Source organism: Cavia porcellus, unplaced genomic scaffold (genome assembly GCF_034190915.1).
Source record: "Cavia porcellus strain 051 isolate PalLab524CR breed Dunkin Hartley unplaced genomic scaffold, mCavPor4.1 scaffold_17, whole genome shotgun sequence".
Classification (NCBI taxonomy): Eukaryota; Metazoa; Chordata; class Mammalia; order Rodentia; family Caviidae; genus Cavia; species Cavia porcellus.
In genome coordinates this window covers 70933540-71004954 of record NW_026947500.1, presented here as the reverse complement: position 1 = coordinate 71004954, position 71415 = coordinate 70933540, and the positions used below count along the sequence as shown (strand labels likewise).

The following is a 71415-nucleotide window of genomic DNA, read 5'->3' as shown; positions in this document are numbered from 1 at the left end:
TCTTAAACTAGCAACACGGTCACTTTGAACCTTAACTTCTTCACATGATAATTATAATTATACTTAAATATCTGGATCATAAGTGTCTGTGAGCTTTTCATGACACAGGACTTACAAAGCACTTAAAAAGGTTCTGGGGGAAAAAGGCTATTTTTTCTTTAAAGGCAGGGGATTTAGCTCAGTGGTTGTAAGTGCCTACCTGGCAAGCCAAGGTCGTGAGTTTGATCCCTGGTACCAAAAAAAGTTATAAAAAATAAGGTTCTTGGCCCGTAATGAGGTTCTATAAATTATTTTTGATCATTTGCTTAATCATTTTTAATTAAATTTATTGGTACAATGTGGTTATATATAATGATCCTATTCATCACAGGGAATTTGTTCCTTTATATGACGTACATTGATTCCTTTTTTCCAGCCCCTTCCCTTCCTTCCCCTCTTATGTACAAAGCTTTGTTTCCATTTTATCTTTTATTTTTTTTTTATTTTCCTTTCCTTTCTCCCCCTCCCTGATCCCCCATTTTTGAAAAATGTCTTCTTACTTCACAATACCTATTATACACTTGGACCCTTGTTTTTTGGTTTGGGCGCCAAAAAACAATGCTATATTTACACATTTATTTCACTTAAAGTACAGTCTCAGGCTGAATCCATTTACCTAGAAATGCCTCGTGTGTCCTTTTTCTTGACTGAGTAGTACTCCGTTGTATTAAAGAAACATCTTGTCTCCCCCATTCCTCGGCTGATGGGCATTTGGGTTGTTTTCGACGTTTAGCTGTTACAAACTGTACTTGTGCATATATTGCTGCGTATGATGTCTTTAATTCTTCTGGGAAGATACTCAGAAGGAGCATAGCGGGGTCACATGGGAGCTCCTTGAGGAATCTCCATACTGATTTCCATGGTGGTCACCAGTCTGCACGCCCGCAAACAGCGGAGAAGGCTCCTTTCCCCAAGGCCGCTCCAGCATGCATTATCGGTTAGTTTCTTGATGAACAGCCATTGTTTCTGCTATGAGTTGGAAGCTCAGTGTTGTATTAATTTGCATTTCTTGAATGATCGGTGACATTGGACATTGTCATCTGTATTTCTTCCTCTGAAGTGCCCGTTCATCTCAGATGCCCCCTGTTAGCTGACTGGGTCTTTAAATCTGGGGGAGGGTCTGATTTTTTGTGTTCCAGCTATTGGTCCTTTGTCTGATGGATAGTTGACTGAAATATGTTGTCTTTTATCTCCATTGGTGATTTCCTAGGCTGTGAAAAAGGCTTTTCATAGGCTGGGGACTGAGGATACAGCTCAGCAGCACAGCCCTGCCCGGCAAGCACAAGGACCTGAGCTTGAGTTCCAGTACCAAAAAAAAGGGGGTGAATCCCAGTTGGGTTTTTAAATTTTATTTAAAGGAGAGAAAAGAATACAAACAATGATACAAGATTTCAAAACAAGCTAAAAGGAGAGTAACGATGGCATCTTCAAAGTGGTTGCTCACATGACAAGACCCAGGCATCTTTGCTGGGCGTGGTGGTGCACTCCGGCCATCCCAGCGCTCGGGAGGCTGAGGCGGGAGGATCGCTGTGAGTTCGAGACCAGCCTGGGCTACAGAGTGAGCTCAAGGCAGCCTGGACTGCACAGCGAGACCCGGCCTCAGAAAGACAAAAAGAAAACAAAGATCTAGGCATTCTGAGCAAACACTATGAACACAAACCTTCCTTTTCAGTGAACTAATAGAAATTAGTAGCATAGTTTCTCTTTCCTTTTGAACAATTTCACCCCATTTCATGATGTCTATTGTACATTTTGGATCTTATTTATTCTTTCCGTTTTTTACACTAGGAAAATAATATAATATTTACACACACGAGCCTGATTTATTTCACTTATAAGTATAGTCTCAATTTGCATCCATTTACCTGTAAAAGTCTCAAGGTTTTCCTTGTTTATAGCTGCACAGTACTCCACCGTGTAATGATGCCCTTTTTTCGTCATTTCTCAGTCGACAGGCATTTGAGTTGTTTCCAAGATCTAAATATAAAAACTACGCTGCTATCAACACGGGTTCAGGCGTATCACTGTGGTGTGACGTTTTTAATTCTTCTTGGGAGATACCCCGAAGGGGACCAGCTGGGTTGGATGGGATCTGTAATCCCAGTTCTTTGAGAGGTCTCCACCCTGGTTCCTGCAGTGGCTGTGCCAGTCTACACGCCCACCACAACAGAGGAGGCTCCTTTTTAATCACGGCTCTCCAAGCGTTTGCTGTTGGCTGATTTCTTCACAATAACTATTCTCTCCAGGGTGAGATGGAATCTCAGTGTTGTTTTAATTTGTATTCCTCAAATGACTAGTGACGCTGAACACTTTTTCACATATTCATTTGCCGTTTGTATTCTTCATCTGAGAAATGTGTATGTATCTCGGATGCCTATTTATGAATCGGGTCTTTCAACTTAGGGGGTCTGATACTTTTCGGTTCTTTATATGTTCTAGATGGAAGTCCCTTGTCTGAGGGGCAGCTGGCTAAATTGGTTTCCCACGATGTAGGTTGTCTTTTCATTTTGTTGGTGATTTCCTTTACTGTGCAAAAGCTTTTTAGTCAGATGAGACCCAGCTGTTGATCCTTTGAAGTTCCTCCACGCAGGGAAGTGGATTTTGCTGCTGAGGTCTCTGCCTCCTCCTGCGTCTTCAAGATTTCTTGCTATTTTCTCTCCCAGTAAATTTAGTGTTTCATCTTTATATTTAGATCTTTGATCCATTTTGGCTTCAGTTTAGTGCGGGGTGACAGACACGGGTCTGGATTTAGTCCTCCATGTGAGAATCCAGTTTTCCCAGCAGCCTTCATAAAGAGGCGATCTTTCCTCTAGTGAACGTGTTTGGCCACTTAGTGCCGGTGACGTGGCCGCGTGTGTTTGGAGCTGTGTCTGCGTGTCCCACGCTGTCCCGCGGAGCCTCTGGGTTTCTTCTTTGCCATGCTGGTTTCATCACGGTGGCTTTGGCCCAGGATACTTTCATATCAAGGATGGTGACCACCTGGCTTGCAATGGTTTTTTGCTATTCTGCACGTCTTTGGGTTCCAAACGAATTTTAGCAGTGTTTTCTTTAGTTCTGTGAGGTACACCACCGGGATTTTTATTGAGATTGCGTTAAATGTAACAGTTTTGCGAGTGTGGCCATTTTCACTACGTTGGTTCTTTCTACCCAAGGAAAAGGCATATCTGACCATTTTTTATATTCTCTTAGCTCTTTAGATTTCAATGTATAGATCTTTTACTTCCTTTGTTACATTGATTTGTAAGTATTTCTTTTTATTTTATTGCAAAACGTGTTGTTTCTTTAATTCCCCTCTCAGTGAGTTTCTGGTTTGTCACTAATTTTTCAGTGACGACTTTGTACCCAGATTCGGTGCTGAATCTGGTTATTAAATCCACAAGTTTCTTTATTTTATTTTCTCTCTTGTCTGTTATTTTCTCTCTTGTCTGATTGCTCGGGCTGACGTCTCCAGAGCTGTATCGAGCAGGAGCGGTGAGAGGGGGCATCCTTGTCTTGTTCCTGATTTTAGAGTGAAAGCTTTTAGTCCGTGACCCTTTAGGACGATGTTGGCTGTTAGTCTGTCATAAATGACTTTTATCAAATTGAGATAAAGAGCTCCCCATTTTCTATGGGGTTTTTATCACGAATGGGAGCTGGACTTCGTCAAATGCTTTTTCTGCATCTGTTGAAATGATCGTGTGATTTTCATCCATAGGCTTTGTCAATACGGTGCGCTGCGTTTCTTGATTTGAGCATGTTGGATCATCCCTGCGTCTCGGGATGAATCCTGCTTGGTCACGGAATATAATCTTCATAATTTGCTGCTTTCTGTCGGCCAATAAAACACTGAGGACTGTTGCCTCTGTGTTCACGAGGGAGACTGGCCTGTAGTTCTCTTTTCTGGGTGTTTCCTTATCTGGTTTTGGCATCAAGATAATACTTGCTTCCAGGAATCAGTTTGTGAGTTTCTTCCCTTCAGTTTCATTAGAGAGTTTCGTCATTCGTGGGGTTAAATGTTCTCTAAATATCTTGCAGAGCTCAGCTGTGACTCCACCAGGATCCAGGCTTCCTTTGTTGGTATGTTCTCAATTGCATTTTTTATTTCATCGACTGACACTGGCTTACTTAGAATTTTTGTATCTTCTTAATTCAGTTTTGGGAATTCGTACGTGTGTAGGAATCTGTCCGTCTCTTGTAGACCATCTTATTATAGCAGACGTTCCTGAGGTAAGTGCTGATCGTCTGGATTTCCGGGGGATCCCTTGTGATTTCACCCTCTTCGTTCACAATTGCATGAATCTGAGTTTGCTCTTCCCTCTGTGGTAAGGTTCAATGAGGATTTGTCACTTTTTTTAATCTTTTTTTTTTTTTTTTTCTGTACCACAGATCAAACTCAAAAGCTCGTGCTTGTCAGGCAGGCATTTATGCCACTGAGCTAAATCCCAGCCCAATTTTTTTAATCTTTCAAAAAACCAATTCTTCAGCTCATTGATTCTTGGTATTGTTTTCTTAGTCCCAATTGCATTAATTTCTGCTCTTATCTTTATAGTTCCCTCCCTCACGTGAGTCTTGGATGTGATTTGTTGTTCTTTTTATAAAAGTTGGAGTTTCCACATTAGGTGGTTTAATTGAGCTCATTCTATTTTCTTGATAAAAGAATTCACCACTATAAGTTTCCGTCTAATGGCTTCTTTCACTGTGTCTATGAATTCTGGTATGTTGTATCAGTGTTATCATAATTACATGCAGCTGATGTTTAATTTCTTCTTTAATTTTCTTGGTGAACCGTTGGTTGTTCAAGAGGATGCTATTTAATTTCCAGGTGTTTATGGCGTTTTGTGATTTCTTTTCCACTGGTTTACATTTTCACTGTGCCACGGTCAGGTAGCATGCACGGGGTGGTTTTAATTCCTTTGCATGTCTTTTGGGCTAATACAAGGTCTATTTTGGAGAGCATCCACGTGCAGCTTAGAAGAACGTGTATTCTGATGTTGTAGGAAGGAACACTCTGTGGACATCTAGTAAGTCCATTTGTTCACAGATTTTGTTCGGTTCTGATATTTCTTTGTTAATTTTTTTATCTAGTGGATCCATCTATTTGTGACGGTGGGGTAGTAAGGTCCCTCGTTATAACTGTATTAGTGTTTATTTAATTTTTCATGCCCATTAATATTTGTTTTACGGGGCCAAGAATTTAGCTCAGTGGCACAAGTACCTGCCTGGCAAGCACGAGGTTGAGTTTGATCCCTGGTACTGAGGAAACAGAAAATATTTGTTTTATGTAGTCGGGTGCACTGGCGTTTGGTGCATATATATTTATGATTGTTATCTTTTCTTCTTAGAGTTTTTCCTTAGTATGTAGTGACCTTTTTTGCCTCTTTTGACCAGTGTGTGCTTAAAGTTCACATTGTCTGCAAATAGAATAACTATCCTGCTTTATTCTGAGCCCCTGTCACGTGAAGTATTATTTTCCAGCCTTTAACTGTCAATTTATGAATTTTTTTGAGTTAAATGTGGTTCTTGTATGCAGCATATTGTTGAGCCTCACTCTTGATCCGTTCTGCCGTCTTTTTCTTTTGATTTGTGAATTGAGAGCGTGTACTTTGGAAGTTAATTGATATGCTCGGCTCACCCTTCTCTGATTATTGTCCTCCTGTTGGTGCTCTGTCTTTCCGATCTGTTTAACTGCTTGCTTTCCCAGTGGCTTCTTTTTATTGGAGTTCTTGGAATTGTTTTCTACCTTACCGCTTTATAAAAAATCATTCAGAGCGTGTTGGAGTGCTGATTGGGTGATAATGGATTTCTTCAGTGGTTATTTGTCATGGAAACATCTTCTCTCTCCATTGATTTTGAAAGACAGTTTGCAGGGTACCTCAATCTGGGTTGGAGTCTGTTTTCTTTTAGGGTTTGAAATATTTCCCTCTGACCTCTCCTTGACTTGAGGGTTTGATTTTGGAAGTTTTTTGGAAGTCTGATGGATTTTCCTTTACAGGTGATCTGTTTCTTCTCTCGAAATGCTTTTAATATTCTGCTCTTGTGCTGAATTTCTGGAACACTGATTACTATTTGCGTTGGTCTGGATCTGTGCTGATCACCATTCCCTGGGGCTCTCTAGACCTCACTTTTTGCACGATGAATTCTGCATCCCTGTTTGGGGCATTTTCTGCCTTTGGCTCTGTGAAGAGCTGCTCACGGTGTCTGTGTGCTGTCCGGCTTTCCCGTCGACTCTGAACGGTCTTATGTTGTCCTCCTCTGTATCACCTTGCAGCTGCTGGCTGGTTTTCATGCTGACTGTTATCTCAGGACATGTTCCTTTCTGTGGTTGCTAACTGCATGTCTGTCTCCTACACCTGATGTTCTGTTCTTGCCTTCATTGAGTTGGTTGCATCTATTTTCAGTGGGATTTTCACCCCCCGGGTATCTACTTGGATCTGTTTTGTAGCCTCCATTTCTCCCTGTCTTGGACATTCATGGTTTCCAACATTTTCCTAAGCACCTGGTTTTTTTAACCTATGTTTATTCTGGGTTGTTGAGCACGTCTTCCTTTCGACCAATTTTCTTACCTGAGAGAGTATTTTTCTATAGTCACCTCCATTTTTTTTAAATTTATGCTACTGTCATTTCAGAAAGTTCCAGAGTGTGATTTCCGATTTGCTCTCTCTCCTCATGCTCTGCAGCTGTCCAGGTGGGCTGGGGCTCTGGGCTTGCACTGTGCTTCTGCATCTTGTATTTTTTATTTTGATTTTCTGTGTTGGTGCTTGTAGACTTCTTCGGACTGTAGCTTTATCACGAACATCTCCATTCTTCAGACATGTCTTCTGATGTAGGTGGAGCCGCTTCGTGGCCTTTTGGCTAAGGTCACGTGTAGAAGTAGGTGGTTCTTGGTCTTTGCGTGTCTCCCAAGAACCTTTCCTCCCGCTGTACGAAGAGTGAGAAGTTGTTATTAGGCTCAGCACCCATCCTTTGGTACCGGACTGTGGTGACAGTTATGGCCCCAGACAGTCACAGTGTTGTCATATGTGAGAGAAAAGCTGATCGCAGCAGGCGTACTAAAGGAGTCAGATTAGCAATCACAATAGCCTCGAGCACAGCCTAGAACTTACAAACTGCCGTAGCTATTAATTTGCTTCCTGAAGCTCTAGAAGCAATCTCTGCAGTTATATAACAAAATCCAACATATATTGGGAACTTGCATACAAGTTTCGCCTTGGTAGATTAATTGTATCCTGCTTGCAAGATATTTAAGAGAGATCAGGAACAAAACAGAAGAAAGGCCGTAAAGCAAAGGATGGTCGCTCAAGTTTTAGGAAACTGCAGGAGGGCACAGGAGAAAGAAGGGGAGAAAAAGCAAAAGAATTGTGAAGCAAACCAGAAAGAGAGGAGACTGTGTCCACTCACATGAACGTGTCATAAAATCAGGAGAGAGAATTGAGGAAGAGAGAAACGAGACACATAGAACAGAACCAAAATCAAGCTAAGAACCTAAACAGACAAAAAAATCTAAAAAACAACAAAAAATTCCAACCAGACTTAAAAAAAAGGAAAACCACTCAAACAAAGAAAAAGAAAAACAGTAAAACCCGTTTTTCACAGTTCTCGTGGTGGTCACAGCTCTGTGGCAGCGTCCAAGCCGGGTTCCAGGAGTGTGCTGCCCCCTCCAAGCTTGCAGCAGGGTTTGTGCTGGGCACCGGCCGGCCTTGGCCTCTGGATGTGGGCTGGGCTGGCCTCCTGCGCCCACCTCTCACCCGTCCACGTCTCCTCCGTGCGGCTCTGCAGAGCTCCCCAGCTGCTGTGGCATCCCTGGTGGAAGGGCCCAGGGCTGCCCCCAGATCCCGCACAAGCTCCTGGGTCTCACACCTGAAGCTCTTTTTCCCCGCTGGTACGTGGCAGGGGTGTCCCTGTCCCACCACAGGCCAAGGCGCTGGCCTGCTCGCACCGCTGGGCCGCGTCAGTCACTAGAGCAGAGTCCGTGTGGTCCCAGCTCCCCCCTTCTCACCAATTCACGCTGGCTAATTTTGCACACTTCCTTAAGGGATAAGTGGAGGTTTCTGAATATTGTGGCACCCTTTGAGACTTCCCGTTAACTATGGGGATGGGCCATGCTCTCCCACCCACTACGGCTAAACTGAGAGTCCCAAGATAGAAAAGAACACGCCAAAATAAGATCGTCCTCAGCACAAGGCCATTTCCACCCTCGGAGTCCCCCCAGGATCGCTCACTGCCTGCAGTGTCACCCGCCTCGGAGCCTTTGGCCAACCTGGAACCCTCCGCCGGCCCCTCCTGTCGCCGACTGCGTCCATTGCATTGAACACACCCAATAAATGGTGGCTGGTTTGGAGGATCTGGGTCTCTACCCGTCTGAGGCACTGACCTCCAAGCCCCGCATCATGCATCATAAATTTGTCTCTGTTTCTTTTTTCTTTCTTTTTTTTTTTTTGGTAACGGGGATCAAACTCACGACCTCACACTTGCAAAGCAGGTGCTTATGCCACTGAGCTAAATCCTTAGCTCTTCTGTGTCTTATTTTATCCTTCGCCATACCCCACATAAGGCAGTTGGGGATCTTGGCCAGCTCCCCAATAGGGAATCACACTCAGGACGGACCTCACATTTGCCAGGCAGGCACTGTGCTGCTGAGCTATATCCCTGGCCTCTGGTTGTTTTTGTTTTTGGTTTTGAGACAGAATTTTGCTATGTAGTTCAGGATGGCCTTGAACTCACCATGTAGCCCAAACCAGCCTCAAACACATGACAACCCTTCTGCGTCAGGCTCCCAGAACTGGGATTCCAAGCAAGCGTGACCATGCCTGGACTAGTCTATAAGTTATTTTGAGAAGTGGTTAAGGAAGGAATCACAGAAATATCTTTAGAAAACTTTGATTTAGTGAGATTCTAACACATAAGAAAAGACACAGCTGTGTTATTGAAAGCCACAAAATAAGGGATCCCAAGGCTAGACTTCCTCAGACTGTGAGTTTATTCTTGTGACGATGTCAAGTCTCCTCTTTATGAGTGACTAAGGGGTCAGTCCTTAACAAAAGAGTCTTTGCTGCAACTAGAATCAAAGAGGGGGTGTAACCGGGCATGGTGGCTCAGGCCTGTCATCCCAGCACTCGGGAGGCTGAGGCAGGAGGATCGTCGTGAGTTCGAGACCAGCCTGGGCTACAAAGTGAGCTCCAGGCCAGCCTGACTGCATAGAGAGACCTTGTCTCAAAAAGTGGGGGTGAGAGCCTTACGCCCATTATGCTCACCGTAACCACCACCATATTTATCTGTCGTGTTTTATCTTTCACTCGTTTTTATCTTGGAGTTTTTCGAGCACGTACACTGTAGTGATGAGAGCATAACAGACCCCCAGCGGCAGCCGCCTGGCAGCTTGGCAGGGCTCCTGGGTGCTCCTGTTGGCTTTAACCCCGCTTGCTCCCCAAAACACTTCCCACGTGTACAGAAGCTCCTTTTACTGACTCACAACCAGGATGTGCAGTAGGTGCTTCCCTGAGGTCCAAGGGTGCAAATCAGAAAACAAAGCCAAAGACAAGATCATACCTCGGGACTCGCCGGCTGGCCGCTGAAAACCTGGCGATTCAGCTGAGCTTTGCCGGTACGCCGACCTGTGATGCCTGTTCATCGCCAAGAGCACAAACTGGGGGTGATGCCTTGAGGACCGCTGCGTACACACGGGGGCAGGTAAGGGACTGCTGGGCAGAAACAAGGAGCCCGGCCCTGTGCAAACGGGAAAGAGTCCCAGAGACTCAGAGGGAAGGAGGTTAAAGGTGTGTCCAGACACCCACACTGCTGTATCGAATTAGAGCCCACGTTTATGTTGTAAACACAAACTAAGAACAGTAATGCTAGTAATAATAATGAAAATGGAGAAGGGGATCTGAGGGGAGGGAGGAGGATGGGGAGGAGAGAGAGGAGGATAGAAAGGATCCAGATGTGTTGCACACGTGCACCCGTGAATCACCCCCAGTAAACCTCATACACTGCAAACGTGTCCTAACAAAATAACACTTTAAGGAGCCAGCTGTGCCCTACAAACAGAAGAGGCCCTCACAGATCCCAGATGTGCACGTTAGAGCAGAAGGTAATGTCTAAAAACGTCATTTTTAAAATTGTTTTTGTGTCTATCAAAACACTGCTGTTCCTATTATTTTGATCTTGTTAAATCTATGGACAAGGTTTATAATTACAATGAAATAAAAAGGAATTTAAAATAACCCTGCGCGTCAGCCTCTCTTTCCTGTAATCACCGACATTGTGTTCTGTTTCCCCCGCACCCCCGTGCTGCGTCCTGAAAGCTAGCCAGGGTCATTTTAATGGGTTCCTACTCGTGGCTTTTATTTGCAGATACCGAGTTGTTTGCCCATTGGAGTGCGGTCTTTCCATTTACTATGAAGCTATTTCCCTTGAATTATTCAGGTACTTCTCCAGCTGGTGCCCACAGCTGGCACTGCCACTCACGTGGTTTAGGCCATTTGCAAAGCACATTCATCTTGCTGATGAACACTAGAAATTTTATCTCAGTTGTTCATTAACATTCTGCCATAAGGGAAAGAAGTCATAAAAAGAAAGGTCCGTGTCTTACGGTTTTCTTTCAGGAGAACCCAAAATATAAATCAATTAAAGAGTAAGAGAGAGGGGTGCTTTTAAATTTTTCAAAGATATCCATCAGGAGAAAAGCTCACACCGTGTCTTCTGTCGTCTCTGAGAGGGTCGTTGACGGGGATGTCAAGCGCTTCTGTGAAACTCAAAAACAAACGGTAACTATGTGAAGCAAAAGAATCTCGGTAGTTTTTGCATTTTTCTTATAGTCTGGACTTTGCTAACTGCAGCAGAGCAGGGTTCAAATCCCAGCAGAATGTTCCCCTGAGCGCAGGTGTGTTCTTCACCATTTGGGGACAGTAAACCTGTTTCTTACACCCAACTCTGCTAGGATAGCACTGGTAGTATTTTTTGGGAGATAGTATCCTAAAAACAGAATCACTAGATCAAAAGAGAAGAAGAAATTAGAATCCTTTTTATGTTGATTGACGACCTGGCTTCTGAACTTTCCGAGTTTGTTCACACAGCACTAATTTATTCCTTTCAGGAACGTTTGTCAAGAGAGATCTCAGATCGCTCCTCCTGGTGTGTTAGCACAGTGAGAATGGGGTGTCTGTCCCCGCTCCTGGGTGAGTACAACACAAATGCTCTCTTTTCCCCACACGCTTCCATCCCAGCTTTGTTTCCTGCCCCCAAATTTGTCTCCTCCCCCAGCATTCTGCATGACTGGAAACTCACATTGAGTGTCTTAGAAAGGAGTTAGTTCTCCAGGTAGGCTGAAAGGTAACACCATTAAAAGATGATCCTGGAGCGACTGGAAATTTACAGTGACCAAAAGCAAAACAAAATCTCATATTTTAAACAAAGAAAAAAATAAGATGAATTACTGGCTTCCATGCAAAACTTTAGAAAAAAATAAGAGATATATAGGATCTCTATATAGAGAGAGCAATATGAAACTAAGATATAATTTACAAATGGAAATTTGAAAATTAGATTTTAAAACACAATAGATAAAAACTTTTTTACTACAAAAGACACAGTTAAGAGGGAGAAAGAAGGGTAAGCTCCAGCTGGAAGATATTTGCATACTAAAGATTAAGGTCAGAAGTATATAAAGACCTCCAGAAACTCAGTTAAAAACCAATTTGCAAAGGGCAAAACATATGAAAAATAGTTCACAGAGAAATATATAGAGAACGCAAAAGAGCTCATGAGAAAGTGTTTGAGATCTTAAATCATTTGAAGAAAAGCAAATTAAAACCGCAATGAGAGAAAAGTCTTCAGCAGCCGCCGTCACCCGGCCTCCAGGAGTGAGCACGGAACCTGACAGCTGCACCTTCGGGAACTGCAGCCAGGGACACAAAATGTTACAGTCACACAGGTATCCTGCTTCCAGTAGCTAGGACAGTAAGCCTCCAGATGGCCTTTCCTTGTGGGAAATTCCCAAGTCAACCAAAAGGAAACCTCTTTGCACCAAGGATATAAAAAGGCAATGTTTAACCCCTCTGCCAGAGATCAACCCCAAAGGCAACGGGCTGAATTTACAAACAGTTTAGTTAGTGTAACACTTAGCAGTTACAAACAGTTTAGTTAGTGTAACACTTAGCAGTTACAAACAATTTAGTGAGTGTAACACTTAGCAGTTACAAACAATTTAGTTAGTGTAACACTTAGCAGTTACAATTTAGTTAGTGTAACACTCAGCAGTTACAAACAATTTAGTTAGTGTAACACTTAGCAGTTACAAACAATTTAGTGTAACACTTAGCAGTTACAGTTTAGTCAGTGTAACACTTAGCAGTTACAAACAATTTAGTGTAACAGCAGTTACAATTTAATGTAACACTTAGCAGTTACAATTTAGTTAGTGTAACACTCAGCAGTTACAAACAATTTAGTTAGTGTAACACTTAGCAGTTACAAACAATTTAGTGTAACACTTAGCAGTTACAGTTTAGTCAGTGTAACACTTAGCAGTTACAATTTAGTGTAACACTTAGCAGTTACAATTTAGTTAGCGTAACAGCAGTTACAAACAATTTAGTTAGTGTAACACTTAGCAGTTACAAACAGTTTAGTTAGTGTAACACTTAGCAGTCCCAGGTACAGAGCAAGACACAAAACATTACATAATTGGTTACAAGCACTGAGTCATATATGCAGGCTAGTCTGGAACAGATTTGTTGACACTAAGAAATTATTTATCATAATATAGAGATATTCCAGGAACACTGGGAGGGGGCCTTTATAGGGTGAGCATACTTAAAAGTATCTTTGAGTCACCTCAGGTGGCTCAAGGTTACTTAGACAGATTACTTAGACTCAGTGCGAATCAGAGGCAACCTTGTCCTGGGCCATCACAGCTGAATTATGGAAGGCCTCTTCCCTCCAAATTATACAGAATGGTGGGGGACACTCAGGGTCGAGATGCTGTAACCCAGAATGTTGCAACCTGCTCCAGGCTTTCGCTCTTAGAAGGCATAAAAAGTCATGCAGAAAGAAACAGAGTTTAAGGCTGGGAGATGTCCGGGGTCTCACGAGGAGGTGATGCTCCCCACTGTGTCAGGGATGGGAAACTTTTCCGGAGCCAGAAAACTCGTTAATATTTTTAGCTGCGCAGGCCACATGACTTCTGCCTTTGCTCCCCAGCACCCCGGATCCCCCCCTAGACATTATACAAAAGTAAGGGTACGTGTGTGTGCCAGTAAAACTTTATTGTTAGACAGTCATAGGAAGTGTCTTACAGTCTTACCGCGTCATGAAATGCTGATCTCCTTAGCCCGCAGACCGTGCAAATCACAAGACCACAGTTCGCCTATCCCTGCCCTGAGAATAACATATCTTTTCATAAAAATGATTATGCGTGGTGTCTTTTGCCTTAGAAAAATGACAAAATCATATGATTTACCAGCATTCTGTTTGAATTCTGAAATATAGTGTTTTCAATGTGATTTTTTAATTCACTGTTTATTAGCACATGTTTGCCGTGCACAGTGGTCAGAGCCATCGTGCAGGATTTTTACACGTATGTAACACACACCCAAATTCTTTTGTTTGTCCCCTTCCTCTCTGATCTACTCAACTCTCCTCACCATTTATGAAGGCTCTGTTTCCATTTGTCTTTCATCTCTATTTTTTCTTTACATCTCTTTTCTTTTACACCCCCCCCCGTCTCGTTTCCTTTCCCACTTGAACAAATTATTCCTGCTTCCTAATCTCTACCCTCCACTTTGCTCCCGATTTATACTTTGGGTTTCCCACACAACAGAGATGATGTCACATTTCGACTTGTGCATCTAATTTATTTCACTTAAGATAATGATGTCAAGATGCATCCATTTAGCTATAAATGTCTCAAGTTTATCCTTCTTTAGGGCAGAGTAGTACTTCATTGTACGAACCTCATGGAGGGTTTAGGAGGAGAGAGGTTCATCTCCTGTGGTCCCAGTGACCTTTCTTTGCAGGGTTGGGGTTGAACCCAGGGCCTCCTGGCAGGCAAATGCTCTGTCCCTGAACTCTATTCCCTGCCCCTGTCATATTCTTTGAGAATCTAAATGGATTGTAGACATAACACAGTTCAAAATTATGGAGCTTTCATTTGCCATAAATTCTAGCATTTTAGAGCCAGTGCTGGTCCTGAAAGAAAAATACTTTAGCAATGGACCCTCATGTGGCCAGGTACCAGGAAAGAGCCAGAAGTCCCTTTAGCAGGTGGCTGGCCATTCCAAGCCCGTCAGCCTTGAGCTGGGAAAGTCTGCAGATCTCAGATCTCAGCTTTCTCCCCTGTCCAGGACCATGGCAGCAGGTCCTATGCGGCTAAAAGCACTAAAAATGGCAGAGGATTTAGCTCAGCAGCACCAGCACCTGCGTGGAAAGTGTGAGTCCTGAGTTTGATTCCTGGTGCCAAAGAACAAAGGCATTAAAAACGTGACAAGCTGGCTGAAAATGTGGCACATGTTCAAAATACAAAGACGCCATGCACAATAAAAAACGTGAATAACTTATAAACCATTTTAAATGAATATTTGTTAATAACATAAGCTTAAGAACTGCCACACACATCTTTACTGCATTAGACTACATAACATATATCACTGAAATTAAATTCACTGGATCCTCTTTTCCAAAACACGATTACTAAAACTGTTTGAAAGGCTCCAGGCTGTTCACTTTATGTTTCTGTTGGATTGAAGATCTGGACGGATGGAGTATGGACGAGAGACAGGAAAGTTGGTCACCGAGTGTTACCTTCTGGAGTAAACTGCTGAGTCAGCTGCTGAGTTCTGACAAATTGAAACACACAAAGACAGTCAGAGTCACCAGCTGAGCTTCAGAAGTTTGTGATGCCTCAGTTGGGCTTGTCTTTACGGCCCGCCTGGAGGGGTCTCCGTGAGAGCCAGCCTGCACCCCTAGCCGGGAGCCTCAGCCGTGCGCAGGCAGGGCCCGCGGCAGCCTCCAGCCTCACTGCCCCCTCCTTCTGTTCCAGCTCTCGGCGTCTTGCTGGCCGTGACAGGATCCGAAGCACAAAGTTCTGCAGGTGAGTGTACCCACGGCCAAGGCCAAGGGGAAGCAAGCTGGGGTTTGGGATATTCCTTCCGGGAGGCAGAGGAGCCCGTTCAAAGTGCGACAGACCCGAGACCCGCGTCCGTCTGCAGGCTGTTCCTCCACCCGCACCGCCACAGTCACCGAATTTACACTAGTCAGCTTTCCATTCTTGGACAAAAAAAGCAAAGCCCAGCAAAACAAAGCAGCAAAATTAGTACAAAACCTCAATGCAGGATCCTAGGAAAACAACATTGGCCACCATAGCGTGTCTTGTTATCTTCACAATAGTTGTCCATTCCGTAAAGTACAGCAAAATCAAACCCAAAACAAAACACAATAAAACTAATCAACACAGGATATTGACTAAAGCAAAACAATCAGAACAAAGCAAAATGGCGAAAGCAATATTGAGTTTCAGAGATAGAAGGAAATGCCCATGTTTGCTGTTGCATACAGTCATCCTCCCCAGAGATGCTCAGACCTCCGGCCCCAGGTCAGCGTAATCAACCCGACAGCACAAGCATTTGTGGCTTTAGTGCCTCGGTGGCTAGGACTCAGCTTATGGAGGGAGGCGAGGTTCTCAGCCCGCCTGCCGGCAGGCTCAAAACAACTCCAACTTTTCTCTTCCTGGAAGCCGCGGGCCTTGCACGGCTTACCAGAAAGGCTGGCTGCTTGGCTTCCTCTCGGGTCCTCTGGGACAGGCTTAGTGAGAAAGGATTTGTCTGGACTCACCGTTTCTGAGGTTTGAGTCCGCTGTCAGCTGACTGCAAGGAAAAAACATCAGGGCCGAGGGCCGAGGTGGCAGAAGGCTGCTCTGCTCCTGGCAGCTTGAGATCAGGAAGCAGCAGCCCCCAGAGACATGGGCTGGGGGCCAGAGACAGCTCGGAGGGTCACACTCCCGGGACTCCGTTCCTCTCCGTCGGCCCTGCTTCACACTTGGGTTTGGGATCCCGGAAGCAGAACCTGAACGTGGGCCATTTATCTCATAAGTGGTCTCAGAAAGTACCAGCCGGGAAAGTGACGCAGGAAATGCAGAAAGAAATACAGAGTCCCTCACCCAGAGGGAGCAGAGCCTCGGAGGGGCTCCCCACGGTGGGCAGAGAGGAGATTTACAGGTACGACTTGTATACGGTTTAGCTTTAACCATTGTCAAGTGTGCGGCTCAGTGACGCTCACATCCATCATTATCAGTAATATCCAAAATTTTCTCCCCAAAATGAATTTTTCTATCCACTCAGTATTCCTTTTTCCTATCCCAAACCATTTCTCCTTCCTGTCCTGTGCCTGCAAGTTCTCTAGGGACCTTCTCTGAGTGGAATCATACAGAATTTGTCCCTTTATAACTAGTTTCTTTCCCCAGTCATCATGTCTGCTTTTTGCATGAGCTGGGATTCCATTCCCATTAGAGGCTGAATCATTATGATGGTGCACGCACATCATCCAAGCACTGTGGGAGGCTGAGGCTGGAGGATTCCAAGTTTGAGCCTGGTACGGGCAACTTTAGTGACTTAACAAGACTCTGTCTCAAAATTTAAAAAAAATAAATAAATAAAGGAATTAGGATGCAGCTTAGTGTAAAGACCCTGGGCTCAATTCCAATACCAAAGAGACTGAATGATATTCCATTTCCGAATGGATTACTTTTGGCTATCCATTTGTCAGTCAATGAACACTTCTTCCTTTTGGCTATTCTGAATATTGGTGCCATGCACATGGATATAAAAGCCTCTTCCCTAGCTCGCCTCCGGTTATTTCTGGCTACATATCCAGAAGTTGAATTGCTCAGTCCTACAGGAATTCCGATCTTTAATCTTTTGGGAGAAAGGTGATACCATTCCACGGTGACCGCACCATTTTACATTCCTCCCTGGGCGCTATGTTCCCACTCCTCCACCTCCCCAAAGACCCTGGTTGTTTCTAAATCACAGTGAAGCTGGGTGTATTTACAGAGTGGCTCTTGGTGGCCACGGCTGGCCAGGCACGGTTACGCTGCCAGTGCAAACACCACTGTTCAGCAGTGGGGTGGGCACAGGGGAAGGAAAACAGATGCCCAGAGGACAGTCTTCTGGCCACAAGGCAGATGCTTCGTGACTGTTTCTCGAATGCATGAGTCAGTGAATGGGTGGATTCTTCGTTCCCCGCAGCTCCCTGTCCACCGTGCCCTTCAGATGCCCTCTGCCACAACAGCACCCACTGTGTTTGCATGGAGGGCTTCCAGTCCCATTCGGGGAGGAAATACTTCACTGAGACCAAGGACCAGTGTGAAGGTAAACGGGTTATGAGGTCTCACCTCCATCACTTACGGTGACAAATACGCTGGCCCCCACGTCCCCGCCAGCGTCCCCCACAGTCCAGATAAAGCTCATAACTTATCATAAGCCTGGACCACAAGGGGCAGGCGTTAGCCTCTCAGACGGAGAGTGCAGAGAGGTCACGAGGCCAGGACAAGGGGGATTTAATAGCACGGTGCTCTGGCCTCACCCACACTCTTGTCTGACAGCGTGTTCACTGACTGACTCTGTTCCCTTGAATTCGATTTAACCCGGTACATGATTCAGCAATTAAAACTCCCCCGTGTCTTCCTCCAGGGATCCTGCTAATGCCTCTTTCCCAGCCTCTAAATTACTGGCAGATTTTTAAATGGCATTGCATTGGATGTATAAGCAAGAATCGTATTTTTTTTTGTCTTTTTCCTTTTTATCAGTACCGGGGATCGAACTCACGACTGCCTGCTTGCAAGGCAGGCGCTTATGCCGCTGAGCTAAATCCCCAGCCCCGAATCGTTGTATTTATAATGATGACATCCTATCAAAGAACAGGAGACATTGTTTACTAGACGTATAAATGATGCTGGACAGGAGAGATTCCCCGGTCAAGGGGGAAACGGTGCATTTCTGTGAGAATAAAAAACAATATTTTGTCTTGATTCTCAGATATCGATGAGTGTAAGACCGGGCAGGCACAGTGCAAGGACATCTCCTACTGTAGGAATAAAATTGGTAGCTACGTCTGCAGCTGTCTGGGCCTTCATATCATCTCCTGGGTAGCTAAATACCTTGAATTCAATTATCCAGAATGTTACGGTAAGAATTTCTCAACACTCTTGGCACCATGATAAGGGAAAGGGAGCAGAGTTTGTCACGGCTCCAGGAATACGAGCCGGAGGAAAAGGAAGGGACCCCGCCTCCACCTCACCCCTCACCCGGCCGTGCTTGGCGGTCTTTTCCTGAGAGACACCGTCACAGCGTCAGTAACTGCCCCTGTGTGTGCGCCTCGCGGCCTGAGTCACTCCCCTGAGCTCCCAAAGTTCAGCTCTCGTGTTTTTAAAACTTGCGTATCTCTTTACCTCTTGCTGATCTTACATTCAATTTCTGTGATGCTCAATTTTTACGCCAAGACTCACGAGTTCACACCACACGTTTGATTCCAATCCAACACCGAGATTTGATTTAGCCTCTTTTCCTTGTCTATCATATTTCCCTCCAATAATGAGAAATACACATTACTCAGAATCCACAGTGATAGGATTATGTCCTAAAGATGAGAAGTATAAAACAAAAGCGGCCTTTATTCTGAGAACATGGAGAGAGATGACCGGCACCCCTGACCACTGGAGTCCAGCAATCTCTCCAGTGGACACGTGGTGGGGGGGTATGCAAGTAGCCTCAGTGTGGGGTGGAACCTAAGGGGGCATCAGGGATGCACGGGGAGCCCATTGGTCCTGGTTTGGCGCCACAGGTAAGTTCCCAGGGGCGGGAAGATGGCGCCACAGGTAACTTCCTAGGGGCAGGGGAGATGGGGCTTCCTGCTTCTGGGTGAGGCTTTCCTGGCTACAGTGTCCTGTCTGGGCCAAAACCCTTTCAAATCCCGTCTTATGATTATTATGAAAAGGGGTGAAGATTTCTCTCTTTAACCACTTCCTGCTGGCAGGGGGCGCTGTACTGGGGTCTAGGGGAGTCGATGGGATGAAGGTTGATGCCCAGGTAGACGCTGGTGCCAGGTGTTTTAGCCAGGACAACTTCACTGGTGAATGCACGTATGTTAGACTGGAAAAAAAAGAGACATGATGTTATGAGGAGACATGGCACTGTCATATTTAAGGACCCAGGTGAGGTAGAGGGAAAGGTGTCTTTGATTTAGACATGTCATTATATCAGGATGACGTTGAGGTAGGATCACTGTCAAGGTGACGTACAATTCTGAAAAATAAGTGTGAGGTTAGGAGGAGTGATGTTTTGAGAGGTGATTACTCCCCCATCTGCAAGCATAAAAGTTAACACGGTAGGTGTGTAAAACTTGTCTCCAGTCCAGGAGTTTAACTAGAAAAAATAGGGGGAATAGGGAAGGCGGTGGCTGTACCAGTATAGGGAAGGTCAGGGCTTAGGCTTGCAGGGATGTCACGTTTAACCAGACAGCTGAGGGTAGAAAGAACCACGACAGTCATCACATAGAACATTATGAAGATTATCTTACACATGATGTGGGAGTCTTTAGGAAAGACTGTCAAGAGTCCTGTTGTAAACATGACAATTAATAGAACATAAGAAATTAGGAACCAAAGTGGATAACAAAACATGACTTAGTCTATTAACTGTGGCTGTGAGGCCTTCATAAGATGGAGACGGGTGGGCGAGGAAGATGAGGTGACCACTCAGAATGATCAGATTTGGGGCTGGGAGGGCACCTCTTAGCCTGAGGGATGTGAAACCAGGATGCGAGTCCAGCAACTTTGACCGCTGTCCTGGAATGATTTGTTGTAATGGAGCTTTAGCAAATATATCAGCAGTCTCCCTGGTTGTGTGAAAGGCTTTTACGTATCCTGAAAAAGTATAAACAAAGGGAGAAGACAAAATGTATTTATCAGCCTTGACCAGGGTTGCCTGAGAAATTGGTAAATAGGAAGGGAAGGGGCTGGTCTTACATCACTGAGGAGAGGTTTACTAGTGAAGCTGTTGAGGCCTCAGTGTGTCTAAGTCAGCCTGCATAAAAGGCATTTTAAGATTTAGGACCTGCATGAATTAGGCCCTGTTTGTAAATGGCATAGGTTGACCATCAATACCTCATCAAGGACTTAATATAGCAGCCTGAAATCTCAGGAAGAACTCTGTGTATATGGCCTCTATGTCCACAAATACAGAAAATTGTCTTACCTGAGACTTGAGTGCGACTTGGACTCTGAGACGGACACCTTAAAGGGGGCTGCTGGCCCTGAACCCCCCTCAGTCTTCAGCAGCAATTTTTGTCAGCGATGAATCTGGCAGTGTCAACATTTCCTGTGAGGGCTAGAAGTTAGGATGGCTTACCCACTCTCTGGTGGCTAGGACAGTCCAGCAGCCCTGGAGTAAGGTCTCAAAGAATGCCAGGATGGGGCATTTTGTTGCCCAGTGTCTTCTGCTGCATTTGAGCGTGGTCCATGGGGGGGCAGGCAGCTGCACCTCATGTAGATTCACCTGTCTCAGAGCTCCAAGTGTCACAAGTGTTAAAAATATGAAAAAGCATATTAAGATCTCTCTAAGGTTTGAAGGTGAAGTTTTGCCTGTTTGTTTGGGATTTGGACTACGGTAGAATTAAGTAAGTATGCAGGAGTTTAATATTGGCATTTTAGATCAGAGAGCAGGCTTTATCTGGATGGCATATCGCTTTTAGGGTGTTGCGTGGAATTACATATTTAACAAAAAAGGCTTTAGTCTGCCCTCCCCCTTTTGGTGTATAATCTCATTTTGTTGGAAACATTTTGCAGTAAAGGTTTACCAGTCTTATGAATAAATCTATCAAAACTGATCTAATACTGTCAAATTTTGAACACATTTACTTTTTTTAAAACCTGTTATTTGCAGTAGTATGAACCAAGACAAATAAAATTTTTGTTTTAGACAATATTAAAACTTTTAACAAAACCCTTGTCTCAGAACAGAGCTAGTGGTTTCCAGCAAAAAGGAATTTATAACCTTAGTTGTTAAACAGGAGATTGCTGAAGGCTTTGAATGATAAACAAGGCTAGTAAAATTATCAGGTGGCCAATAACCTTGATTAAATGGTTTGAGAATTGTAATAAAAAAATAGCATCTTTTTTTTTTGGTCTTTTTCCTTTTTATCGGTACCAGGAATCAAATTCATGACTGCCTGCTTGCAAGGCAGGCGCTTATGCCGCTGAGCTAAATCCCCAGCCCCAAAAATAGCATCTTTTGAGCAGAACCGAACTGTAAAAAAAAAAAAGCATGCCCGGGCCGAGCCACTGAGCTGCTGTTTTGTGGCATGCCAGCAGAGCACGCCCAGCGTGGGGTGGGGTGAGCATCGGGATGTAGCGTGCAGGGGTGGGCTGGGATGGCGCATGTGGAGGGGCTGGGAGGTGGCCCGATGCAGCGTGCTAAGCTGGACGTGCTCGCAGGGTGCAAGGATTAGAAAGTCAATTTAGGAACACAGCTGGGTTTTTATTAGCCTCCTGGACCTGTTGTAAAAGTTTGTTATAGTTTGTTATAGTTTGTGAGCAATCTTATTAAGGCCCACAATCAGACACTCAATCATCTTATGTAATTTTGTTGAACCTTGTCCATTTTGATAGTTCCAGTTAGGATCCTGCTCTGGCCCAGGGTCGTTGTCAGCGGTGTTTGCCTTACGCCTGCGGTCAGCTTCTTCTCAAGCTGCCTGCCACAGCTGATTTCGCTCTTGTGAGCTGAGAGTGGTATCACATAAACATCCTTAAAATATAAATCATAACAATTAGTAATGAATTCAAATTGCCTGATATAATTCTGTGGGGCAACAGAGAAGCTACCTAATTTATGGGCAATCTGGGATAGATCAGAAAGGGAAAAAGGCACATGGATGTTGACACGTCCCTCAGGGCCAGCTTGCTCCCAAAGTGGTAGCAGAGCCTGAGGAGAAGATGCCGGAGCAGAGGGCCTTTGGGCAGCCAGCCGTCCAGTAGGCGCGTGTGAGCAATCATCTGTAGAGGGCCTACAGAGCTGCTGCCGGTCACCCTGGGAAACACAGGCAGATGGCGTCTCACTGTGTGCCGTGCAGCTAGAGGACTGCTGTCCCCAGCACAGTGAAGCATCATGTGCACTGCAACAGGGCGGCTGTTGCTGTTCACAAGAGGAGCCACAAGGGGGCGCCCGTTGACCGTGAGGTCCGTCCCAAGATGGCGGCGCCCTGTCACGTGGTGGAGGGTTGCAGCATGGCGACTGTTCCCAGTGCAAGCTGGGACAATCACGTGGCTTGCCAGAAGGGCACAACGACCGAGATCGGGTATGGTGGGTGGCGAGAATGCTGCAGAGGGCAGAGTAGAGCTGCTGGGAGAGGTATGGGTCCCGGAAGGCGGAGAGGGAGGCAATCGCACGGCGGGAGGTAACTGCAATGCTTTGGGACCAGAGCTGCCGAGACAATCAGGGAGAGGGGAGGGGAGGGCGGTCCAGCGGGAGGTAACAGCAGGAACGAGTTTGGGGGTAGGCAGGCGGCGGCCAGGAAAAGACCGGGGGAACATCGTCAAGCGAATCCTGAGGGCAGGACGGAAAAGTTTGCAGCACGGTAGAGTTAGCTAAAAGTATCTGGGCAGGAGCACAAGACTTAATGAGAGACAGCGTGTGCTCAGAACAAGGAAGGCCTGAATCTAAGGGAGTGCTAATAACTTGTCACCAGCCTGACAGAAATCATACAAACTCCTGAGAATGCAGGGGCCAAACGGTCCTTCCCTGGGCCAACGATCGCCGCTAAGTGGGTAGGTTGGCCAGACCTCCCGGCAGTAAAAAGTTAATTGTCTAGTCTTTATGGTACTTTTAATCTTAAGAGTACGTAAATTGGAAATTAGGCATTGTAAAGGCATCTTTTGGGAGTTAGAAAATACGTTCCCCATGACTGATTCATGTCGATGTCGCTCCCGGCCGGCAGGAAGGACACACGACAAAGTCTGGCAGTGGACAACCTTTTCTTTTATTTTCCTTCTCCGTACAGCCTGCCCTGGGATCGCTCCCAGCCGAAGCCTCCTTTGGTCCGCTCCCCGCGGCTCCTTTTGGGCTTCTACTTCCGGGCTTCTTCTTCCCCCCCAGGGGTGGCACCAGTATATATACGGATACAGTGTCCAATCATGTTAAAGTGAGCAAGGCAAGCTGATTGGCTAACATCATCAGTTGCCAGGCAGACTATATTGTTGAGCGGGTTGCTTACGCGGTAAGCAGGAAACTAACGTGCTCGATGGGAGGGGCAATCTACCTCAGGCTTTACTCTTTACTACAGGCCTCACGTCCGCCAAGTGAGGCGACCGGGCTCGGGGCTGCGGCTCCCAACATCTCCCCCTTTTTTATTTTTTATGAATGTGCGCATCGTAGCCCTTTCTGGACTGGGTGCAGAGGCTTATGCCCTATGCGTAGGCCCACCGTAGGTCCTTGGCTTAGACCCTGGTCGGCCGTCCCATGGTCTGCCAAGGCCCTGAGGCCCTCGTCCTTTTTCTAGGGCCAGGCACAAACTGGACGGAACCTGGATGCACACAAGCTTGCACTCATTTTCTCTCCGTAAAGAAATCCCCTCGGAGAGAAATTCAGACCTGGGCAGCATCTAACAGTCCAGCGGCTTACGTGCAGGATGGGGTAGGGCCTGGCTTAGGTTGAGTCGCACCGGGGGAGTACGCTCTTACCCGTCATTGACTCTCCTACCCAGCTATGTCATAATTTTTTAGAGGAGGAGTGTGGGAAGCTCACCACCCCTAGACTCGGTCGTAGGCTAGGCGAGCGAGCCATGCATATGCCTGAGGATCTTCTTGTCCATTTCGGGCTACCGCTATTTCTATTCATCTTGTTGGTTGGTCTGTGATGGATCTCCGGTAGGGCAGGTCTGATCTTTAGTCGAGGGCTTTGTCGCCCGTGTCAGTCTCTCCGGTACCCACAGTGGTTCTCGTCCCGATTCCTGTGGGAAAACACAAACCGCGCCTCGGTTCCAGCTGACCACTGGATCCGGGCCCATCCATTGTCCTGTTAGGACATCTTTCCACTTCACCCACCCTTTATGGTTGGGGGAAGGGTTGCAGTGCTCCACGGCTGGGGAGCAATTATCATTATTTAAATTTTAAAAATTGTGTGTGAATAGTGCCATGGATAATCGTGCCTTTGGGGCCAGGCCTTGGCCTACTCCCCCTTTTTGTTTTTGTAAAATTTCTTTGAGGCTTCTATGACCCTCTCAATGATTCCTTGACCTTGGGGATTGTATGGGATACCATGTTTTAATTGAACCTCTATCATTTTGCAGAACTCATTGAAGGCTTTGCCTATATAGGCTGGTCCATTATCAGTTTTTAATATTTTTGGTTTGCCCCATGCGGCCCAAGCCGCCAGGCAATGATTGATCACATTAGACACTTTTTCACCTGTTTCTGCTGTTGCGAATATGACGTGAGAACAGGTGTCTGTGGAAACATGAACATATTTAAGAGTCCCAAACTCCTGTATATGTGTGATGTCTATCTGCCAAACATCACCAGGGATCAAACCTCGAGGGTTTACTCCCATCGGTATGGCAGGTTTGTATGTGGCACAGGAGTCACATAGTCGCACGATATCTCGTGCATCTGCTCTGGAAACATGGAAATGGTTTGCTAGTGTCCTGGCATTGACATGAAACTTATCATGGAAGGCACGGGCTCGCTCGATTGGTGTTAGTAAGGTAAAAATCCATAACGGGTGAGTGGCAGTGTCAGCAGCCGCATTCCCCTGTGCCATGGGCCCCGGCAGGGATGTATGTGCTCTTATGTGGGTGGTGAAGACCTTATGGTGTCTGTTCTGAAGCAATGTCTGGATAGACAGGAACAGCCCAGCCACTGTGGAAGTGGATCTAATTAAACCGGCAGTCTCAAGCACTTGCATAGCATTGACCACATACCTAGAATCGGAGACAATATTAATGGCTTCTGAGAACCGTTCAAGAATCATTTTAACGATCTGCAGTTCTACCACCTGAGGCTGATCAGGTTCAAATTGTATGGTAACCGGGGGCTTGCCTAGGATCACATAGGCGCCTATCCCCGTCTTGGAGCCATCTGTGTATATTGTAGTTGCTGGGACTAATGGCTCAGAGGCAGTAACCTTTGGAAAAATTATAGGGTGCTGAGTGACAAATGACAAGATAGGGTCTTTAGGGTATTGATTGTTTATATCCCCATGGAAAACACATCTCAGAATGGCCCATGTATCTATGCAGGCAGCCAGGGTCTTGATCTGGCTGGCGGTATAGGGTACTCGGATGGCTTGTGGTCCTGAGCCAAAATGTTGGACAGCTCTATCATGCGCTTCAAGGGCCAATGAAGCGACTGCCTCCGGGTAATGCTCTATGACTTTTGCAGGTGAGACCTTAGGGTGTATCCACAGTAATGGTCCTTTCTGCCAAATCACCGCTGTGGGCTGTAGACTAGTCTGTAGCAAACAGACATCAAAGGGTCGCCCTGGTTCAATTCTGTGTAAGGTAGCCCCACCTAAGGCTTTTTCCACTCTCTGTAAGGCAGCTCTTGCCTCAGGAGTGAGCCTCCTGTGGGAGGCTATATCTGGGTCTCCCTTTAGAAGGTCGAACAGGGGTTTGAGATCTGAATTTGGTATATGTAAATATGGCCTAATCCAATTAATGTCTCCCAATAGCTTTTGCATGTCATTTAGGGTCCTAACGCCATCCGTCCTAATGGTGACCTTCTGTGGAGAGACTAGCATAGGGGAGATTTTCGCGCCTAAGTAGGTCACCATTTTTTCTCCCTGAATCTTGTCGGGGGCAACATGCAGATTAGCTTGTCTCAGGGCCTCGACCAACTGGCCGAGCATATTATTTAGCATGTCTGGGTCCCTGCCGCTGAGCAAAAGGTCGTCCATGTAATGCACACATCTTATCTTGGGAAAGGATTTCCGTAGGGGGGCCAGTAGGGAATCAAGGTAAATCTGACACATAGTGGGACTGTTGGCCATACCTTGGGGCAGCGTTATCTACTCGTATCTGAGATCAGGGCTTTCTTGGTTAATGGTGGGTAAAGTAAAGGCGAACCTATGAGTGTCCTCTGGATGCAGGGGGATTGAGAAGAAACAGTCTCTAAGATCTATAACATAAACTGGCCAGGACTGAGGGATGGCTGAGAGAGCTGGCAGCCCCCTCTGGACCGCCCCCAGGGACTGCATCTGCGCGTTGACCGCCCTTAGATCATGGAGCAGCCTCCACTTGCCAGACTTTTTCTTAATTATAAAAATGGGGGTGTTCCATGGGGAGGTTGACGGCTTAATGTGTCCTAATCTAAGTTGTGTACTGACTATTTCTGACAAGGCTAATAGCTTCTCCTTAGGCAGGGGCCACTGAGGTACCCAAACCGGATCATTTGACCTCCAGGTGATTTTGATCGAAGTGGGTAGGAGAGCTTCTTCAGCGGCCCCTAAGAAAAACCCAGCCCTTGCCTACCTTTTTTGTTCTCTACTGGTATTGGGGATGTCCGACCCTGCAGGGCATTGCCCAAGCCTTTGCCGGGGGTATATCCCTGGTTCCTGAGTATATCCTTAGCCTGGGGGGAGCAGTTTGACGTAAGCGTGACATCCATCTGAGTGAGGATGTCCCTTCCCCATAGAGACACTGGCAACTGCAACACAAATGGTTGGAAATGGCCCTGATGACCCTCCTCATCGCACCAGAGCAGGGTTGAAGCACTAACCTGAGGAGCTGACATCATCCCCAGGCCCTGCAGCGTGTTATCTGCAGTGTTGGTGGGCCAGTTGGAGGGCCAATCCTTTCTAGAGATAATGGAACGGTCAGCTCCTGTGTCTAGGAGCCCTGTTATATTCTTGCCATTGACCTTAAGTGAGAGCATGGGCCTTTTATCAAGTATTATATGGAGTCCCTCGAAGACTTCCCCTGAGGAACCGAAACCTTGACTTTCTCTAATTTTCTGCTTTGAGGGGAATCTCTTGTGGAGACTGGGGAGCAGCAAGAGCTGCGCTATCTTGTCTCCTTTATTGATTACCATAGTACCCACAAGAGATTGAACCATAATTTTAATGTGTCCTGTGTAGTCTGAGTCTATGACCCCCGGGACTACTATGAGACCCCGAAGGGCCGTGGAGGATCTCCCGATCACCAGACCCACGGAATTTTCGGGTAACGGTCCCTTAAAGGTGGTTTCAACCACTCGAACACCCATATCAGGCACTAATATAAGTCTGGAGGCGACACTGAGGTCCACACCTGCTGACCCAGGGGTGGCCCTTGTTGAAGGCTGCCACCCTGAGCTGTCCTGTCTCTGGGGCGGGGGCCCGCCTGTGAAGGGGGCCCCCTCTGGCCGTTTTTTGGCTCTCTAGCATCTCGTCCACAAATACGGTTGCCCTGAGCATCAAAGACCGACCTACACTCCTCAGCTTTGTGTGATCCCCTCTTGCATCGCCCACAAACATATGGTTCTTCATTCCTAGGGCGAGGCCTAGCATCTGCATTGTTTGGGCAATGACGTTTAATGTGTCCTGGCTCCCCGCAGGCAAAACACCCTTTAGCCTTACATTCCCCTTCTAACCCGCGAGGTCCCCTCTGCTGTACAGCCGCGGCCAGGAGAGCAGCCACTCCCGAGTTGGAGAGCGGCCCCCCTATCTCTCTGCATATCCTAATCCAGGCGTTGAGGTCCTTGTTCTTATGAGGAGCTATCGCTGCCTTGCACTCCTTTGTACATTGCTCAAAAATCAGCTGCCTTACCAGCGGTCGAGCCACTCCCGGATCAGAAAATATCTTATCGGCAGCATCTTGCAATCGGGCCACAAAGTCAACAAATGGCTCTGTGGTACCCTGAATTATTTTTGAAAGACACAAGGAGGCTGTTCCGGCACCACTTACCTGCTTCCAGGCGCGGAGCCCTATGGCGTTGATTTGTTCATAGACAGCGCCGGGGAACTGAGTCTGATCATCAGCGTGCCGACCTTCTCCCATAAGCATTTCCTTGTTCCACCCCCGGTTTCCCCGACTGGCGTTTCTCTCAGCCTGCTCTGCAGAGAACTCTGTGTACCAGGCTCGCCAATCCAGGTAACTACCCGAGGGCAGACACGCCTTTGCCAGCTGAATCCAGTCCGCGGGGGTGAGGGGCCCAGAAGACAGGTTCTCCAGCATGGCAATGGTGTAAGGCGCAGTCGGCCCAAAGGTTGTAACTGCATTTTTAAGTTCTCTAATCTGCTTTATCTCAAAAGGCTCCCATGCATTACGTCCCTGGCCCATAGCTACTTGTACAGGAAATATCCCGTAGGGGCCACTATCTATCCCAGGTGGTGGATGTACCTCATGAGACAAACGTCCCCCCTGCCAAAGCCGCCTGTAAAAATACCGACCCGCCGGCGGCGGAGCATAAGACGGCGGCCATGATTGGGCGGAAAATGGGGGCCCGTGCATCACTTCCTGTTCTGGCGAAGGGGAAGGGAGCTCCCGGGCGGCCGCCTCGCGGCGAGGGATCGCCTCCGGGAACAGCCCCCAAGGTGGGGCGGAAGGCTTCGCCTCCCTCTCGCGCCGGGGAGCGCTCAGGAGCTCCCTACTCCTCCGCAGACCAAGTTGAGCGGAGCGCAATTCACGGCGCAACGCTGGGAAAGAACCCTGCGACTCCTTATCGAGCGACTTAGGCTCCTGACAGCTGGTCTCTTTGGCCTCCTTGCCATTCAACTTTCCCTCGTCCTCGGAGTCAGACGACTCCGAGGCTAGAGCCCCGTCCTCCTCCTTAGCATCCTTGTTCCCCTTGACGGACCCCTCTCGGGAGCTCCCTGACTGGGCCTGCTCAGATACCCTGCGTACTTTTGTAAGCTCTTGAGAGCTTTCTCCACAACCACCCTCGCTCTTAGTGTTGCTACCTAGCATGTTTCCCATCTTTTAATATGTTACTCACCGCGTGAGGCCCAAGGAATCCGCCACTTACGCGTGAGCCTGAGGGGAGTCTAAAAGCCCTGTAGGTGCGCGCCACCCAGAGCCCAGGCTTATCCCCAACTCACCTGTCTCGCAGCTCTGTACTGGAGCGTTGTCCGCTGTCACGTCTCGGGGGTGATCAGTCCCCGTACGGGCCACCAAATGTCGATGTCGCTCCCGGCCGGCAGGAAGGACACACGACAAAGTCTGGCAGTGGACAACCTTTTCTTTTATTTTCCTTCTCCGTACAGCCTGCCCTGGGATCGCTCCCAGCCGAAGCCTCCTTTGGTCCGCTCTCCGCGGCTCCTTCTGGGCTTCTACCTGGCTTCTTCTTCCCCCCCAGGGGTGGCACCAGTATATATACACGGATACAGTGTCCAATCATGTTAAAGTGAGCAAGGCAAGCTGATTGGCTAACATCATCAGTTGCCAGGCAGACTATATTGTTGAGCGGGTTGCTTACGCGGTAAGCAGGAAACTAACGTGCTCGATGGGAGGGGTAATCTACCTCAGGCTTTGCTCTTTACTACAGGCCTCACGTCCGCCAAGTGAGGCGACCGGGCTCGGGGCTGCGGCTCCCAACAGATTCAGGCAAGAAGTAAGCCGGTGGTCCAGAGAACAAGCTGTCACTTGTTTGTGGCACCACACAGTGGCTAAAGTTCCAAAAACTCGTAAATTCCAGTCGTCACTGAGAGATTTACGAGTAGAGCCCGCGTGGGGTCAGTAACAGTTTTGCCCGTGACAGCTCGAGGCTTTAAGGGAAGTGAGGTGGTCCTCCCAGTGTGGGCAGTCCAGAAATCTCTGCTTTGGGCTATCCAAACCCAAAGAACGTGAGAGATTTTAGAGTTTGGACACAGGTTTGCCCAGAAAGAACCCTGCCCTGGGCGGTCCTAAGGACGTGAAAATGCACAGACCCACGCAGACGGGGAGAAAACTCCACCAGGGCTGCCCAGCGCCAAGAGTTCCCTGGAGAGTGCTCACCTGAAATCAATCTGGCTGATGCTGAGTGCAGGCGGCTGGCGACAAGTCAAACAGCTCTCGGGAGATGAAAAAGTGCAGAATTAATCCAGGATGTTATCCGGTTCGCAAATCGGCTGGGGACTCAACCTGGGTGTGTCCCTAGAGTCAATCACCTGCTGATCGAGTCACGGCACCAAATGATAGGATTATATCCAAAAGATGAGAAGTATAAAACAAAAGAGGCCTTTATTCTGAGAACACGGAGAGAGATGACCGGCACCCCAGACCGCTGGTGTCCGGCTTTCTCTCTGGTGGACACGTGGTGGGGGGGTATGCAAGTAGCCTCATTTTGGGGTGGACCCTAAGGGGGCATCAGGGATGCACGGGGAGCCCACTGGTCCTGGTTTGGTGCCACAGGTAAGTTCCCAGGGGCAGGAAGATGGTGTCACAGGTACATCCCTAGGGGCGGGGGAGATTGGGGCTTCCTGGTTCCGGTTGAGGCTTTCCTGGCTACAGTGTCCTATCTGGGCCAAAACCCTTTCACACAGCATGTTGTCCTGGTTACTTTCTTTGTTGCTGGAAGAAAATACCCAACACCCACACCGTGAGGAGGACAGGCTTACTTTGATTCACGGTTTGTAGAGGTCTCCGTCCACTGGTGGCTGGCTGCAAGGCAGGTCAGCACGGAAGAGGAGACACAGCTCATGGCCGGGCAGGCAGAGAGGAGACAGGAGACGGAACCTTCCAAGCCACGCTCCAGAGAGGCCCGACTCTCCCAACCGGGCTTCACCCTCCATGTCACATGTAGCTATAAATTCATCAGCAGACAGATCCACTAATGAAGGTTGCACACCCATCAGTACAATGCCCTCCAAAAGCCCGCCCTGTGAGCACAGGAGGCACCATAATGTTCACACGTATGTCTAATGCTCCACATGTGGGAATACGGATGGCATCTACTCAGCTCCACAGCGCTGCAGCTCAACACCTTCCTGCTTTTCAGAGGTCAGCAGCCGAGGCCTGGCTTACGTGATTCTCCTGCATCTCAGCCCCTCACACCCACAGTCAGGGACTATGCAGAGCCACCGCTTCAGGCCAAGCCTCGATGAGGGAGAAGAGCCACTTCCACATTCCCCCAGGTGACTGCTGAGATGCAAGGATGGCCTCACGGAGACCAGGACAGAGATGGAGTCGCGGTCACTGAACCGCAAAGTTGCTGCTGTGACCCCGGAAATGAGAAGGGACCAGGCAGGACTCTGCCCCGGGACCTCCAGGGAGCACAGCCTGCTGACGCTTTGAATTCTCAGTTCAAGCATCCAGAATGATTAAGAAAATGCATTTTCTTGTTTTCACTCAGTGTGTGTTATAAAGCAATCTCATTTACACTTTGTGATTATTAACGCATGTAAAATGCCTGAAAACTCACAGAAAGGTCAATATTACAGCTATTACACCCTACAGGTGCGTTCAGAAGCTACCTTAAACAAGATGGTGTACATAGAAATAAACTTTAGATACCCTGATGTGTAGATAGTTGCTTCCCTATTAATTTATTTAATGCTCATTTACTTGGAAAACCTGCTCTTTTATTTGTAACATTTTTATTTTTTCTTAAATTTCAGTTCATCAGTACACGTGTGTAGTACACAAGTTTACACACTTAAAGACGTCCCGTTTCCTTTCCCTCCCTCCTCCCCTCCATCCACACACACCTCTCCTGGTCACTTTGGCTTGTTGATTTAGTTTGATTTAGTTTAGTTTAGCTCAGTGTGGTGTAATTCAGTTCGGGGACACACTTTTGTGGTACGTACTGCTCCTTGTGTGGGTTGGGAAGGGACATAACACAGCTGTCCAGTTACCTTTCCCAACACCCAAAGGTAAAAGGCATTACTTAGCAATGTGTAGATGTTTCAGTCCATAATCGGCTGGACTCCAGGCCGGCGGCGTGGCAGAGGGCCACGGTGGAGGGAAAAGAGTCACAGGCCGCAGAAGACCACAAAAACAAGAGGCAAGAGAGAAACCGGACTCTGCCGGCTGCCCCCAGAGCAGCTGTAACGCTCTCACCCCTAATCCCACCCAGAACTGTGACAAACCAATCAGTGGCCTGATTTACTAATCACACCCTCAATCCCAGCATCCCACGCTCCAGGTTCAGCCATTTCTGAAAACGCCCCAGGACTGCATGACACCGTGGGGGCATCTAGACACCAACCGTAACCAAACCTCATTTATTTTTTCATCCCCAATCCCTCCCATCTTCCCCTGTCCCTCCAGCTCTTGTTCATCTTCCTCTTTGGGAAAGATCTATCTCCCTGCTTCCCTCTAGATTGTATTTTTACTTTAGGTTTCCCTTAACCTTGACGTGTTGGGGATCTGTCGGATACATCCAGGTCATCTCATCCTATTTAATAAGAGGATTAATTGCAATCAATTGACTACTTACTTGTATTTGTTTGCTTAATGAACATCCTGCCAGAGTTTGAATTCCATTAAGAAATATCACTGAGACAGACAGACAGACAGATTAAGTAGATTAATGGGGGCCAGGGATTTAGCTCAGCAGCATGAGTACCTGCTTTGCAAGCACGAGGTTGTGAGTTCAATCCCTGATACCAAAAAAAAAAAAAAAGCTTAAAAAAAAGTAGTTGGATGGATGGATGGATGGACAGAGGTTTATCTTGTGCCTGGTTTTGAATAGCTCCTTGTACTGGTTGGTTTTCCTATTAGTAGGACAAAATATTTGACTCCCACATCCCAAAGGAAGGCAGATTTATTCCGGCTCATAGTTCCAGAGACTGCAGTCCATGGTCAGCCAGCTCCAACGCAAAAACATCATGGTCAAGCAAAATCGCTCAACTCCCAGTACTGAGAATTAGAAATCAAGGGAAGAGCCCCAGGGATGGGCTGAGACTCACCCAGAAGTGCGATCCCTATCTCCTGGTGTCTCTCCAGCCGGTCATGTTGACAGTCAAGATCAACTGTCCCTGCTCAACAAATGCTTCTGATGGAATGATTCAGCTAGAAATCGCATGCTAATTCCCTTTTAAAAGTCTACTGTAAGGTCAGAGGTGTAGCTCAGTGGTAGGGCGCTTGCTGAGCTCATGTAAGACCTTTGGTTCAGCATCTAGCATTGCAAAAAACAAAAGGTTCTGTTGCAGAATACGTTTCGGAGGTTTTAAAGGGCAGCTAGGATGGGCTGCAAAGCATCGGGAACAGATCCAACTTGAGGGTGGTGGAAGCATGGGCGTGTTTTCTCCACAGCTCACCTAACGGCTAACTTTCTTTCTCAGAGAACCCGACGACACCATCACAACACCCACAACAGGATGTCTGGGTGAGTGGGGTGAAGCCTGGGGTTGGGATATAACTAGTAAGTCTCAGCATGTCACTGCCCTGCTGGAAATCTACCACAAAGCTCTGTGATAGTGTGCGTGTGTGCGTGCGTGCGTGTGTGTGTGCGTGTGTGTGTGTGTGTGTGTGTGTCTTTTTGAGGCAGGGTCTCACTCTGCAGTTCAGGCTGCCTTGAACTCACTTTGTAGCCCAGGCTGACCTTGAACTCACAGTGATCCTCCTGCCTCAGCTTCCTGCAAGCTGAGACTACGTGTGGGTGCCACCACATGCAGCCTCGCCCTGTGATTTTTAAGACAGAGTATGGCTCATTTGGAGCACAATTTTTTCCTCCATCCAATGGGGAAATTGGCAGTATTATTAAAACCCAAGGAGGATTGCTACTGGCATCTAGTTGGAAATCATGGATCAGCTCACCTTCCTAGAGTACCAGGACAGCCTACCTCAGGGAAGGGTTATCTAGTTCAGAGGTCGCACACATGGAGAAACTCTGAAATAGATTTAGGTTGCCCAGCTTTCCTCAATCATCAAGAACTTGATTCCTACCCCACCTCACAGCTCATTACCAGTGTGGCTTGCTAGGCTCATCCAGCTGATTTATCCATGTTCCTGGTCTCTTAAGTTTCAGTGGAAATCCTCCTAATTAGGGCTATTTCTTTGACAGAAACCCCCAACACAAAATGCTACCAAAAAGGAAACTGCAAGATGGATCACCCAACTACTCCATGACGTGGAAATGACTGTATGGAATCAGAGTTCTGCTTCTCCGGGAAAGGGCAGTAATTCCGCGTTTAACATAGGTAAGAGATTCTAGGCGGACTCCGACGGCCACCTCAGAGAGACACGGGGCCTGGTGTGGACAGAGCCTGTGGAAGACGGACTCTGTCAGCTCTCAGAATGAGCAAACCGTTCCTCTGACACTCTCCATGAGTGACTCCTTGGGAAATATAAATTGAAAGGGTAAATGACCAAACCAGCTCTGCTCATGTTTCTGAGCATGTTTGCATGGTGTCTTACAAACTGTCTAAAAGCCTTCAGCTGATTTCCAAGGCATAAGCAGCAACTACATAGCAGGACTCAGCTTGTTTCATATTTCAGTCTATGAAGCCAAGAAATGTCACGAGCAGACCTTTCTGGAAGCTGGCAACAACTCCATGAACATCAACTGTGCGGACGCTTTCAAAGGAGCCAGAAAAGGTAGGAGTCCACGCGGGGTCTCGCGTTGCAAGCGCTGTCTTTTTTCTAGGAGACGCGCATCAGTAGGTGGAGACGCACAGTTCTAGGTTAGAGACGCCACAGGTTACAGTGAAAAGCTCTGCCCCGTGGAGCCCAGATCCAAAGCTGGATCCTCATTTGGAGCGTGTACTTTGCAGTTCAGGCTGAGGTTGAAGCTAGGCTCCACCGATGGAGCTCCTGACACAGACACACTAATGTGCACTTTGTCTCTGTGTGACAGTCAGGAAACGTCACCCAAGCGAGGTGGGCAACCGTTGTCTAAATCACTCTGAGACGTGTATTATGAACACCTTTATTCAAGGTGGACTCAGAGTTTCCCTCTGTTCTGCAAGTTGGGCAGTATTTTAGATCCACAGTACGTACTATTTCTCTTATTAATTTATGCATTGTCGCTGTCTCCCTGTCTGATGGCAAGGACAGTGCTCTGCACACCATGCTATCGTAAGGCCTGGGAGGCCTGGCACACGGCAGGTGCCCAGGAAATGCTTGATGACAGAATACGTCAGAGACAGACACACAGTGCCTCAGTGCCTGGGAACACTGAGAAGCCTGCTCTGTGCACTCCAGAAAATTCCTGGGTCCTGTTAACACACACTCTTCACTGTGAGTTACAGGCTGGGGAGGGGAGAGAGAGAGACAAAAGATGTAACAGTGAGCTGATTTTCTAAGTGCAGTCAATTGTAATGTGCGCGGTGACTTTGGCCACACTGCCTACTCATAGGTGTGACGCTGGTTTTGACGGCTAAAGGAATCAGGTATTTTCATGCACCACTGACAGGCACGTTTTGCACCCAGACCCCTCATGATGTGTAGGGCATTATAATACATGTTCGAGATTCTGCAGCCCCCGCCACGTGTAGCATACTGTGTATGCAACTGAAGCACCTTCCCCGGGTGACTATAACCGACACTGTGTTTCCTTGTGCCCTCCCAGGGCACCAGGTGCCCGCAGACCCCTCTAACTCCTCCACTCCTGTTCCCTCAGAAGTCAGCACGGTGGCTCTCATCACCTACCAGTCTGTGGGGGATATTCTGGACGCCTCCTTTTTTAATGACCCCAGAGGCAGGAGGGCAGTGAGGCTGAACTCGCGCGTCGTGAGCGGCACGGTTGGTCTACGAGACAAGCTTTCCCTGGCTGCACCCGTGTCCCTGACTTTCCAGCACACCCAGGTGAGCGCGGCCCAGCGCTGCCCTCAGGGGGACGGCGGCCCATCAGCTTCCCCACCCGGGCTCAGTCTGACTGTCAGGGCTCAGAGATAAAAGAACGGATGAGAAACGCAGAGGCAGCTTCAAAGAGCGCGTTTACAAACAGTCATACGTGTGGATGGGGTGTGGACGGAGCACACGCCCACAGATGTTAGTGGGAGGTAGGTTAGCACCCCGTCACAGGGCGGAGATGCCACAAACATTAGAACCAGGATTATGATAGCGTATGGATTGTTTTTATCAGAGACAGAGACAGAGACTGATTGAGGGGCAACAACAAAAATACACCCTTAAAAAATATACCCTGGTGCCCCCATCCTCAGACCAGTCCTGCTGCCTAATAACACGTTAAGCCACGAACTCGTCACCAAGGGACCCCGTTTCAGAGGTCAGCACCCCAGGATCTAATCCTCTCCCAAAAACCCCGACTGAACACATGGGACCAAACGCTGATGGGATGAATGCAAAAAGCAAAAGAAAAACAGAACACTAAAGTAAGTGTATGACCACATGTATGTACGTGGGCCTCCGAGCTAAATCCCCGTTCAGAATTTAAGCCCTAATTTTTAAAAGAGGTACAATTTCAATTTGTTCATTTGTACATATGGAGGCCACCAGAGTTTTAACATTAAAACCTTATATCTTGCACGGTGAAGTTCACTGTGGCATGTTACATCTCTTCAGGGTCAGTAATTGTAATTTTGATTATCTTAAACACTAATTTCAAGTAAAGCAAGTGACATTTGGCATGAGCCACTGAAAAGTTATCACTCTTACCTTGTCTTCCAAAAATTGCCCACTTAAACAGAAAGGTTAACTCTGACAATATTTGCTGGTGATCACAGCTGTTTGGTCTTGTTTTCTGAAATGTACATTTGAGACCAAGTAAAATATAACTTGTTCATTCGGGGACAAAAGAGACTAGAAATTTGCCCACATACAATACATTTTTGCAAAAATAATCTCTAGGTAAAATATTTTTATGCACATATACAAAATTTACGCAGCACCGTGTCCATGATCGGTGAGGACGCTGGTGAATTCACAGTCTGAGGGTGAACGAACCTGGGAAGCAGGTTCCGTGAGGACAGTGCCACACAGCGCACGGCAAACACCGAAACCCCTGCAAAGGGAGACAGAGCAACACAGCAGCAGAGCTTTGGTGCTTTGACACGGCGATGTATGACGGTGGGCGACACACCTGGCAACGGGGACTCGCTCGATGCTCTGAGGTCAGGATTCCTTGTTCTGCGGAGACGGAGGGTCGCTTCAGCTCAGGAGGTGGAGCCCAGCTCAGGCTATTGGAGTAGCTTCCTGGGAAGGTCCGGGTTCGATCCCCAATACTACAAAATAAATAGATAGCTAGAAAAGAAGAGATTAAAAAAACAATCCGTGAGGGCTGGGGTGTAGCTCAGTGGTAGAGGGCTTGCCTAGCATGCCCTGGGTTCGGTCCCCGGCACCCACACAGGAACACTCGTGCACACACACACACTCCATCGGTGACCTCCAGAACTGTGAGCTGAATAAATCTCTTTTTATTTTTTATTTTGAGACAAAGTCTCACTGGGCTGCTAAATGATCCAGGCTGGGCTTGAACCAGTGATCCGCCTGCCTCGGTCTCCTGAGTGGCGGGACCACAGGCGTGTGCCACCATGCCCGGCTCACCTCTCCTTTGGGGCGATTCGGTGTGGTACCTTCAGGGACCCTCAGGAGCCTTTGCACTGCTCGGGATCTGCAGAAAACACACGGGCTGCACCCACCTTCCTCCGGGAGCACAGGTCTGACCTTAGGCCTGAGCCATCCTGCGTTGGGCTCATCGGCTTGCCAGTTAGCTCTGGCGCGTGGTTAGACTCTTGGACAGTAGCTGGTAAACAGGCCGCCCCCTTCCCGACCTGATGCAGAAATAGCTATGGACCCTCCTGGCACCCACAGCTTCTAGGCCCTGTGTGTGTTCTGACCCAAGTTCCTGTGTGTGTGTCTTCAGGGTGCAGGGCAAGGCCCCCCGGCCTTTGCACATGCTGGGCAGAGCCGTGCCATTGAGCTGCACCCACAGCCTCCTAAGATGTCACAGAAGCAACGCATTCCTGGTTCACACAGTTTTCTTATGGCCTTTTCTGCTGGGCCTCGCAAACTGACACATGTTGAGAGCATCACCGGCCTGCCCCACCAGACACTCCTGGTAGTTCCCACCCACTGCAGAGCGTCGGCAGCCTCCTGCCTCCTGGACACTCGGGATCCCGGGGTGGCCAGAAGTGTCTGTCGTCTTCTCATATCTTGTCCCCATGCCCCTTACCATTAGGGTGACAGCGCCCGGCCCCATCTGATTCTCTGCCCCTCAGCATGTGACTCCACCCAGCTGCCTGTGATGTTGTCTGAGTCACTTTCTTGTCACAGAAACATAATATCCAACTCCTTCAACTGAGAGGAACTTACTTGTGCTGGGCAAGCATTTTTTCACTGAGCCACACTCCCAAGCCCTGGGACTTAATTAAGAGCAGTTTGAGGTTTACAGGATGATTAATTAGAAGGAACAGAGCAGGCCTTGGCATGCAGCCAGGGGCAGAGTCCCTGGGCACAATCCCAGCACTGCAGAAACAACAGGAAAAAAATTAGAGCCAGGCACAGTGGTGGGGACATTTAATTCCAGCATTCGGGAGGCTGAGGCAGGAGGATCCCAAGTTGAAGCCCAAGGGCCTGACTCAAAATAGAAAGGGCTGGGACACAGCTCGCCACCAAGGTGATGGGTTTGATCTCTATTACTGCAAAATGGAAATAAATTTTAAAAAGAAACTCAGTGAACCAATGGTGATACACTGAGTCCAAGTTTACACGAAGGCTGACTCTGTTGCGTGTTCTGTGGATTTTGATTCACTGAGTGACACGGGTCCGTTATAGCTGCGAGATACAGAATAATTTGACTAATTCCTAAAATTCTCCATGTTCTACATATTTGTTTTCCTTCCCCCCTGAAGTCTCTCAGAGAGTGGCCTTTACGCTGTCTCATAGGCATGTATCTTTTTTGTTATTGTTTGAGACACAGGCTGCCTGCGGTTCAGGCTGGCCTTGGACTTGTGATCCTCCAGCCTCAGCCTCTTGAGTGCCGGGCTTCTAGGCTTTAAGGGCCATCTAAGACACAAGCCGTAACACCTCCCAAATCTTGGCTTTTTTGTAGTACTTGGCACTGAACCCAGGCCTTTCCCCTGAGCTACATCCCCTGCCCTGTTTTGAAATTTTGAGACAAGTGTCACTGAGACCTTAATGTGTCTGAGCTGGACCCAGAGGTTTCCCTGCCTCAGCCTCCCAGATGGCTGGGTTTTAGGCATGCGTCCCTGTAGCTGGCTCCACGCCTGCCTGTGACATCTGGGGGAAACCCTGCCCCATTAACCTTTGCCTTCCGCATGCCTGCAAAACCAGCACCACACAGAACGCCAAGTTCCACTGCGGCGTGAGCAGTAGCTTGGTCCCCTTGAATCGCAGCCTCAGCGGCCGCGTGCCTGGGTGGCTGAGCTGAGGAGACACTTCCCGGGGTGGCCCTGAGTGGACGGGACACCCTGGGACTGCCTTCCCAAAGCCACATCTTTCCAGGGAGTTGGCCCTTGTACACCTATAACCTGTGACAGCTGTGGCCTGGTTAATTTCCGAGACATCGTCACGGGCTTTTCCGGTTGCCGGTCTGCAAAGTACTTGTGTGCTCTTCAGTGGTGGTAACCTCTACAGCACCTCTTCCTACCATCTCTGGTCGCAACTTCACACACGCCTTTTTTCTGGACAGACTGCCAAGTTTTTCAAAGCTTTTAAGCCTGTTTTTCTCTCTCAGTTCACACTGTCCATCTGGATGAAATCAGTCAGTCAGCAATGTCCATGCCGTCACCCGAATTTGGTACTACTTGAAAATCCCCTGTGCCAAGTCCATCACCCGGCTGTCTTCCACACAGCCTCACCAAAGAAAGCTTCGAGGCACGGACGAGATACAGACAAATCCTTTGCCAAAACGAAGCATGCGTGCCCTGCGGTCCACCTCGTTTCTGTCTGAAACCTCATGAACGAGGTCTTTATGGTCTGCATTTTCATCCGCAAGCTGAGCTCCTGAGTCGCAGCCAGGATCACCTGCCAAGCTCTGCTTACAGCATTTTAGGGTTGCTCTGGATCGTTTATGCAGCCTTTCCCAAAAGCCCCCCAGCAAACAGCCCCAAATCTCCGGAAGCACAGGGTGGGGTCAGCCACAGCCACGGCTGCACTTAGCAGAATCGGGTCTGTGTGTTAGCTTCTCCGCCGGGACCAGACGCCTGACACACGGAGCTGGAAGGGAAAAGGGTTATTGGGCTCCTGGTTTGAGAAGTTTCAGTCCATCGCTGCCGGGTTCCAGCGTAGAAAGCACGGGGCAAAGTAAAGCTGCCCACCTCACAGGCCAGTGGTCAGCGGTGAACCCTGCAGAGCCAAGCACAGTAGGAGGCTCTCAAAGACGCAGCCGCTTCCGCCAGGGCGGCTCAGCCCCGACAGCTCATGGAGCCGTGAAATCAGCAGGACAGCAGGCTCCCTCCCAAGAGCCGTGTAACACATGAGCCTGGAGGGGGACATTTTTGATCCTAGAGATACAAGATGTGGTCCAGCAGTCCCAACACTGGGTTTGTATCCAAAAGGTGGAAAACAGTGTATCAGACAGAGATCTGCACCCCCATATTCATTGGGGTGCTGGCATAATGGCATACACGTGACAACAAGCTAAGTGTCCATCAACTGATACAGTGACAAAGGAAATGTGGCAAAAATCAATCACATGCGGCCATAGAAACAAAGGCACGTTGCCACTTACAAAAACACCCCAGAGGACGTTCTGCTGAGTAAAGTGAGCCAGACACAGAATGATAAACACTGTGTGATCTCAACATACAGAATCAAAGAAATTCGAATTCACAGCAACAGAGCACAGAATGATAGGAGGAAATGGGGTTGGAGGATGAGAACACGGTGGTCAAAGATCACAAACATTATAAAGTTAATAAACTTTAAAGGCCTAACGTACTGGGGCCAGGGCTTTGGCTCAGCGGTGCAATCGCCTTCCTGATGAGCTTGAAGTCGTGAGTTCGATCCCCGGCACCAAAGAAAGGAAAAAAAAAAAAAAGACCTAATGTACCGCGTGATGACCACAGCTATTAGTAACGTTTTGTGCATTTGAAATTTCCTTAGCGTGTGTTTCTGGTTTCCTCGCCACAAAAAGAAAATGCAACGTGAATGTAAGTTTGGTTATGGCGATCACTCATAACGCGTGCGTACCTCGAAGCATCGCCTCGTGCACCTTAAGTGCGTACAGTTATAAATGTTTATCGCACCTCAGTAAATCTAGCAGGAAACAGCACATGCCCAGACACCCAGAGACACAGCAGGGGGAACCTCCGTCACAGCCGCGGACACTGAGGGGTAGCCAGAGGCGGGAGGAGAGGAGCTGACGTGGAATCATAAAACCAGAAGGAAATCCACCCGCGTGCTCTTGTCTTTGCAGACAGGAGCTGAGAACAGACAGTACTTCTGCGTCTACTGGGAAGGATCAGAGGAAGGCGGCAGCTGGTCAACCGACGGCTGCCATCCCTTGGGCGGCAATGATTCCTACACCTTGTGCGAGTGCCACCACCTGTCCACCTTTGCTGTCCTCATGGCCCTGAGACCCAAGGTACCAGGATTCACGGTTCCACTGTGGGAATGCTCTGTACGCATCTGCTGTGTGTATTTTAGAAAAAGGCTTTGCAACCAGGATCGAGCTTACATGAGGGACGGGCACGGTGGTGCACGCCTGTCATCCCCGCACTCGGGAGGTTGAGGCAGGAGGATTATTGCAAGTTGGACATCAGTAAGGGTCTGGGGAAACCGTGTGGGGAACGATGGAAACCAAAGCAGACGACATTAGCAGGCCGGTTCTCACCGGGGGTCACTGAGCCTTTGTTCTCTGGCGACTCTGGGAACTAGCATGACACCAAAGTCATCCTTAACACCCACGAGGCCATTTACACCTCCACTTCCAGCCACGTGCTGGAGCCGTGTTCAGAGGTGTTATTCCCTAACGCTTTCACAGGCAGGGTCTGCTCAGGACCCACGCGCCCACGCCAACGTGAAGAGCCACCAGGCCTCGGGAGGTCGGTCTGGCAGCCTTTACAGGAGGAAGGTCCCGGGGACCTGGAGTTGACAGCATCCTTACTTTGTACGGTGGGGTCGCTGCCAAGCCTCCCAGGTCAGACCAGAAAGGAGGGCCTGGCTACCACCAATGGGAAAGCGTGGGTTCGTCTTAGTCGCTTTCGAGCTGCTGAGAGACGGTGCGGTCAGCCACCATCTGAAGGAGCAGAGGATGGCTCTGGCTTACGATGTCAGCAGGCCCAGTCCAAGGTTGGTGGCTCACATGCAGACACAGGACGGTGGAAGGAAGGGCCCACTGTGGAGGAAGACTTGGTTTTTGGCAGATGGGAAGTGGAAGGGTAAAGGAAGGGACGGGACCTTTGGTTATCCCCCCAGGCACCTCCAGTTAGCACCCGAAGCCCCTGAACTCACCCCTGGATCAATCCACTGGTGACGACAGTCCCTGTGAGCTGACTGCCTTCCAAAGGTCCCTCCTCTGAATGTGTGAGAATTCTAGATCTAAACCATTGTAGCTCTCTGGACTTCCTAGGTCCCAACTAATACTAGGTTGACTCAGATTGAAAGAATTTCCCTTAACTCTTCCTATTTTTTAACCTTTGATTTATTAAATATTTAACCAGACGACAACCAATTTGTTCTATACTTTGGAGACATGGTCTCATTTTAGTCAGTCAAAAATATTTACTCGGTGGCTATCATGTGCCAGGCACTGTTCTAGACGTTAAACATGCAATGGGGAGCAAGATATGTTTCAAGAGCTCGGTTTTCAAAAAAATAAAGAGCTCAGTTTTCATGGAGATTAAGTTTGGATGCTGTGCCGATGAATTGTTATTCACACTTAAAATTTAGCCAAGTGTGACTGAAGATTTGTATGTTTAATGTTATTTCATTTTCAGTCATTTTAAATTTACAAACCGAAGCAATGTGAAGTATTTTTCTGTCCAAGGCTACTTCATCCTTGGATATCTTTACAGTGTAGGAATTTAAATGTGTTGTAAAGGTAGCAGACACATAAATGTCAAAGACCTAATATAAAAAATTACCAAATTTTCAACTAATAATTGTTCCCATTTACACTGATAAGTCATGGAATCAGTAATATTTTGAGACTCTCAGGTTAAGAAGAATATATGATTAAATAAATTTTACCTGCTCTATTTTTTAATTTACCTATTGGAAAGTGTTAAATTGGGGCAAGCCATCTGGGACCCCTCCTGTCTCTCAGAATTGCCATTCTCTATTCTTACACCCCAAAAAAAATTCCTACTCTTAAAAAAAAAGTGTTAGAATGAACACAAGTTTCCTGAACCCACTATTTCCACTGGAAAGCTTCTCTCTAGTAGTTTTTTTTCAAAGTTGTCAGGGTTACTAAATCTCTGGCCACCCTGCAGAGGAAAACACAGACCTAGAGACCAGGGTTAGGGCAGGAGGACCAGGGTTAGGGTGGGAGGACCAGGGTTAGGGTGGGAGGACCAGGGTCAGGGTGGGAGGACCAGGGTTAGGGTGGGAGGACCAGTGTTAGGGTGGGAGGATCAGGGTTAGGGTGGGAGGACCAGGGTTAGGGTGGGAGGACCAGGGATAGGGTGGGAGGACCAGGGTTAGGGTGGGAGGACCAGGGTTAGGGTGGGAGGACCAGTGTTAGGGTGGGAGGATCAGGGTTAGGGTGGGAGGACCAGGGTTAGGGTGGGAGGACCAGTGTTAGGGTGGGAGGATCAGGGTTAGGGTGGGAGGACCAGGGTTAGGTAGGGAGGACCAGGGTTAGGTAGGGAGGACCAGGGTTAGGGTGGGAGGACCAGGGTCAGGGTGGGAGGACCAGGGTCAGGGTGGGAGGGCCAGTGTTAGGGTGGGAGGACCAGGGTTAGGGCAGAAGGACCAGGGTTAGGGTGGGAGGACCAGGGTTAGGGTGGGAGGACCAGGGTTAGGGCAGGAGGACCAGGGTTAGGGTGGGAGGACCAGGTTAGGGTGGGAGGACCAGGTTAGGGTGGGAGGACCAGGGTCAGGGTGGGAGGGCCAGTGTTAGGGTGAGAGGACCAGGGTTAGGGTGGGAGGACCAGGGTTAGGGTGGGAGGACCAGGGTTAGGGTGGGAGGATCAGGTTAGTGTGGGAGGACCAGGGTTAAGGTGGGAGGACCAGGGTTAGGGTGGGAGGACCAGGGTTAGGGTGGGAGGACCAGGGTTAGGGTGGGAGGACCAGGGTTAGGGTGGGAGGATCAGGTTAGTGTGGGAGGACCAGGGTTAAGGTGGGAGGACCAGGGTTAGGGTGAGAGGACCAGGGTTAGGGTGGGAGGACCAGGGTTAGGGTGGGAGGACCAGGTTAGGGTGGGAGGACCAGGTTAGTGTGGGAGGACCAGGTTAGTGTGGGAGGACCAGGGTTAAGGTGGGAGGACCAGGTTAGTGTGGGAGGACCAGGGTTAAGGTGGGAGGACCAGGGTTAAGGTGGGAGGACCAGGGTTAGGGTGGGAGGACCAGGTTAGGGTGGGAGGACCAGGTTAGTGTGGGAGGACCAGGGTTAAGGTGGGAGGACCAGGGTTAAGGTGGGAGGACCAGGGTTAGGGTGAGAGGACCAGGGTTAGGGTGGGAGGACCAGGGTTAGGGTGGGAGGACCAGGTTAGGGTGGGAGGACCAGGTTAGTGTGGGAGGACCAGGGTTAAGGTGGGAGGACCAGGGTTAAGGTGGGAGGACCAGGGTTAGGGTGAGAGGACCAGGGTCAGGGTGGGAGGACCAGGGTTAGGGTGGGAGGACTAGGCTTAGGGTGGGAGGATCAGGTTAGTGTGGGAGGACCAGAGTTAAGGTGGGAGGACCAGGGTTAAGGTGGGAGGACCAGGGTCAGGGTGGGAGGACCAGGGTTAGGGTGGGAGGACCAGGTCAGGGTGGGAGGACCAGGGTTAGGGTGGGAGGATCAGGTTAGTGTGGGAGGACCAGGGTTAAGGTGGGAGGACCAGGGTTAAGGTGGGAGGACCAGGGTCAGGGTGGGAGGGCCAGTGTTAGGGTGAGAGGACCAGGGCTAGGGTGGGAGGACCAGGGTTAGGGTGGGAGGACCAGTGTTAGGGTGGGAGGATCAGGGTTAGGGTGGGAGGACCAGGGTTAGGTAGGGAGGACCAGGGTTAGGGTGGGAGGACCAGGGATAGGGTGGGAGGACCCAGGTTTGGGTAGGAGTAAGCGTGCCTGGCCGTCCCTTAGGAACGGGACACAGAGCTGGCAGCTGTGTGACGGTCCTCCCCCTGGTGGTTGCAGGACGACCCGGTGCTGAGCGTGGTCACCCAGGTGGGGCTGAGCCTCTCCGTGCTCTGCCTCCTGCTGGCCGCCCTCACCTTCCTGCTGTGCCGGCCCATCCGGAACACGTCCACCACCCTGCACCTGCACCTGGCCGTCTGCCTCCTGCTGGCCCACCTCCTCTTCCTCAGCGGCATCCAGAGGACCGAGCCTAAGGTGGGTCCTTGTGCTAGTCAGATCGGGCCATCTCAGTCTAAGAAGAGACTAGGAGGAAGCCTTTACCCGGCGGGGATGGTGGGAGGGAAAGAAAGAGCTCTTAACCAGCAGACTCTGCAGGGTCTTCGCAGTGTTACTTTCCTCCTGACCCTTTGTTAGAGGGAGACAAACATCCGGGCGACCTGATACGTGTGTAGAACAGGACTGGATCGTTGTGTCACACTGTCCCTCTGCTCTTACTGCCCTCCTTCCCGATCTCTTTCTTCACCTCTCTAAAGTCTGCCGTCTTTTCTCCCTCCCTCCTTTATTTTAACCATTTTAGCCATGTATTTATTAGTTGTTTAGGAATCTCATGTAAGATAAACATGAAATGTTTAATTTTCTGTACCTGACATATTTCATGTAACATTGTGACCTGAAGTCCCATCCAGATTTCTGCAAAGGACATGATTTCATTTTTGTTGCTGCGTAATATTCCCTTATGTGTACATACCACACTTTTCCATCCATTTCTCTATTGGCGAGGATTTAGACTGTGTCAGGTACTCAGCTACTGTGAATTTTTGCTAGTATAAATATAGGTATGCCTGTTTCATTGTATTATAATGTTTTTAACTCTTTCAGGAATATAGCCAGAAGAGTCCTGGATGGATTAAATGAAATTTCTGCTTTAAGTTTTTGAGCTCTCTCCATATTGATTTCCATAATTTCTGTAATAGTTTACATTCCCAACAATAGTACAGAAGGGTTCCTTGTTCCTCACATCCTCGCCAGCATTTGTTGTTTGTGGTATTCTTCATGATAGCCATTCCAGTGTGGCATGTTTATTGATGTTCACATGTTGTACCATGCCTGCACCTCTGGAGTGAAGCTAACTTGGTTTGGTGTATTACCTTAATAATTTGTTAAGTCATTTTGCAAGTATCATATGAAGGATTTTTGCATTTATGTTCAACAAGGATATTGGGGTGTAGCTTTCCGCTGCATTGTCTTATCTGGTTCTGATATCAGGGAAATTCTGGCTTCATGGAATGAGCCTGTAAGAATTCCTTCTGTTTTGATAACATAGAAAAATTTGAGGAGTGTAAGTTTTAGTTCTTTTCTAGAACTTTAGTGAAATTCTGAGTATCTCTTCATTGACTAAGTTTTGATCATGGCGTTAATTTCATGGCTTGTTTTCGGTCTGTGTTGTGAGGTTTCCTATCTTCTTTGTTTGATTTTGGTAAATCATGTTTCTAGGAGTTTATACACTTTTTCTCAGACTCTCCAATTTATTGGAATATGTGTTTTCAAATTAGTTTGTTATAATTCTCTTGATTTAGCTGACATAATTTCAGTAAAGTCCAAGCTCAGATTCCATTTGCAGTAACAACAGAGATCAGACGTGTGCTCTGGAAGATAATCTGTCTTGAGATAATTTTGTCTTGAGCCTTTGCAGAGACTCAGAGTGACTGTGGCAGCGCACACTCTGGGTGGCTGTGCGGCCTCGCTTGGGGACCCTGTGTGGTCCCTGCCCTATTTCTGGCCGGCCCTGCTTCCCAGCAGCTAATCCTCTGTTTTCCATCCGTTTCTGCCATGACGTGTCTGCCCTGGAGTCAGCTGACTGCGGACTGAGTGTGCTAAAATCATGAGCTAAATGAACGCTCTCTTCCGTTAAGTTTTGGGTGTTAAATACTGCGCCCATTGATAAGGAAGCAGACCAACATCGGCACGTGCTGATTTCTGTTCCTTTCCACGTCCTGCTATGTAAGCACTCTGCCAGTTAGGCGTATTCTTTCCTTTGGGCGTTTAGGCCGCGTTGTCTTCTCCATCTCTGTCTGGGAGACAGTGCTGGCTCTGCATGCTGGCTCGGTGGTCATTGTTTCCATAGTTTATCCTTATCCTGGAAGGTCTTTACTCGTTCTGTGATTTGGTTGGTTGGTTGGGTGGTTGCGCCAGGGTTTCACTGTGCAGTTCACGCTGCCGTGAACTCACCACGTAGCCTGGGCTGGCCTTGAGCTCACAGAAGTCCTGCTTCCTCAGCCTCCCCTGTGCTGGGATGACAGGCGTGAACCACGATGCCTGACACACAGAATATTTTGTATGTCACTAATAAAGTAAGTAGCAAACCTGCAATGCTTAAAGACGCAAGAGACAACAAACTCTGAGAGGGAAAACCTGACAGGTCAGTGCAAGAAATTACGTCAAGAAAAGCAGCAGTGAGTACTCACACCGTTGTATGTACACCACACGCCCCACAAATATATCCTGGAGGACAAAGAAAAGGGTAGACAGTATTCATACAGCAGAAAATAAAGGGTCAGAGTTGAGATTGTGTGAGAGGGAGCAACACAGAAAAGAGGAGGGAGAAGAAATTTAAATGAAGTGTGAGAGAGGGTGTGGGGCACGGAATCAAAGCAGTGACCTAACAGAAACACTAATGTAGCAAACCACGTGGAACAAGCCTTTTGTGTAGTTGTTGTCTTTCTGAGGCGGGGTCTCCCTGTGCAGCTCAGGCTGCCTTGAGCTCACTTTGCAGCCCAGGCTGGTCTCAGACTCACAAGGATCCTCCTGCCTCAGCCTCCCGAGTGCTGGATGCCAGGCGTGAGCCACCGCGCCCAGAAAATTAACCATTTTATTAATTAAATCCTTTACTTGATTATTTACTTCTTTAAACTTGCAAAACATCTTATAGGTATTTGTTTATCTGTTTGCTTGATCCTTGGCCTGTTCAAACATTTTTAACCATCTAGATTTTTATTTTCTCTAGTTTATTATCCATGAGATAAGCTTTTGAGGAGTTCAGTTTGTTTGTTTGTTTGTTTATATCTGGAATCAAACTCAGGACCTCACACTTGCCAGGCAGACACTTAGCTGCTGAGCTGTCTCCCCAGCCCCAAGTTAAGTATTTTCTCATTGCTTGGCTTTCCGAAGGTTGAGCATCAGCTAGAGCAGATCTTCAGCTGACCCTGCTGGGAGATCTCTGCATTTGCTGTGCGTTCGGTGGGACGTGCTCTCGGCGTTAGCTGAGCTTTGTCGCTCAGGCACCTGCGCAGCCCCTGCTCCTTCTGTACCGCTGTGATGAGGTCACCAGGCAGCCTCCTCTAGCTCCGCTGGCCTTCCAGCTCCTGCCCACGCTGACCAGAAGTCGTGTCTGTCCAGAGTGGGTGGCAGGCTGGATTTCTCTCGGGCAAACTTAGGTGCTGCTCCCGCTGTGTCTTCCTCCTGGCCTGGATCAGTCCCCTCCGCCCCGAGACTCCCGGGCCAGCTCGTCTCTATCCAGTGTGCTGGTCTCTAACCGTGGCTGTGTGCGTCTTCTTTCCAGAGGGCCCGTCCTCCTGGACTCGGCCACTTCCTGGCTTCCAGTTGCCCTGACCTGTGCGTATGTCACTGGCCGGGCTGCCCGTCCCGGTGAGGAGGGGGACAGGACAGGCGGGCCCTGTACGCGTGCGGGGCGGTTGCCAGGTGGGTGCCAACCACAGCGGCTCAGCTGTTGCTCTGAAGCTCATTCCCCGACTGTCAGATCATCTCCCGAAACGTGGGTTCACTGGACGCGGAGCATAAACAGGGCCGAGATCTGGGTGGCCCAGCTTCCCTTTCCAAGCACCTGATCCTGGAATCATCAGGCGCCCTTCTCCTTCAGTTGGCCTTTCCATATTTGTGTTTTTGTTCATTCCCTGTTTCAGAGAAGCTGCATTTTCTGGCCCTCTGAGATTCCCATAAGCACTGCGGTCAGCAGTCACCTGTGGTGGAATTTCTCTATCTCAATAAATCTTTCAATCCTTCTCAAGGAAGTATCCTACGAAGCTATGCCTAAGCTGGTTTGAATTTGCATGCCACATAAAACTCATTTCTGGCAAGAAGGCAGAATGGGGGGGAGTAGATGAGGGTGGTCCTGGAGCCAGAATGCAAAATTAGATTTTAAATGCTAGTTAGGCAACTTCTATAAAAGCCCAAATAGAAAAGGTGACCATGACCAAGGCAGCGTGGCTAAGTGCCCGTCAAACTGTGTGTACTAAGACAAACCGTGGGTCCGAGCTGGCCCAAAGCCTCAGGATCATCATTCTTTAGGGAAGTGAGGGCCCAGTCACGGGCTTCGAGGTGGATATGACATAAAACACTTTTAGGACACTAAAACAGGCAGTCAACTGTGCGGAGAAAAAACTGAACAGTGGCTGGGTAAGAGTTAATGAAAATACGAATCAAAGGAGGAGGTGGTCACCTCGGAAAACATAAGGTGGAGCTGATGAGAAGGGCCCCAAATGGCTGGGATGTGTTTTGAGGTAAACCAGAAAGACAATTGTCTCTGAGGGCTTCTGGTTTGAAGGGTTGGGTCGAAGGTTGATGATTGCATTAATCAACCTAGAGGAAAAAGAAATGGTCTTAGGATGTGATGTTATGGTCAGACCACAGGACCTTTGCACAGCAGGGTGACTGCAGGTAACATCAATATTTATTCCAGAGCCAGGGATTTAGCTCAGTGGCGTAAGCGCCTGCCTTGCAAGTACATAGTCTTGAGTTCGATCCCCGCTACCACACACACACACACACACACACAAAAATATCTATTCCAAAACAGACAGAAGAGTGAATGTTCAGAGTTTTCCCACAAGGACGTGAGAACCTTGTAAGGTGATAGTTGTGCTGATTACTCAGCTCAGTCATGATAACAGGTATCATTTTATATACGGATCTCCGCATCAGATTTGGCCTAACACGTAACTCAGTGCTACAGGGTCTGCTGGACCTGTGAGGTCCTGGACTCCATTCCCAGCTCTGGAAAAGGAAAATTCTTTTGCACCCCATGAATATATATAATTAGGAGGCTTTTCAGAAATAAAAATTTAAAAGGAAAAGACAATGAAGTCAGGCTTATCCTTGTGAGTGAGATGTGCTGGTCAGACACTGGGGCTGAGGCATAAACTCTCAGCTGGAAATAACCCTTCCAGGCCCGGGAGCGCCTGGGGCGAGACAGGGAGAGAAGCACACTCTGCAGGAAGATGTTCAGGACGCGGGAATTGATGTGCTCAGACTAATAAAGCTGGACTGCAGCCGGGGCTCGTGGAAGACCAGCCCTGCAAGACTGGGAAGGGAGGCCTACAGTAGGCTCGGGGACGAGCAGTGTTAGGAGGATCCGTGGTCTGGCAGGTTCCGGGAAGCCCAGGAGAGACAGTGGTGGGCTGGTGGTCAAACTCTCCCGGCGGGCAGGTCAGACTGCTGGGCTTGGTGATCAACTTTGTGTTAGTTAAAGTTTTCCGGAGAAACCGGTCCAGCAGGAGCTGGATCTGGAGAAGAGGCTGCTGGTGGATCACAGAGCAGGTCAGGGCCTGGGGGGCCCTGGGGCAGCCATGCTTACGGCTGTGCCCTGCAGACTCAGTGGGGCAGATGGCCCTCCAGCTCACTGCTGCTCCACCTAGGCCTTCTGCTAACTGGCAGGCCCCCACTGCGCCTATTCAAGTGTGGGTCCCTTCCCAGAACGCACGCTGGACACCCTCACACTCACACTCAGGCTCACACACATTGAGATTAACGTCTGAACACAACTGCTAGACTGAGATCAGCACGTGGACGTGAAATCAGCCATCAGAAGGTGAAAGGAGAAAGTCGCCAAATGCAAAATACGTGAGTCCTCCTGAAGTAAGGGTTTGCAAAATAAATTATTTGGAATTATTATTCAGGTCCAGTATTGAGGCTTCCACCCACTAAAGGATATTTGTCAGATCTGAGATGTCAGAACTTACACCGCTTATCAGACTTGGAATTTGTCTCCTGAGCTCAGTGGTAGAGTCCTTGCCTGGAGTCTGACGTCCTGGGTTCAAATCCCCCAGCAAAATGAAAACAGAAATCAAACAGCAAATCAAAATTAAGTTTCCCTTTACCTGTTTGTTCATGGTAAAATGCCCCTTGCCATCAAAACATTTTATTAACCACATGGTGTATTATTCATTTTAGGTGTGATGTAGTTCACTATGCAAATGTGTATTTTTTCAGGTTTTTAAATTAACGCATGTTGGAAGTCTCACAGAGTTTTTCATCCGCTCCTCCCCATTCACTCCCCCGCTCCAACTCTGTCTCCTTGGCATTTGCAAAAGAGCTATTTCCTGTCTCCTGTTATGCACTGTTTGCTTGTTGGTGTGTTTGTGTGTTTTTGAGACAGGGTCTCACTTTGTAGCCCAGGCTGGCCTCAAACTTGCAGCGATCCTCCTGCCTCGGCCTCCTGAGTGCTGGGATTACAGGCACCCACCATCACGCCCAGCAATCTATGTCTTTTGCTGCTGTGTATTTATATTTTGGTTTTCTCATTTAAGAGAAGCCTTGTGGTATTTAAGCTTGTGTGTCTGGCTTATCTAACAATTAAATGTATAGTGTATCCATTTTAGAACGTGCACTTCAGGAGCGTTCAGTGTTTTCACACTGCCGTGCAATGGTCACTGCTACCTTGTCCCAGGTGCCACCCCCATGGCGGAGGTTCTCCTGTCTCCTCCCCAGCCTCGGGCTGCTGCAAACCTGCTGTTGGCGCCTGGGGCTGCCTGCCCTCCATGTTCCCTAGAAGCAGAATTGCAGCACAGGCGGCCTCTTGTGCCTGGCTTCTCTCCCTCACCATGATGTTTCTTTCCAAGGTGTTTTAAGACTTTATTCCATTTTTGTTGACAAGTAATATGCTAGTGTAGCGGTATAGCGTATTTTGTTTCTATCATTTGCCTTTTGCAAAGCTGCTAAGAATATTCGCTCAAATTTTGTTTTAACATTTGCTGTCAATCTTGGGATCTCTCCAGGCCTGGGTCGCAGGGTTGAATGCTAACTGTACTTTATTTCTGATTATTGGATGATTTTAAACCAACCTCTCGGTAAATAGAAGGTTGTTTCAGACACCTGTTTCCTCTTGGGTAAATGGGTATTTTGTATCCTTTAATGACTTTGTCAAAGTCTTCTAAGTGTCAAACACATTTGTGGAAAATTGTAACATTCCTCATTGTTTGTATCTATCTAGAAGCTGAAGTAGTGTCACCTCTAACTGTTTATATTCCTGTGTCTTCGCTGTCTGCCTCAGTATAGCTAGAGTTTTATCCATTTTATTAAAACTCAGCTGATGGTTTCGCTATTTTTTTCTATTGCTTTTCTCTTTTATATTTCGTTGATGTTTTACTCTTTTATGTTGATTGTATTCTCCTGATTCCTGTTGGTTTAATTTGACCTTGTGTTACTCAGTGTGTCTACTTACATGTGAGATACATAAATATAGATATAGGTATCTGAGTTTATTGCTACGAATTGTTCCTAACATCTGTCTGCTACTTTGCTCCTTAACTACTCGTCATGGGATTCTCCCACGAAAGACACACGTGGTTTTAGCCTCTTTGTTTTGCGCAGCATTACGGCCTCAAGGTGCACCCGGTTTCCGACAAGTGCCCCAGAGGTGCCCTCCTTCTTTTGCTGGGTGCGAAGGATAGTTTGATGCGTCTGAGTATCGCCGTGACAGTGTTTTAAACTCTACCACCAGTTGGTTTATGGGTGCAGACAGCCCTCTGGAAAGCGGGTGCAATTCAGCCGGGCATTTCAAGGTCTGAGGAGAAACGGAACTGAGTTTCCCTTTGGAAGAAGCAGTCTTGCCTCAAGCCTCAGGTCTGACCGCTGCTTCGTCTGCACCCTGCAAGTCTGACTTGTATTTCGTAAATGTGCCGTTTCCTACTGATTCAGACCCTGAAAAATCCCATAAAATAATCTTCCTAATCTGTCTGCATGCGTCTGTCCTGTTGATTTGACGTCTTTGAACAATAATTGGGGCTGAGACTTTAAAGAATTCAAATTGAGAAAAACTCCAGCCATAATCTCTCCAAATACATTTTTCCTGTTTTCCTAACGACAGGTATTGATCTGTTTCTGCTGTTCCAAAAGTCACTGACATTATTCAGTCTTTAAGCACCTTTCCTTGGCATGCCTCTTTTTACACAGTTCTACTCCTATATCTTTAAGTTCCATAATATTTTCTTTTTTTTGTTGTTTTTTGGTACAGGAAATGGACCTCAGGACCTCGCACTGTGCCGCTGAGATAGACCCAGGCCCGGCATTTCTTCCTCAGGGCCTAATCTACCTTTAATCCCACTCAATGTGTTTTTCATCCCAGTGACTGCATATATATTTTTAGCTCTAGAATTTAATTTGGTTCCATGTTTCACTTCTCGTGGTCATCATGGGTTCCGGGGCTTTTTCTGAACAAAAATGATAAGCGTTCAACAAAAAGGGATGATGGCCTCCTCGGGTGGACAGTGTGGGTACCTGCCCCTGAAAGATCTGCATGCAAGTCACCTAGTGTAAGTTCTTTCAAAATTTGGTGCTTGAGGTGCGTATGGATCAAAAGTAGATGCACATTTCCAAATTTAATTTGCTGGTGTTTGTGTTGGTAGTAGGCCACTCACTCCCGGCACGTGTTCCCGCCTGTGGAAAGTGACCTGTTAGTCCCTGAAGCACATTTATCAGTACTGAGGCAGCGCTGGTGGGTGGTGGCTGGTGCTCCCCGTGGATTCATTCATCCTATAGACACACTGGACAGCCACGCGTGTGACACGATTGCTCAGGACCGGTCAAGGGTACACTCATCTGGGACGGCCATCCAGGGCAGAGACGGAAAACAGTCAATAAATTGTTTTCAAATAAATGTGCACTCTGGGCACCAGGAATTTAATCCCATCAAAGCCCTGCAGGATACGCCTTGCGGCATGGACCATAAAATCCTCAGACTCAAAGAACAGTGACAAGGAGTCACTCAGTGTGCATCCGATGTCCGCTCCAAGGACATTTTGCCCTTAACATTTCTGTCCTGTTCTAGTGGGACAAACAGTTTCAGTAGCTGGCAGAAGCTTCCAGAAAATGCATCTCTCTTAGTCAAAATGTTACTGGTATCCACATCCGGGAATGTCCAGAGGCACATGCTGCATCTCCTCCTCTCTCTCTCTCTCTCTCTCTCTCTCTCTCTCTCTCTCTCTCTCTCTCTCTCTCTCTCTCCTGCTTGCAGACGCTGTGCTCCATCATTGCTGGGCTGCTCCATTTCCTCTACCTGGCCACCTTCTCCTGGTCGCTCCTGGAGGGGCTGCATCTCTTCCTCACCGTCAGGAACCTCCGGGTGGCCAACTACACCAGCGCACACAGACTCAAGAAGAGATTCATGTACCCCCTGGGCTACGGCCTCCCCGCGGCCGTCGTCACCGTGTGCGCAGCAGCCGGACACCAACATTACGGCACGAGCACTCAGTAAGCAGCTGCGTGTGGAGGGGGGAGTCGTGTCTGCAGCCAACGCCTGCTTCAAAATCAAAATGCACCTCTTAAAGTTTCTGTTCTGACTGCGAATCGGCTGTAAGCCAGTCCTTCTGGAAGCCAGAATACTGTCTCCTTTCGGAGATCTCTAGCATGATGACATGACAGTTAACTGCTTTCAGGGAGTCGATTTTGGTGAAAATCAGAGGTCTTTCCCTTAGACAAATATAGCACACATTTTAAATAAATCTTCAGGAAATTCAGGGGCGGGTGGAGTAAATCCACGGCCCCACTTTAAGAAGTTGTGGGATTCGGGTTCTGCAGGATTCTGAAGGAGGATGTGGACTATTTTGGGGCCCAGAGCATAACAGTAACGATCATAACTGTAAGAGCCTGCTGTGACCCAGAATAGTGCTTGGTGTGTCAAGCGGCTCCCGCCACCCTCACCCGGAGCCCATCGGGGCGGCGGTTTGTCACATCATGCACAAGACATGCTGGGCTGGTGCACGGCATCTACGGCACTTCTCCAAGGTCCGAGTTCAAAAGAGAGGAAGCAAAGTTCCCCAGGCAGCCCTCTGGTTAGTACGCACACGCACAGTGTGCAGCTGGGAGTGGCTGAGCCAGGACTCACCTCCAGGTTCCACTGCCTACCTAGAGAAGTTGGCAAAGCTCCGGCCTCAGGGGTCAGGATAAGAAGCTCGAGCTTGGTGGCAGCGCACGTGCTAAGGCCTCAGCCATAATCTTGCACCTCTTGAAGTTCAGCAGAAAGCCAAGCTCTGGCTGGACCCTGTGAGCTGCCAGAAAGATCCCTGAGATTGCATGACTAGGAAGATAACGAGCTGGCAGGTTTTATAAAGGGTCAGATTGTAACCGCTGGGGGCTGTGCAGGCCGCGTGGCCTCCATGTCACCGTCAGCGTGGGAAAGAAAACACTGACAGCCTGTGAACGCCTGTGTGCAGCTGAGTTTCAATAAAACTTTATTTTTGCAAACAAGGGATGGATTTACCTGGGGGACCTTTTCACCCCCCTGAATGTTGGCCATGGCTCACCTTTATTTTTTTCTCAGATTGATACTGCCAGGTTCATTGCCTTTGAGAATGAGTTATATTGCCTTTGACAGTAACAGATGGTAGAATTTAAAGGGTTTGAGTGGCGGGGTACTGTGTCCGTTATTAATATCCTTAATAAGCATTTTATGTTGTTAAATCATTGTTTTTATGCTATTTCTGATGATAGCAATCATGTTCATCACTATGATGACTACTTTACTGAGGTTTAATTCTTTGACCAGAAGTGTCCCAAAAAGCTTTATATATATGGTCTCATTCAATCACTGCTAAAGTTCTATATGAGGAAAACCACACACATCCAATGGGGAGATACTACATTTTCCTGGATGAGCAGATTCAATAATGTCAGGATGTTAGTTCCTATACATGTGACACCTCCCCAGTCCAAATCCCAGAGAGTCATTTTGTGGTTTATTGAAGAAATGATTCCATAGAGGAAACAAAAGAATCTGAAGAGACGGAACACACTGAGGACAACAAAGCTCAAAAGACTGGCACTGCAGTACATAACTCCAAGATCTAACATAATGCTCCAGCACCCACTTTAATCTTTGCACACTTAGCCTCACCTCACACTTTGGGAAACTGAGGCAAAGAACAGCCTGCTCGTGTCAGAGGCGGAGCCGCTCACAATCCACACGCTGAGCAAACACCTTCAGATCTTGGCCCACCGTCCTCCTCCCGGAGGGAAAGACGGTGAGTGTTGCCTTCCTCTCCGCAGCTGCTGGCTCACGGTGGACAGAGGGTTCATCTGGAGCTTCCTGGGGCCCGTCGCAGCCATCATCTTGGTAAGTGACGGTTGCTTCTGCAGGTGCTGCCCGTGGTGCCCGGCATGGGAGCTGCACTCTCAGCCGGCAAAGTCGAGCTGTCATGAACTAAGGAAACGCAGCCGATGCCACCAGTTGCTGTGCGAGTGTGCAAACCCCTGCTGGGAATCCTCTGACAGCCCTGCGTTCACTCACGCATTCGATAAAAACTTAACGAGGGCCTTAATGACTGATATGTTTTCCTGTTTTTCTGAGCCATTTTTTCATGTTGTTTCCACAGATAAACTTTGTGTTCTATTTCCAAATTCTGTGGGTTTTGAGAAGCAAACTTTCCTCCCTCAATAAAGAAGTCTCCACCATTCAGGACACCAGGTAAGAAGGTACCAGAAGCAGTGACACTGACGGATTTGTCCTATGGGACCATGCTTCGTGGTAAAGAAAACTCCTAGACAAAAATATGGTCCAGGATAGGATGTAGCTCCGTGGTAAGGTGCTTGCCTAGCGTGTGTGAGGTCCTGGTTTATTTCTCAGCACCACGGGGCGAAGAAGGTATAAACTCTCCTGATGCTAAAGAGCATCAAGGGAACAAATTACAGAAGAAAGACAACTATGAATTTCAGGTAACTTGGGGCCTCCTTATTTCTTCATTTAAGAAAAATGTATTGTCAGGTGTGATGGTGCACAGCTGTCATCCCAGCACGGGGAGGCTGAGGCAGGAGGATTGCGGTGAGTTCAAGGCCAGCCTGGGCTACAAAGTGAGCTCAAGTTCAGCCTGCACTGCACAGTGAAAATCTGTCTCAAAAAGACCAAAAAAACAAAAGAAAGAAAAAGAGAAAGAAGACTATTGAATATCTCCTCTGTATACCATTCTCTTTATGGGACATTAATATCGGAAATATCAACACTGACCTTTCATCTTGGAGACTTACAACTTCTGGACTCCACTTTTCTTGATAATAGAAACTAGATTCTCATGGGTGTCAATTTAAAATGTTTAGAACAATAATGACCTCTAACAGTAATTACAGAACTGAGGGTGCTAAGCCCTGACAAGTATTACTGTGTGAAATATAGATCCACCCTACGGCATGTAGGGCTCTATGTATATTGAAAATATGGATTAACTCAAGGCTGGTCTTAGCCAAGATGGACGAGTGTCTTGTACTGGTTACTTGTATAGGTAAACATTAAAGGCATATGTGCCCATCTTGACTCTGAGTCTGGGTCGGACTTTCACTTAGTTATCAGACGATCTAACATCACGTGTCCTCAATTCCCTTCCCCTGGGAGGTCAGAGTCCCCATCTCCCTACACATAAAGTGTGGAAGTGAGGGTTCACGAACACACACACACACACACACACTCACACACACACTCACTCACACGCATCATCTCTCCCAGATAACAACCATCCACAGCCACGCTGTGATTTTTCTGTTCAGAGAACCCCAATGCTGCTGTATTCTGAAGTCACAAAACCACCACCATTCCAATTTTACAGCACAAATTTCTTTTTTTTTAATTTATTTTTTATTCAAAAAATTAAAAGAAAGAAGGAGATTGGAGGACACAACAACATAATAACACATCAGAACAGAACAATTTAAGCAACATAGTGTTTCACCACAAGATAACCCGACATAACAGTAGCTACCACAGTCTCTTTCCTTGAAATATTTGAGTGTAACTTTCTATATTATAGCATCAAACACAACATGACAGTGTAAAACTATTCAAGAGAATCAAAGTATTACAGGGTATTTAGAACCAACTAACAGAAAATGAACAATGGTTTCTATATTATTTCCTTGTCTGTAAAAATTTTTGTTTATATTATCACATATAATAAAATCCGGTAAGATACAACATGCTAAACCGATGGAGACAGAAGAACAAAAGCTTGATGGGACTTCAAAACAAGATGGTATTAAATCAGCACTAGCTATTATGATGTGTTGTTTTCTTCAAAATAGCTGTTCATACCATCACAGACAATAAAATCAAACAACCCAGAATAAAACCATTGCAATCAATGAATGAAAATATTATAAGGCTTCAAAGCAATACACAAATTTCTGAAGGCATCGTCGACACATCTTCCAACAAATCAAGGCAGAAGACGTGGCAGAGACATCACTTCTAGGGGTGGTTCTTGGAACAATCACGCTCGGCCGCAGGGATGGACAGCCTGGGTCCGCCTCATCTTCGGCTGTGTGACCATCACGACGTTGGGGTGCTGCCTCAACCACGCAGCTGCTGTTCTCGGGATGAAGGACCCTGACGGATGCAGAAACACAGAAGAGGCGACAGCTGGGCCATCGGGGCCCTCGCTGTCCTGACGGGAGAGCAGGAGCTGCTCCACGCTGGCCGGCTTATTTATACTCCCAGAAACTGCCGGGGAGAAGGGTAATTCCCCGCCTGCTGGCGGCCGGCGTGCCTGCTGGCCTCGGCCCCGTGCCCGTTTGGAGCTGGCTTGTTTGGGGCTCCCTGTGTGCTCGGGCCGGCCTTGCCTCAGCCCACACACCTGATCCGTGTCCGCTCCCCCGGCTCCCTCGGTGTGCTGGTCAAGGAGGGGGACACAGGAAAATCACCCCTTAGCGCTGGTCCTAACTCGTGGCGGCTCTCTTTTCCCAGAGTCATGACATTCAAAGCCATCGCTCAGTTCTTCGTGCTGGGCTGTTCTTGGGGCCTCGGATTCTTCCTGGCGGGAGGAGCAGGGGAGACGGTTGAATCCGTCGTGGCCTACCTCTTCACCATCGTCAACGTCCTGCAGGGCGTTCTGCTCTTTGTGGTGCACTGTCTGCTTAATCGCCAGGTAAGACCCGCTGTCCCTTCTCTCACCGCCCTTCCCAGAGCCTCCCTGGACGGCCGCTCGCATTCTGGCCCCTCCTTGGCCTTCTGTATTCATAGCTGGGGTGTCTTCCGTTTGAGGAGAGTGCTCAGGAATTACTAGGTCATGCTATGTCCTCTGCGCAGAGCTCAACCTGCCTCTTAAGAGCATGTATTGAGATGGCACGGTGGCGCACACCTGTCATCCCAGGACTCTGGGAGGCTGAGGCAGGAGGACAGCTAATTTGAGCCCAGGCTGAACAACTCAGGGAGGCTCTGCATCGTAAACAGGGAGGGGTGTGACTCAGTGCAACGGTCCCTGGTAAACAGCCAGGACTGTTGACAAGAGCATGGATCCGTAATACAAGGCAGATATGGTGCGTTAACAAACATCCTTCCCTCCCGGCTCTGTGGCTTACAATAAATGGGTTTTTTTTAATAGCTCGTACTACTAACTGTGCTCTGATTGACACTGTGTTCACTCAGGGATTCAGGCTGAAGGTGTAGCCTCCCATCCCAACATTCCTCACCTAGGAACACTCTCAAAAGAGCCACAGACATCATATTACAGTGACCTGTCCACATCCCTATGTGGATCAGCACAATTCCTAACAGCTAAATCTCGGCAGCAGTGTATGGGTCCCTCAACAGATGAATGGATAAGGAGAGTGTGGGATTTATGCACGAGGGAGTACTACTCTGTCATAAAAAGGATAAACGCATTCTTTGTAGGAAAATGGAGGCACCTTGAGATCAGGATGCTGAGTCACACACAAGCTTAGGTATCAGCTGGTCTCTCTTATCTGAGAAATCCAAGCTATAGACAAAGGTAGCTAAATAAAGCACAGCAACAGGAAACAGGGAGACAGACCTTTTGCAAAAGGAAAGCGGACCAAACAACAGAGGAAGGGGAAAGGGCTGAGAAACGGAATTGGCACGTGCTACATGCACGGACCCGTGAGGGGTGTGATTATTATGTACTGCAAACATGAATCAATAAAAAGTTAGGATTGCAAAAAATAAATAAAATGCCAGGGACCTCACTGGCAAAGAGAGAGCAGGTCATCACGCAGTACCGTTTAGCTCTCTCCATCCTTCCCCTTAGCAGTAACAGCTCGGTTTGACGCCGATTTCTTCTGTTAAAGCAAATCACGTGCTCAGACTTGAGTTGCCAGGGACTCACGGGGGAATTCTCCTGTAATGAGACGCAGTGTACCAACGGCTTGGAGAGACTGTGGCATTAATCAGACCCGTCCCTGAGTAGGTGGCCGTGCGACCCTCGGGCACGGTGCCTGCTCTGAGGCCGTCTTTGCAAATGCAGAGGTGGCAGGGCCTTCTCCGAGCGTTGAGAGTCACGTGTAGCCATGCAATATAAATCCCACACAGACTTTGCTCTCCACAGAAAACTGGGGCAGTTTTCTAGCACTTTCCTTTACTGGTAAGTGGAGTCAGCAGGTAAGATGGTAACAGCAAATGGCCATCTTAACACTGTCATTTCCTCTCCGTCTTGTGGCGCCCTCTTTACGCTGGGCACTCCTCTCAGAAGAAGCAATGTACAGCTTCAGTGTCTTGGTGAGGGGCAGTTAGCTCAGTGGCACAGCCCTGCCTGGCAAGTGCAAGCTCCTGAGTTCGATTCCCAGAACCAAAAAAATAATGATCATTACACATCTGAATGTCATTCTTCACGTGTCAAAAGTTAAAAGCAAGTCAATTCATAAAATATCAGGAGCACGGCAGTGTAGTGTTAGTTCTGGGGCTCTTCAGTAAGAACGGCAAGGTGTTGAGGGTTTCTCTATGACTTTGGACAAATCAGTTTTATTTCTGAGCCTCAATTTCTACATCTTTAATTGGAGGTAAGAAGAGTGATTTCGTCACTGAGTCGATGTAAGGGTTAAATGCTGTATTTCATGTAAAATGTGGCACGTAAAGTGACCCCCACCATCCCCGGCAGCATCTTCATGGGCATCACAGCCATCTTTACCCCATCACCGTACACTGCTGCAGCTTGGCATAGCTGACGCCACCTTGAGCCCTGCATTTAACTCGTGCCCTGTATGAGACTCAGGAAAATGGGGAATTACTCAGGGAATGAGTCCCATGAGAAAAGCAGCATGCGCTGAATCCAGGAGAAAACTTAACCTGCTCAACAAAGAAGCAGGATACAGGCGTCAGCCAAAGTTAATGCAACAGTCGAGCTAAATTGTGTGCAACGGGGTGTCTCTTTGTGGTTCTGTTTAGAAGCTTTGTAATTTTCCAGTTCAGGGCCACTCGGTGAGACTCTGAAACGGGGTCCACGCGAGTGGTGGCTGAGCTCAGCTGATTAGTCCGGATTTATCAGTGTGGCTGCTTGCATTCCTGTATTGTTTACCACCCACATCAGTACCAAGTTCTGATGGTGCTCGACGTGAGTACCTTTTTTTTTTTGACAATGAAGGTAGTTGGTTTTGATAAAAATAATCAACATGAGAATGGAAAATATATTATACAGAAAATCCAAGAAACAAGAGTGGAGGGTAGGGCCTGGCTGGCTTACTCTGTTTCTCTCTCTCTCTGTCCCTCTCTGTCTCTCTCTGTCTGTGTCTGTCTGTCTCTCTCTCTCTGTCTGTCTGTCTCTCTCTCTCTCTCCTGTCTGTCTGTCTGTCTCTGTCTCTATGTCTCTCTCTGTCTCTCTCTCCTGTCTGTCTCTCTGTCCCTCTCTGTCTCTCTCTGTCTGTGTCTGTCTGTCTCTCTCTCTCTGTCTGTCTGTCTCTCTCTCTCTCCTGTCTGTCTGTCTGTCTCTCTCTGTCTCTATGTCTCTCTCTGTCTCTCTCTCCTGTCTGTCTCTCTGTCTCTCTCTCTCTCTCTCTCTCTCTCTCTCTCTCTCTCTCTCTGTCATCTTCCATCTAGGCCCTTTCTCCCTAACGGATCTCTGGAGATGACACGGGTCTCTGTCTTTCTGAAACCCCCAGGTGCGGATGGAGTACAGGCGGTGGTTTGGGGGGACCCAGAGGGGTGCGGGAGCCAACAGCACCGACCTGTCCCAGTCCACCCTCCACACCAGAACGGTAAGGCACGCGCTCTCCTGGCTCGGTGGCCCAGAGAACAGTGTGGCACCGAGCAGTGCCCAGAGCCTGCCCCGCCTCACCCGTGCCCGCCCCGCCCGTCCTCCTGTTCCTCCTTCCCTTTCCCCTTGGCTGTCTCCCGTCCCTTTGCCCTCCTCACTGTCCCCCGCTCGCCCTCTCTCCTCCAGTCCCTCCCTTCTTCCCCCATATTTCTTTTTCTCCGCCCTGCTTTACTCCTTTTGTTCCTGGGCCACCTTCTCTCTCTCTTCCTTTTCTTCTTCCTCTCTTGCTTTCTTCCTTCATAAACTTCCACGAGATATTTACCTTTTGTCTTTCTGAGGCAGGGTCTCGCTGTGCAGCCCAGGCTGGTCTCGAGCTCGCAGCGATCCTCCTGCCTCAGCCTCCCTCTGGAGTGCTGGATGACAGGCGTGAGCCGCCACGCCCGGCTTATGCAAGAGATGTTTCACAAAAATGTTTATTTCACAACGTTCACTTAACACTCGCTGTGCACAGCTGCCCCCGTGTAGGCGCTGGACGGACTGTGGTGGACACCTTGTCAGAGGGCCTCACCTGGGGGCTGATGCTCCAGTTTGAGGCAGACTTAGATAAGAAACCTCAGCAGGGACTGCACACATGGGCCAAAGCGATACAGAAAACAAGAGCACAGCAAGGCAGAGAGACCAGGAGGGGTGACCCGGGGAGCTCCCGCTGCACACCAAGTGCCACTCGGGACTCTGGGAAGGGCCACGTGCTTGGAGACGTGCAGGCTGTCCGTGATCAGAACGGGGCCTGGCCAGGAAACCATCTGGACCGGAAGGTCGTAGGCGGGCCAGGGCTCGGCGGGAGGCCACTTACCCCGAGTGCTAGGACTCCGCAGCAGGCTTGTCTTCTGTGTGTCGCTGGACACTGCTCTCATTCCATCCATTTTGCCACAAATGACAGGAGATGAATGCCTCTTTAGGACTGAATAGTACTCCATTTTATATATGGTTGGTACCTTTTTCTATTCAGTCATCCGTTCCAGGGTGTGTAGACTCCACCCCTTCGCCAAAGTCAATAGTGCCACGGGACATACGGGCACGCTCGTGAAAAGCTAAATAAAACCATTTTTCAAGATGAGTTTTGAGGTGTAAATGGTACCAGAAGATTCAGATTTTAGGGTGTCTTCCTGGTGGCAGGCAGGCTAGACATCTTGGCTGATTTCTGAAAGGCTAATTTCTGTTTCTCTCATCGTCTCCCTCCCCCATGTAGTAAGAGCCAAGGAAATCACCAGAATTTGCTCGCTGAAGACACCGTACGCCATCCAGCGCCTGATTTGTTTCTGCTTCTTGGCCAAAGGCTGAACCTGACCTGGGCGTCCGTGGTGCCCTTGTGGTCACGGGTGGATCGGCTATCACTTTTCCTTCTCCATTAAAGGCCCGTCCGCCGGGGCTAGTGTAAAAGTCATTGACTGCCATTTTTAACACACACTCATTGTAACACTTAATGGGCGACGTGTCCACGCACGAATGTCTCGTGCCTCACTCTAACCAGCCCTCTCGTGTCTTCCTGGCTCTTCCCCTTCCCCAAGGACACCTGCCCAGCCCCTCTCTGTCCCTCTTCCACCTTCAGATCATGCTTGTTTTCCTGTTTCCCCCGTGAGCAGAGTCGTGTGATGCCTGCCTTTGTATATCTGGCTTATATCGCTTAATCCAACAAGTGACAGCGCTTGTTCCTTCGGGCTGAGCGTCCCTGCCGGCTCCCACACCCCCTCTACGCTCAGCCTTGCTTAGCAGCCTTCCTAATGTTTCCCAAGAGGACATTCTGACTTGCATTTTGTACCTTTAATTCTGTCCGCACACGTCTGCAGCCCATGACCGTTACATCCTTGTGGGCGCTGCACGTCACCCCATGTCTGATCGCGTCTGCCTCCCTTCCCTCCCCGCAGCCCACCTCGCGGGCTCACTCCCTTTGTGAAAGACCTCGCTCCCTGTTTGCTAGTATCTTTCATTTTACTCTGTAACTTACTGACATCCTGGGTTTCTCCTATATGAAGCCTCATGTGATATATAAGCTTGTTTATTAAATATATACAAACATAGCGAGATTGTATACTCTAGATATGATGTACTCTAGATGCTGGTCCTCTGTCCACAGGGCAGGAGCAGAGCACGCTCCCATTCGTAGGTGGCCGCTGCCCTCTGCTGGCTGACTCCCTGCTGGCCGGAGCCCCTTTCCTTTGATTTAGCTGAATCACTGAGGCCTCAACTCCCCGGGTGAGCAAAAGGCCCCACCGTAAAGAAGAATAAACTCGGGTCAACTGTAGGGAAAAGGATGCACCTGGAGACCATAATGTTACATGAAATAAATCAGACACGGAAGCTTAAATTATCATAGTTTCCCTTATATGAGGACCCAAAAATAAATAAAGAGCAAAATAAAAGCTAGATAGTAGGAGACTGATCTTTCCTAAAGGGGAGGTAATCAAGAGGTGCAGGGAGTGCGGGGAGCGGGGAGGAGGGAAGCGAATTCAGAGGTGTGACACGCCTGTGCCAGCTCACACCACAAACACACACTAACAAGGAAGGGATCTGGGAAAGGGCTTTAAAATGACGCAGGAAATCCAGTCATCAGTGGGTGGGAAACGAATCTAGACACATTTATCTCCCCTTTGTAGACATAAAATAAAAATGGATCAAAAACCTAGATATAAAAACAGAAACACTGCGCCAGGGATTTAGCTCAGCGGCATAAACACCTGCCTGGCAAGCACAAGGTGGTGAGTTTGATCTTCTGTACCAAAAAGGAAAAAAAAACCAGAAACACTGAATATATTGGAAGATAAAGTAGATAAAACAATTGAAGACACAGGTACAGGCGAGGACTTCCTGAGCAGAACACCAACTGCATGAGAAATAATCCCAACAATCAACAAAAGAATTATATTAAAAACCCCACGCCAAAAAAAACCTGAGTGAAGAGACAAACTACAGAGAAAATTATTTTGTCAGCTACTCCAGAGGACTAATATATGAAATATATAAAGAACTCAAAAGAATTAGGGCCAATCAAAAATGAATAATAAAAGCATAGACATTTATCCAAAGAAGTACAAATGTCCGATGCGTACATTACTCAGCATCTTTGGTCATCAGAGAAAAGCAAATCAGGACAACACGCACACGCCAAGTTCTCCATTCAGAGTGGATATCCCGAGTTCAAAGCCATGCCAACACGGAGGCACTGGGGCAGCGAGCCCTCTGCACCGCTGGCAGGTGGGGGGCGCGGAGCAGACGGCTGGGCAGAAGGCTGAGGCACAGCAGCACAACTGGCACCAGGAGGCCGCGCCCTGCAGCAGAGCTCGGGAGTCTCTGCAGCCGAGATGAAGAACTTCTCCGGGCGCCCGTATTTATTTGGTCTCCAAACAAGAGAAGGGTCAGAGTGGGAAATGCGGGTAACTGGGCAGGACCCTGGAGGGATCGAGGGCTTCTCCAGCTGACGAACCATGTTGACTTAGAGAACTGTGTGACGTCCAGGTCGCCCTCCCAGGGCAGGAGCCGGGCGTCCTCAGCTCTGGCCTCGTCTGCTCCGCTGAGGCTCTCGCATCGCTGGCCTCCACCAGGAGCAGTGGTTCTGAGGCCCGCTCCTGGAGCCTGCTGCCCATCTCCAGGCGAGGGGCCTGGCCCTGCGACAGACTGTGGTCTTTACAATTTTTTTTTAAAAGTCCATTGATTAATTTTAAATCCTGCTCGGAGCCACTTCATAGTGGTCTCCGTCAGGGAGGAATGTAAAGCATTACAGCCACTAGGGAAATCAGCAGTGCTTCCCTCGGAGACCTGAACAGAGAAATCCCGTGTGACTCGCCCAAGGATTCAAAGTCATCGCACCCAGTAAGAGGGGCCTACCCAAGTTTAAAGCAGCGCAATTCCCCACAGCTAAGCCATGCGACAGCCTAGATTCCCATCGACAGATAGACAGACGAGGAAAGACTTGGACATATACACAGTGGACTAATCCACTGTAATTAAGGGTAAACGGGTACCATTTATAGGAAAATGGATCTTGACTTAATAATGTTAACTGAAATAAGCCAAACCCTGGGTCTTAAATCTCTCATGATTTTTCTTTTATGAGAAACCAAAAATATAAATGATTTTTAAAACAAAATATAAAATAAAAGAGAGTTTGTAGGGAGAGAAAGGGAGACTTGGCAGGACAATGTAGTGTGGAAGGGAAAGAGGGTCAAAAGTGATCACAATTCAGGAGCTGACTGTCACCAGCCTTGGCCAAGCAGGTATCGGTGTAAACCTGTAACGCCAGCATGTTAAGCCAAAGCAGGAGGATCACAGATCACACAGACGTCACACAGAGATGACATAGATATCGCACAGAGGTCACAAAGAGATTGCACAGAGGTCACACAGAGGTCACAGAGGTCATACAGAGATCACAGAGATCACATAGATGTCACACAGAGGTCACACAGAGATCACAGAGGTCATACAGAGATCACAGAGAGGTCACACAGAGATCACATAGATATCACACAGAGGTCACACAGAGGTCATAGAGGTCATACAGAGATCACAGAGAGGTCACACAGAGATCACATAGATGTCACACAGAGGTCACACAGAGATCACGTAGAGGTCACGTAGAGGTCACACAGAGGTGAAACAGAGATCACATAGAAGTCACAGAGAGGCCACACAGAGGTCACACAGAGATCACATAGACATCACACAGAAGTCATTCAGAGATCACATAGAGGTCACACAGGTCACAGAGGCCACAGAGTTCGCACAGAGGTCACACAGAGGTCACACAGAGATGCAATTTCATACAATGCTAGCATTTTATATAAGTAAAAATGGAGGAATAACTCTGGGAAACCCTTTGTCAAAGTTAAAAACATTAAAATGCTAAGGATATATAGCCGATATATATCCTTTGCGGAGTGCGGAGGCCCTGGGTTTGATCCCCAGTAACAGGACAACCAAATGTCCCTGGCACCATCAGGGTCCTGTCAAACATCTCCACCCCAATCAACATCATGTCACCATCACCATTTCTGCCACATTTGCCCTCATCAACGCTGCCAACAGCGGCATGGTCCCAGCACTGGCCTCGCCTTACCATTCCGTCACCATCATCCTGCCATCACCTGTTACGGCCACATCTGTCACTGGGACCAGCACCGCCACTGTTAGCATCTGAACTCTCCTCTCGTCCTCCTCATTATTATTGTTGTCATTGTTACTGTTGTTTTCTTACTGCTAAACTCTGCATGAAACTTACAAGCATGCAGGGCATGATGGCACACATCTGTCATCCCGGCACTCGAGAGGCTGAGGCAGGAGGATCACTGCAAGTTCGACAGCAGCCTGGGCTACAAAGTGAGCTCAAGGCCAGCCTGAACTACACAGCGCGACCCTGTCTCAAAATTAAAAAAAAAAAGGAAAGAAATTTACAATCATAGTCCAATAGAAATAAATTTAAAATCTCTCAGTTTCACTCCCCTATTAAGACCCATAACATTATGTGACTTTTTTATCCTGCCTCATAACCTACCATTTTATTTTAATGCTATATCATACCAGCGACCCAGGCTCAACTTCAGCAGCTTTCTGAAATCCTGTTTTGCTCTGTGGTATTAAATTATTTGCCCCACACATTTAAATACTGGATTTTCACAAACAGCTTATGAAACTGTTTCCTGCAAACTACAAAGACACCTCTTTGGCTGGCGCCTGCAGCACCAGCAGCGAGTGGTTCTGTCTCTGCTAATGAACATTTTGTCTTAGACTCTAGCTGCCACTTACACTGGGGCAATGCTTTTTAAGAGTTAAAATGATACTCGTATACACACACTTATAAAATGTTTTCTAGTCTTTAAAAGACTCATTTAGATGTCAAGCATTCCTATATTTTCTCCATTAGGAATGAAGTTTCAATATGAAAAAACTTTACGTGGTTCAAAACACAAAACCAGTGGTGAAAGAGTTTCCTTGCCTCTGGTTCCTAAGCACCCGTTGATAAATCAACTGATGTCGTGAGTTACATTCTGAGTATTTTCTAGGAACATCTGGTGTCCAGACAGAATACATGTATATAACGTGATGTTTTCATCTTCATTACATGTGTGACTTTGTATGTGCAGGTAACACACACACATCACACCCAGATGTAATTTAATACAGTGCTGACGCTCTGCATTGTTGGACAGAAGTGTATGTGTGCGCTCTCCTGCTGTGGCTCAGACTCATCAGGTGCTCTTTATGCACAAACATCCGCTTATAAACTTGTCTCTTGCTATGTATTTTCTCATTTATTACCACATTTTAATTATTTCTTTAGTGTTCTTTTTTTTCCTTTGGCTTTTGAGCTGTTGGTGCTAGGGTTTTTTAAAAATGTTTGCAGAATCACAGGCTGTTTTGACATTTTAGGTTTAGTTTTGGCATTTGGTACATGCACACCATGCAGTTTGGTTATTTTCACCACTCCATTACCTCCCTGCTCTGGTTGAGTTGTGTGTGTGTGTGTGTGTGTGTGTGTGTGTGCACATGATAGTGGGGATCACACCCTGACCTCCGCTTGCCGGCAGGCGCTTACACTGCTGAGCTGCATCCCGGCCCCTTGTTTCCCTGCTCCTTTCTCACCACCTCACCCTAATCCCACTGTGCATCTCTAATAGTCCTGCTTGTATTTTCCAATCATGACCCTTTCTTTTCCCCACCACCTAACTCCCTTTTTAGATATCACCCATGGAAGCAAACATGCAATGTTTGACTGTTTGAATCTGATTTATCTTACTAAACATGATAGTGTTCCACCCATTTCTTGGAAATTATGTCTTTATTCATATGTATATATATATATATATATATATATATATATATATATATATATATATGTTGTATGACTTACAACATCTGATTTACCCATTTATGTGCTGACAACCCTGGTCTGTTTCCATGGCTTAGCTACTGTGAATTGTGCCACGACAATCATAGTGGTGCCCTGCACCTTCCCTGTAGCATCCTGCCTTTAACTGTCCTGGAAATACACCTCCGAGTGGCATCGCTGGGTCAAAAGGCATCTGTATTATGTTTTCTTCAGCAAACCCATCCTGGTGTCCTTTGGGCTGTAGCAGTTCACATTCCAGCAACAGTATGGGAGGGTTTGTTTTTCTCCACATTCCGCGTGTTATAATGGTTTTTGCAGTCTTCAGCCATTCCTTCTGGAGGGACATAAAACTCAATGTAGTTTGATTTGCACTTTGCTGGTAGCTAATGAAATTGACCATTCTTTCATATATTTATTGGCAATTTTTACTGACTCTTTGGGGGATTATCTATTCACCCCATTGGTCAGCGGTATCCTTTACTAAACTCCAAGACATTTATGAAACAGATCAAGTTGACCATCACGGTGAGTGCTTACAGGGACTGACTGCCATCTGTACACATGGCCATAGATTGATGACTTTTTGAATATTCTACTGCATTGATTTATATTAATTTACAAACACAACAAGTGTGTTATAATTTCAGAAATCATGAGACCATGCTTTATAAATCTCCTTGTTTTGGTTTTCTGATACAGGGTCTCACTATGCAGTTCAAATTTGCAGTAGTCTTCCTGCCTCAGCCTCCCAAGTGCTGGGATTACAGGCATGTGCCACCATACCTGGCCATTCTTTATAAATCTTGTAGATTAAGAATGAATTGTAGGGGCTGGGGATTTATCTCAGCGGCATAAGCACCTGCCTTGCAAGTGTGTGGTTGTGAGTTCGATCCCTGGCACCAATAAAAAAATGAAAAAGAGAAAAAAAAGAATGAATTGCAAATGGGCACTTGCCAAACTAAGGAGCATTTGCCAAAACTGTGCTGGAAATTATAGTCTCCTAATATAAATAAGACAAATTCCAGACCACCATACTAGTGAGTCAAGAATTTCTGCAGCCACGTAGATAAGAATCATTATGTTGGTTGGCACTAACTATCTTAAAGGACAAGTGTTAGTATCTGGATATTTTCAAAATCTAGCTAAGTGAGGGCTGGGGATTTAGCTCAGTGGCTTAAGTGCCTGCCTGGCAAGCATGAGGTCATGAGTTTGATCCTCAGTACCAAAAAAAAAAAAAAAAAAAAAAATCTGACTAAGTGGAAAGAGTATACATGGAACTAGAGAAAGACAGAGGTGTACAGGCTCCTTCCACATTCTGATGTTCCATCCTCATAATAATAATTATGATTTTACTTAAAAAGTAAATTAGGGTGCCATACAACAGAAGTGTGTCCCAGCTAACTGCACAGTTGAGAGGCTCCAAACTCCTCCAGCCAGGCACAGTACAATGCCCGGCACTACACGCTGGTGGTGCATCCCTGCAGGCTGCACAGAGGATCTGAGCTCTGCCCAGCCCAGCATCCCACCAGGGGAACACCTGGCCAGCCTCACAGGTCACAGAAGTACTGAGCCCTGTCCAGCCCAGAGCCCCAGAGCCATCCATCAAGGAGTGATCAGCTAGCCAACGAGTCCTGAAGACTGAGCTCTGCCATAACACAAGGCTCCAGCACCACAGTTCAGGGTACGCCCTGGCTAGCCACACGGATATCGGAGGACGGAAGCTCTGCTCAGTGCAGTGTTACAGTGCAACCCATCGGGAGGGTGCTGGCCAGCTGCCTGGGTCCCAGAGGAAAATGACAGATCATAGAGGACGGTGCAGTCTCAGTCCCTCAGCCCACCAAGAAGAAACCCAGGAGAGTTTGAAATGGAAGACCCTGGAAATCATACAACTGAACTTTCTGAAATGATAGCAACTGAAGTAAATAAACAATTCCATGAAGCTATAGAGGAAATCAGATCCTAAGTAATCTCCCAGGTAAAGAAAAGAAATTGCAAACACTATGAAAGAAATGTTGAGTGTACCTAAAGAAGATCTAGATTTTAAAAAATAGAGGAACAGAAGAAAATGATGGAAACCTTGACTGAACAACATAAGACAGAATTAGAATGCATGGAACAAGATTCAAAGAGATATTCAGGAAATTAAACACTCCACTGAAAGCTGGAAAAACCTCTTGATGAAGCTGAAGACAGGATGGAAGCGTATGATTACCGGGGCACAGTTACACGGAAGGACACTGGTACAAAATGCCAGACTCACCTGGTTCCGCAGGTGAGCACCGAGTCGGAACCATCTACACCC

General features: G+C 47.9%; 1 protein-coding gene across 1 annotated transcript; it reads left to right on the top strand.

Moving 5' to 3' along the window:
- The first annotated feature begins 11107 nt into the window (after nucleotides 1–11107).
- Nucleotides 11108–64493, top strand: LOC100727811 (putative adhesion G protein-coupled receptor E4P). Its single transcript, XM_063228726.1, has 16 exons — nucleotides 11108–11192; nucleotides 15053–15103; nucleotides 17256–17378; nucleotides 18045–18194; nucleotides 33237–33280; nucleotides 33959–34094; nucleotides 34393–34491; nucleotides 35516–35700; nucleotides 41237–41404; nucleotides 45096–45290; nucleotides 54283–54518; nucleotides 56313–56379; nucleotides 56639–56730; nucleotides 58993–59173; nucleotides 62136–62231; nucleotides 63480–64493. Exons 1-16 carry the CDS (start codon nucleotides 11168–11170, stop codon nucleotides 63480–63482), a joined length of 1851 nt encoding a protein of 616 aa, XP_063084796.1. The 5' UTR covers nucleotides 11108–11167; the 3' UTR covers nucleotides 63483–64493.
- Nucleotides 64494–71415: the final 6922 nt, after the last annotated feature.

What these genes read in the sequence shown, in the direction of transcription:
- LOC100727811 (XM_063228726.1), top strand. Translation starts at nt 11,168, where the DNA reads ATGGGGTGTCTGTCCCCGCTCCTGG. An exon ending in CGAAGCACAAAGTTCTGCAG is followed by an intron (nt 15,104 to 17,255) that starts GTGAGTGTACCC and finishes CGTTCCCCGCAG; the next exon opens with CTCCCTGTCCACCGTGCCCT. An exon ending in TCATGGCCCTGAGACCCAAG is followed by an intron (nt 41,405 to 45,095) that starts GTACCAGGATTC and finishes TGGTGGTTGCAG; the next exon opens with GACGACCCGGTGCTGAGCGT.